This window comes from Copadichromis virginalis, linkage group LG11 (assembly GCF_057382275.1).
Source record: "Copadichromis virginalis isolate Kocher_CV1m ecotype Utaka linkage group LG11, C_Virginalis_male_GT1.1, whole genome shotgun sequence".
NCBI lineage: Eukaryota > Metazoa > Chordata > Actinopteri > Cichliformes > Cichlidae > Copadichromis > Copadichromis virginalis.
Window position 1 is genome coordinate 14,890,646 of NC_140628.1, and position 57,722 is coordinate 14,948,367.

The window sequence follows — 57,722 nt, forward strand, 5'->3', positions numbered from 1 at the left end:
TTCATGTCACCTAAAAGGTAAACCTGTTTCTCTTTCTCCATCACAGCTCTGATGATTCAGTAAGGACATCTCCTGGTTTCATCTTCATGTTTCCCTCTCATCACATAACCAAACCATATCATGACCAGCAGGTTTACAGCTGTGGCTCCAGCAAACATCAGCTGATACTAGAAATTAATATTAAATAAATTCTTTTTTTTTTTTTTTTTTTTTTTTTAAATGACATCAGAAACAGCAGTATGCGACATTACGTGATGGCAGAGCTTCAGTTCATCCTTTGTCATTTTTTTTTTTTTTTTTTTTTTTTTTTTTTTTAATAAATAGGACAGGGGGAATGAATGAGAGAAAGAGGGGGAGAGAAAGAAAGAAAACCAAAGGGGAGAAGAGACGGTGAGAAGGGGGGGGAAGAGAGAGAAAAAAAAAAAAAGAACTCCTGGGTCACCTGTATGGAGAAAAAAAACAAACAAACAAAAAAAACAAACAGAGGAGACAGCAAACAACAAAGAGCAACATAATAATAGAGAAAACAAAGCACCATCACAATAAACTAGCTAGCCATAGATATCAATATTTACTAAATAATAAACGATATTGTGCAGCACGCAAGATAGACAGCGCACAGTGTGCTTTGAGGTAGCAGCCAAGAAAGCTTTAGTCCGCGTCTGTGAATACCCATGTGTGCATACCTGTGTGGATCAGCATGCTTGCATTCCAAAGGTTTCTCCATGTAATGATCTGCTAGGGAGTGTGGGGGAGCCACAGCCCCGTCCTCCAGGGCATGAAGCAGGTATGGAGGAGATCAAAACTCCAGATATCCAGAGGCCCCCAGAACACAAGAGACCATGGAAGACCAACAGAGGGGCAGCCGCGCCACTGTTCCAGTAAGAGCTGAGGAGAGTCCCAGATGAGGGCTCGCCCAGCAGCCGCGGAGCAGAAGTCAGGGGGAGTTGCAGTGACGCGCCCGTGAGCTCCGCCGGCCCCCAGCTGTGCCTGAGTGACCGAGCCCCAGGCCGAGAGGCCGGGGGCACCCCACCTCCAAAGGGGCCCGAGCGAGCCCCAGGCCCCAGGCCCCGACAAGCGGCTGCCAAGGAGTGAGCCGGTGTGTACCCGGACGCCCACCCCCAGACACAAAGAACCACCAACACACCGACACCTGAGGGAGTCCGCCACCGGCAGGGGAAGTGGTGGTGGGTGGAGATAGGCCTCCAAACCTTGGAGGGCCTGAGGTGTCCCCAGAGAGGTGGCGTCTGACACCCAACCTGACATATAGACACAGACATACAGGCACACACAGACACAAACATCCATTCCCACCCTCATGCTCTCATATGCACTCACTCCACACTCAACCAACGTGGAGACAGACATAAAGAGACGCTGTACACACAATCACACTCCCCAAGCGTACTCTACAAACCGGGTCTAGGTACCCTTGTCCCTGGAGGGGGGAATTGCACCCAGACCCAGGTGGTGTTACCCTTTTCCCTGCGGTGGGGAGAGGGGGGCGCGCGGTCGCGGACCGGGAGACCACGGCCTATTGTGGCCAAATTCAGTCAATTCAAACAGAAGGAACAGGTGAAGAGTCGCGGCAGAGAGCTGAAAGGAACGGACTTCAGCGTGAACGACCAGTTCCCCAAAGAGATCCTGGAACGACGCAAGGTCCTGTTCCCAGTTCGACGTAGCTTCATCCAGAAAGGCTCCCGTGCTGTCATCACCGTGGACCGGCTCTACGTGGACGGACAGCTTTACCGCGACCTCGGCACCACACCGTGGTTATATTAACTGCACTCCAGATAAGAACCCGCTACACTCTTTTCTTATTCATTCACACTCTCTCCTTTAACATGGGTTTAACCTAGTAATATCAATATGATGTCATAGCAGATATAACACCGTCACCCTCCGTCATTGCTTTAATTGGAATGTTTCCGTTTCGTTTCTTTTTTTTTGTTGTCGCTCACAGTTCATGTGGTTTCTTTCTTTCTCTTGTCTTTCACTGCTGTGGTCACCTACTTCCCCACTCACCTACAAACAACACCCTCTATTTCTCCATATTTTCACAACACGATCACGCAAACACATCAGCTCAACGGCAGCACATTCACAACAGCCTCACAGCACGCACAGACTTGCAGGACACATAAGCAAGCCACGCTTGTTCATATTAGTGAATATTCATACACATAGTCAGACTTATGGAGCCTCTCACCACACTTCTTTTTCTCTTTCTATTTATAAACAAGGGATGTTTCCACACTCTCTCCACCTGTCTAAACGAAACACCCAGCATACATCATTAGACATACACGCACAATTAAGGGCATGCTGAGGTTTGTCACATGGAATGTAAATGGAGCTGGCACCAGAGGAAAGAGGTTAAAAATATTTAACCAGCTTAAAAAACTACAGGCAGATGTTGTTTTATTACAAGAAACTCACAAACCTGTCACAGGTTTAAATGAACTTAAAACACCTGAGTTTCCTAACGTGTTTGCAGCCGGTTATAATTCTAGACAACGGGGAGTAGCAATTTTAATACATAAAAATGTTAATTTTACAGTACTCGATACAGTTATAGATCCAGAGGGTAGATTTCTAATTATTAAACTATCAATATTGAACAAAAAACTATGTATTGTTAGTATATATGGTCCAAATGTTGATGAACCCTCATTCTTCCACGGTTTTTTTAGTGCACTCTCTGAACACCTTGATTGCACACTCATTCTTGGCGGTGACCTCAACCTTGGACTAAATGAAGAAATGGATAGGCTCAACACAACAGGAACTCAGCGTAATTGGCAGTCCACAAATATAATCAAACAGTATATGAACGACTTTGGTCTTTGCGATGCATGGCGCTCTCTTCACCCCACCAGTAAGGAATATACTTTTTTCTCGCATGTTCATCACTCTTACTCTCGTCTGGATTATTTTTTGGTCAGCAGCTCACTGCTGTGTGACATTTCAGACACTGAGATTCATCCTATAGCTGTCAGCGATCATGCTCCTGTATCTTTAACACTAATGCACAAGAATAATACTACGCCAAGTAAAAACTGGAGATTTAATATATCACTACTTAAAGATGAAGACTTTATTAAATACTTTAAAAAGGAATGGACTTCATATTTAGACTTTAATGACACTCCCGGAATATCTGCTTCTGTTCTATGGGAAGCAGGGAAAGCTGTGATGAGAGGTAAAATAATTTCTTTCTCATCACACAAAAAGAAAGAAGAAAACAAAAATATTCAGGAATTAGAAAAAAACATCAAATCACTAGAAGAAGCCTACGCGTCCCACCAAGATCAGGAAACATTGAACAAAATATGCAAAACAAAACTAGAATTAAATGAAACTATTAATAAAAAAACACAATTCCTTATACAAAGACTTCGCTTGCAGAATTTTGAACACAGTAACAAATCAGGTCGATTTCTAGCTAACCAGCTAAAAATAAATAAAGAAAAAATAACTATATGTGCTGCTAAAGATTTATCGGGGAACACAATATATGATCCTGGAAGAATAAACAACATTTTTAGGGATTTCTATGAAACTTTATACTCACCACAAATAAACCCATCTAAAAATGAAATTGATCTGTTTCTTGACAACGTAACTCTTCCAAAATTACTAGACAGTCAAGCAATGGAACTGGATTCGCCACTGACGCCAGGTGAACTCCAGGAAGCCCTGATAAGTATGCCCAATAATAAGGCTCCAGGTCTAGACGGCTTCCCTGCAGAATTCTACAAAGAATTCTGGACAATTTTGGCACCAGTATTCCACAGCATGTTGCAGGAAATCGAGGAAAAGGGCAGACTACCACCAAATATGAATTCTGCCAACATTAGTCTCCTGCTAAAACCAGGCAAAGACCCTTTATTTCCCTCAAGCTATCGTCCAATTTCTCTTTTAAATCTAGACCTTAAAATAATCTGCAAAGCTCTCTCAAAGAGATTAGAGAAAATGACCCCCCTCTTAATTCATCCTGACCAAACTGGTTTCATAAAAGGTCGGCACTCCTCAACAAACACTCGTAGATTACTTAATTTAATAGACTACTCATACGATAAAAACATCGAAACCATAATATTATCTCTAGATGCAGAAAAAGCATTTGACAGAGTTAATTGGAAATTTTTATTCGCAACTTTACACAAATTTGGTTTTGGAAACTCTTTCATAAACTGGATAAGAATATTATACAATTCCCCAATGGCTCGTATCAGAACAAATGACCAGACATCCTCCAGCTTCTGTCTCCTGAGGGGCACCAGACAGGGATGCCCACTCTCCCCTTCACTTTTTGCAATTTTTATCGAACCTCTAGCAGCAGCATTTAGACAGGCTACAACAATTAAGGGCATAACATGTAAGAACATAGAACATAAAATCAGTCTCTATGCGGATGATGTGTTGCTTTTTCTGCAAAACACACAAACCAACCTCTCTGAGGTAATTACTTTAATAAACTGGTTTTCAAGAGTTTCAGATTATTCAATTAACTGGCCAAAATCTACAGTTCTCCCCATTAACTGCTCCTTCCATAATTCTTCCTCTGCCCCACTGCAATCCGGAAATATTAAATATTTAGGTATTAATGTCTCTCCTAAGCTTTCAGACTTAACTAAACTAAACCACATCCCACTTCTAAAGAAAGTAGAAGGCGATCTGACTAGATGGAAATCTTTACCCATATCACTCATGGGAAGGGTCGCCACTATAAAAATGATGATCTTGCCAAAAATAAATTACTTATTTTTGATGATCCCTAACAATATTAAATAAATTCTAACAACAGCTGATCAAGCTTAAACATGCTGCTGTTGTTTACTGCGACATCCGCTGGTTTCCTCTTTCTGGCGCAAAGTGGGCGATAAATAAACAAGAGAGAAAAGCCGATCAGCTGATCACTGATCAGTTTTGTGATTGAAGTAGAAACAGGAGAGGGAGGGTGAGAGGATGAGAGAAGAAGAGGCAGCTGTGCAGCGTAAACACAGAATAACTCCAGCTGTGTGTCTTTGTCATTGTAGCTGAAGTCCGGGACAAACTGTTCCTTTTCACCTCAATACGAAACGCGTAATATTTTCTCTGAATAAGAGACGATTCCGTTTTTTTTGGGACGGTTGGCAACTCTAATAATTAACCTTATGAACAAAATAAAGTTCAACATCAGTAACATCATACCACCCACCCAGCTGTATAGAAACTCCGTCATGCTAGCTAGCACGCAGTACGAAAAAGTCAGCATAATGAAAATAAACTCCACCTAAACTTGGTTCATATCTGACCCAGATGGACTGCAGGTCATAACTTCTTACCTGAAGTTCAGTTCACCTGACACTGGGACCGGTGTTGTGCCAAAAAGTGATTGTCTGCCAAAAACTGATTTCCGGTATTTGCCAAAAAGCGATTGCTCATATTTAAAGTGGTATAAGTAACTTGTTGGGCTATAATATGTTAAACATATGTCAAATGCATCCCTTATGGATGACATAAAGTCATCTTGAGCCACAAACAACATTCGTGTAGCAAGATACAAGCCGCAATCAGTTTTTGGCAGCGACTTTTATATAACCTTTATTTATGCAGTAAAAAAAAATCTCATTAACATTAAAAATGTATTTTGTAAGAGTAAGTTGCCCAACAGGACAGCAGAAATGGCAGCAAATATTACAATAGTTCTGTAAAAATATTTTAAGTGGGGATAAAGGACCGGATTGGTTATAATGTAAGTACAAGTTGTAAAGATACTTAAAAAACAGATAATTTTTTAATTCTTTATGTAACCCCTTTGTATCCCCTGTTCACCGAAGTCTATTTACGAACATACGTAAAGATATTACACATAAAAAATACACAGAAACACTGGAAATCAGTTTTTGGCAGACAATCACTTTTTGGCACAACACCGGCGGCCGCTTCGGGTCTCTCCTCTTGCCTCCCTTTTCCTTCATCCACCTGCTGGCCTCCACCACTTGCTAATGTTATTGAATCTGTGGAAGCTCCGCGATAGCCACCACACGAAGTAACGAATAACGAGCCTATCTAAATCCCAGTAACGAGTAACGCGTTCCCGGTTTTGGCATAATAACTAGTTACCGTGTTCGTTACCACAATAATAACGTAGTTACTGTAACGCGTTAGTCCCAACACTGAATATGATACACACCAACAACAACAATACAACCCCGCAAATGATAGCCAGAAAATGGGCTGAATTACTTGAATAATTATGTTAAAGTAACAGTAATGTAACCTTTCTTTTTTTTTTATCCCACAGATGTGAAAAACAGCCGCCCCCCTCTGTATCACTCTGTGTCACCTTTTTCCTTTCCACAATCAACCCACAACTTTCCTTTATCCTTGGTTGCTTGAGACTATTTTGATGTTGCTGGAAATAACACGATATCTCCCACAAATATACAGAATAATGTTGTTTTTTCTTTTTCTTGTCTCAGGATTTTTTAGGTCATTGAGCAGTATCATCTCAAACCTGTGAAGCTTCACAATGGACAAAAACTATTGGATGGATGACTTTTCTTGAATAACTGAACAGTTTAATGTCTGGTGAGACTGCAGGTTTTGATAAATATATATTTTAACATTGCGAGTATTTGTCAGTAATTCTCTATTCTTTCATATTACACATAATATATATATAATATTACACAGAAACATTACCCAGATCTGATATTTAGCATTCTCAGTTTGTTTCTCGTAACACGTGCTTCTTATTAAATACCTTGCTGATGTAACATGCAGTAAAAAATGGCATCTACTCAGTTTCAACAGGAAACATAAACCTTTAATGGGATTTCACAAAAAACAGTGGTAGTGCCAGCACTGCCTGACAGTCATAGAAAAACTTTAACCATTTCCTGAACAGTGTATTTAAAAAGACAGAAAATAAACAACTGGGCATGTGCGTGTATTTGATGTTTTCATAAGTACTTTTCTCTCCAAATAGACAAGCTGGTGCTTAATTTACAAAAAAAAAGAATTTTTCATTTTACACTTCAGTTGACTTCTTCCTCAAGCAGCACATCCAGCTTATCCAGCAGCTGTTGTAGTGCAATGTTGTTCAACTTTACTAGTTTGGTCCTTACTAGCAGCCACAGATTTGACTGGGAAACATTAAAACCAGTTAAAATTGTTTGTCCTAACAGTGTTATACCGATTTTAACAATAACTGGTTAATATAATTAACCAGTTATTGTTAATACACACTCACTTAACCAAAGATGCAAACTGTAAAAAAACACATTATTTTATAAATATGCATTGATACAAAAATAAAATAAAAATAAACGTTTTCTTGAACCCTGAATATCATTACAGTAGCTGTAGACTTATCATTCAATGCTGTTTTTTAAAATCTGCAAATGCTCCATCTGCACATCTGAGTGACTAAACGGCACACACGCCTCGCATTGATGTAAAAATAAAATAAAAACAGACTCTTTCTTGAATCCCATTACAGTGGCTTCCCCGTCAGCAGGCTTCATACTGTACAAGAGGAACTCTGAACCATGTGCAGAGACGACAGCAGACGCTCCATCAGGATACGTACAGTAGTGGCTAAACGGCCCACACGTCTTGAAGTCTGGGAGCTCCACACAGAACAACAGGTCCTGCTTTGTTTTTAGCTCGGCTTTTTAGATGTTCACAGTCAATTCTGCACAGTCCAGACCTCCAGGTCTTGTACAATAAAGTCCTCATTTGCAGAGAGAGGTGCATTGTGAAAAGTTGGACTGGAAAAGCTTGAACCACGGTACAGATCAGCATCCAGCCACAGGGCAAAGCCACTCCTAAAGACAGAGAGAACAATAGAACTTTAATATCAGATCTTTGAAAACTCACTGATAGGAAAATAAATAAATAACTGTATAACTTACCCTCCTCCACCGAGCTGCAATGAATCCCAGTTTCCACTCACAAAGTACGAGTTCACCCCACTCCACTTGTATACCTAGATAACAAAGACATAAAAACATCTTAAACTCTGTGCAGATTTCTACAATAAGTGAAATAATTTCATGAAAAATCATCCTGTAAATAGACTAGAGGTAAAACATTAATAAAAGTTCAACTCTTACCTGGAAGTCGGGATTGAAGCTGAACAAGAAGGTTTCTCCAGTACCGTAGCAGTATTTACTGACTCTGAATGGATCTGAAGAAAAAGCCCCAAACACCTGAAAATACACCAAGACACCAGTTTGTTAAAGGAGATGCTGGTAATGGAGGAATCCGTCTCATTTTCTTGGTACAGAAAAGTGCTGGAGACTAAAGAGCAGGATACAAACCTTTTTGTGCATGTCTTTGACCACCAGCAGCACAGGGCTGTCCACCTCAGCCATGTTCCTGTACAGAGTCTTCAGGCTGCTCCCATGGACGGCTGTGCTGTAGACCAGCTGCCATTGATAACCCCGGGTCCTTGCTGGCATGTGAACAGCAAGCTGTTTGACAAAGAGTTGCTCATCAGATCATGTCCTGACAAGACTAATGCGTCACTCCATCTAAAATCAACACTGTTCTTCTGCTTGACTGTCTACAATTTGCATAAAAAACTTTACGGTCTGAGCACAACTTCCAGGCAATGCTGCCGCTTATGTCATAAATAATGACTGTTGTGAAACTGGAGATGGTGAAGCAGAAAATTTTCTGAACAATTGGACAATTTGAGAGGAATTGCCCTAATCACAATTTTCTCAGTTCTTCAGGAGAAAAACCATTGATAGCTGTGATCCACACACATATATATAAATGAGTGTTATTTACTTTTTCTAGGTGATAGTCATCTAGCAGATGACTCTGGTCAGTGAGGACAGGAAGATCATCATCAACTTCCAGCAGGTACTCGGGCTCTTCTACCTCGGAGGCGTCTGAGCTGCACAGACTCTGGCAGCGTTTGGACTCTTTCACTGTGATGATCTGAAGGAGGCAAGCAGAAAAAGTGTCACCATGTTACACTGCTATCCACTGCTCTCCTTTTATTTGTTATTTGGGGAGTTTTTACTGCATTACATATATAAGTTTAATGGCCTTAAGTACAAAGGTTGCAAATCATTTAAACCACAAAACCAGAACTATTGAATGGCAACAAAACTGCAATGCATGGTGACAGAACACATTTGAACCTCCACAGAACCTCCTAACACGAATACATTCAGCAGAGTAATCTTACCTCAACATAAGGCTCCATACAGTCACTGGCGATGTAAAGCACCTTAATATTTTCTGCCAGCCGCTTCATAGCTCCTGATTTCCCTGTCAAGCGCTGCTCTCTGCTGTACCACATGTCTGCTAACCAAACTGCCATGAAGGCAGTTCTTATATACACTGGGTTACTTTCTCTTTCTGTCTGCAGGCTTATTGGTCAGACATTTGAGTAGATGTCTGCTGATTGGTCAGCTCTGACAGTGAATAGTTTCTTTTCTCACTAAACAGGAAAGTGAGGTCTGGTTCTGGGATGTAGAGGGAAAGAGGATGTCCATATATAGACCCTACACCCTCAGGGATAACCACCAAGCTCTGTGATTGCACTTACTGTAAGTCACTAAGGAGGGCTTGCTGTGTAAAAATGCCTGAGTGTAAGAGAGCTTGAGAATATCAACTTTGGAAGACCTTTGTTAATTATTTCCCGAAAAAATTATTCAGTAACAAAATTGTTTATAGTATTGCATCTGTATACCACCAGAGTGGATTTTTAAATCCAAGAGTCATCATGTACATCAGCAAAAAAGAAAAAAAAATGTAAAAAGTGGTAGGATTTCAGCAACTCGGGTGCAAGAAAAAAAAAAGAATTTAAATTTGCCATTATGGAAAAATACGGTAAATTCATGTGCTTTTAATAGGATAATAACGTAAAGATTTTTAACTTTAAATTGTATTTTTTTTTTTACATCCATCCATCCATCCATTCGCTTCCGCTTATCCTTTTCAGGGTCGCGGGGGGTGCTGGAGCCTATCCCAGCTGTCATAGGGCGAAAGGCGGGGTACACCCTGGACAGGTCGCCAGTCTGTCGCAGGGCTAACACATAGGGACAGACAACCATTCACACTCGCATTCACACCTAGTGGCAATTTGGATTATCCAATTAACCTATCCCCACAAGCTATTTTTTTTTTACAGATTTTCATATTTAAAAAATGTATTTGCATGTGTAAAATCTGTGAAATTACCTAATAATTTTGTCCTATACTGTTGTAATGCAATTAATGAGGCTTAAAATTTCAGGAAAGTACTTTTATTAATTGGATTTTACTATGTGATTTTATGTCAGAAATCTTGTACTTTTATTCCATGATTAATGTAATATTATTGTCAGGTTCAGTGCAAGAACAGGATGCAAATGCAGGACTTTCCAGTTAGCAACAGTGAGTTTATTTACAGTGAAATAGAGAACAATAAAGTTAACCGTTTCCAACGACGTAGCTTCCTCTGTGGTGCTCCAAACTCCTGCACAGTGCTCGTCTGGTGGTGAAACGCCAACACTTGACAATTCCCAACAGCTCCGCTCCCGTGACACACTCCTTTCCAGGTTCCAATGAAGAAAAAATGTGATGATCAATTTGGCGTACTCACGGGACGGGAAATCCTTCTGGCCTGATGTTTGCCCATAAACTGGCATGTTGGACACACACACACATACACACAGAAGAAGCAGGGGAGCAGGCCAGTCGATTGACAAGGACAAATATGATATGCTTTCTTTTTTTTTAAATGTCAAAAAAATTGTCGCTAAACTAAGAAATGAGTTTGAGTTTGTAATTACATGAGTTAACTTTTTATTTTTGATTATATCAGCTGTAAGATGGCTTTGTATAGCACATTTCAAGATAAAAATCACAAAGTGTTTCACAGAAGCTAAAACATAGAAACAAAAACGAACCAAAAGCAAGTTTAAAATGACGAGTTTTTAGCTGATTTGTAAAGAGGACCACTCAGTCTACAGATCTCAAGCTCAAAGGAAAAGAGTTCCAGGGTCTGGGGGCCACGATGCCATAGCTCTGTCACCTTTCGATTTCAGCCTTGTGTGCTGGACAACCAACAAGCCCTGATCACATGACCTCAGGGACCTGCTGGGGAAGTGATAAAAACAGGATCAAACCAGAGATTTAACATGAGCGTCCAAAGTCAGAGTTGAATCAAAAGTTACACCAAGATTCCTAATAGAAGATTTGCCAAATGTAGCAAGAGGACCTAAATTTTCCATAACCTTGGGCAAACAATTATGAGAAGCACATACAAGGACTTTGGTTTTCTCCTCATTAAGTTAAAGAAAGTTGTCAGCCATCCAACCTCTGATAAAGTCTATGCACCTATGCAAAATCTGTAACTTGGAAACACCTTGGGGCTTAAAGGAGATATACAACTGAATTTCATCTGCATAGCAGTGATAAGAAATGTCCTTAAAACTGCTCAGAAGGTGCGGACGAGGGAGTAAATACAACAAAAACAGCAAAGGCCCCAATACAGAACCTTGTGGCACAGAATATGCAAAAGAAGCAGAAGAAGACATAAACTTAGAGGTAGCCAAAGAAAAGGATCGTTCACACAAATAAGATGCGAACCGATCAAAGCAGACCCAGATATACCCACACAGTGTCTCAGCCTATCTAGCAAAATGTGATGGTTGACAGTATCAAAGGCAAAGGTCAGGTCCAACATCAAAAGAACAGAGCATTCTCCTGCATCACATTTCATCAAGGTGTAACTGGAGACTCTAAGAAGTACAGGTTCAGTAAAGTGAGCTGTACGAAAGCCAGACTGGAATTTTTCCAGAATGCTGTAGTCATCCAGAACAGCTATGAGCTGGTTAGCCACAACCTTTTCTAAAGTCTTAGTGATGAATGGTAGTTTTGAAATTGGTCTATAACTGCTAAGCAAAGAAGTGTCAAGCTTGTTTTTCTTAAACTGTGGGTGAATGACAGCATGCTTACAGTAAACAGGGACCTGACCAGAAACCAAAGAAGTATTGATAATTGTAAGCTCACAGGGACCGATAGACTGAAAGACATTTTTAAACAAAGATCCAGCTAAAAATATAAAGAGAGCAAGAGGATGCTTTCATTGAAGTAACTAATTTGACAAGCTCAGGTAAGGACACGGGTAAAAATCTTTCTAAAATAACAGGCCTAGCTTGAGTTGGAGCAGACAACAGAGACAGAGAAGGAGAGATACTGTTCCTCACATTACTAACTTTTTCAAAGAAGAAAGAAACATTTTTAATCTAATCTTCATTCCATGAAATTGGGACAACAGGTGGAGCAGGAGCAACAATATCACTTATGGTGTCAAATAGTACCTTGGGGTTACCTCTGCTCTTTGAAACCAAGTCTGAGAAACAGGCAGCCCTCGCATCTCGAACTGAAGTGTTAAATAAAATGAAGGAGATGAACATGTAAATGAGTTTTCCTCCATAATTACTCAACTTTCCAAAAGGGAATCCTGTCAATTATCCAGGTGGGCGACTTTAAAACAGGAGCTAATCTGGTTTTGATTGTCTAAAAAAGAAAGACAATGATTAGTAAAAAGATTTGTTACTAAATCAACATCTTTATAGGAAGGTAGATAGGCTATTACTCCTTTATGATTACAAGGCAGTCTGGGCAATGAGCTATCTGAACCTTTTCTGTAATTTCACAGATGTATTGTTTACAAATGAAGCCCAAAGAGTCATGCTGACAGATTTCTTTCATTATGTTTCATTATTTATGTGGTAAAACTGAGAAATGCTGTTGAAATTGCACTTCTTTTCTTATATTTAGATATCACAGGGATCGGCTGTGTAGGTAAACTTTTTTCCACTGACAAAAAGGGGATTTTTACTGGTCGGGCCTACTTAAGATCAAAGTGCGCTCTATGTGGCAGCTGATTTAAAATGAGTTTGACATCCCTGATCTCGGCTGAGCTAAGATCAGGTAGCTGAAAAGAAAAGAATAAATGGAAAACCAACATTTGGCAATGAAGATTGCTCATGTGAAATAAGTCAGAATAATACGGAAAGACTGATATGGGACTATTATCTCATCGACTGAGATGCCTTGGCTAAATATAGAGAATCATAAGTGGGTATGTGAACACTCTGACGTCTGACATCAACACCACAGCTGATAAAACACACTTGATAAGAGAGACTTTTAAAATGTTAGCTAATGTTCCAGTAATAATGATAATACACACTTTGGCCCACAGATCTGAGAAACAGTTCCTCCCTCTGAGCTAAGTGTGAATTTTACCTTTTTTTCAACAGTCAAACAACAATATCTCTTTCGTCCTCTGTTGCTTAAAACTATTTTGATGTTGCTGGAAATGAGACTAAAATTTCCACAAATATATTTTACTACAAAACTGTACAAAATGTTTTGGATTGATAAGCTTTCTTAAGTATCTGAAGTTTTCATGTCTGTGAGACTACCAGTTTGATTTAAAATGTAAACGTGTATTTAGGCTTCTTCAATCGGAAATATTTCCTTGTTTATATTCATTCATAATTTTGCACGAAAGCTCAGCTTCCGATTAAAATAAGGAAATCACCTAAAAATGACACACAAGGTTTAGTCCCTTTGTATTCCTCATAACAAGTAACTAACTCAGTGATGTGGTGAAAGTGCGTATAGTAAAAAATGACACCTCTACTCGAGTATAACAGGAAACACAAACTTTTAATGTGATTTCACAAGAAAACAGTGGCAGCGCCAGCACTGCCTGACGGTCATGTACCATTTTTTGCCATTTCCTGAACAGTGCATTTAAATGCACAGATGATAAACATCTGTCTATTTGACGTCAAATCCATGTGTTTGACGTTTTATTCAAAGTGTTTTTCACAGTCTGGTTGCTTCATTTACATAAAGCAGAACATTTTTCACTTAAGGTCCCTTCTTCCTCAAGCAGCACATCTAGCAGACAATCAGCTTTTGTAGTGCAATGTTGTCCTTATATTACTTTCAGCGCTCCTATTTTGGTCCTCACTTACATGGAAAATGTTAAAACCAGATCAGCTGTTTTTGGTCCTACCAGTGTTACAGTGATTTACTATTAAATACTTAATTTAATATGACAACACATTGATACTTCAACAGAAATGCAAACTGTAAAAAATCCTTTTAAAATCATCTTTTTATAAATATGCATTCATGTAAAAATAAAATAAAAATAGATTCTTTCTTAAATCTTGAATCTCATTACAGCGGCTGCAAACCTTTCATTCAATGCTGCTCTCTTTAATCAGAGAGAAAGTCTAGGAGGTCTTTGAGCTTCAGGTGCCAGTTACTGACTGGGCTTAGCACAGAGGCTGCAGCTGAAGTGGCATGACCCTGAACTACACAATTACAGAGAGGCACTCATCTTCAATAGGCACAGCTCCAGCAGGCAGAAAGCCCGAGAGCCCCGTCAGCAGGCTTCATACTGTACAAGAGGAACTCTGAACCATGTGCAGAGACGACAGCAGACGCTCCATCAGGATACGTACAGTAGTGGCTAAACGGCCCACACGTCTTGAAGTCTGGGAGCTCCACACAGAACAACAGGTCCTGCTTTGTTTTTAGCTCGGCTTTTTAGATGTTCACAGTCAATTCTGCACAGTCCAGACCTCCAGGTCTTGTACAATAAAGTCCTCATTTGTGGAGAGAGGTGCATTGTGAAAAGTCGGACTGGAAAAGCTTGAACCACGGTACAGATCAGCATCCAGCCACAGGGCAAAGCCACTCCTAAAGACAGAGAGAACAATAGAACTTTAATATCAGATCTTTGAAAACTCACTGATAAATAAATAAATAACTGTATAACTTACCCTCCTCCACCGAGCTGCAATGAATCCCAGTTTCCACTCACAAAGTACGAGTTCACCCCACTCCACTTGTATACCTAGATAACAAAGACATAAAAACATCTTAAACTCTGTGCAGATTTCTACAATAAGTGAAATAATTTCATGAAAAATCATCCTGTAAATAGACTAGAGGTAAAACATTAATAAAAGTTCAACTCTTACCTGGAAGTCGGGATTGAAGCTGAACAAGAAGGTTTCTCCAGTACCGTAGCAGTATTTACTGACTCTGAATGGATCTGAAGAAAAAGCCCCAAACACCTGAAAATACACCAAGACACCAGTTTGTTAAAGGAGATGCTGGTAATGGAGGAATCCGTCTCATTTTCTTGGTACAGAAAAGTGCTGGAGACTAAAGAGCAGGATACAAACCTTTTTGTGCATGTCTTTGACCACCAGCAGCACAGGGCTGTCCACCTCAGCCATGTTCCTGTACAGAGTCTTCAGGCTGCTCCCATGGATGGCTGTGCTGTAGACCAGCTGCCATTGATAACCCTGGGTCCTTGCTGGCATTTGAGCAGCAAGCTGTTTGACAAAGAGTTGCTCATCAGATTATGTCCTGACAGACTAATAATAATTTTCTCAATACCTTCAGAGAAAAACCTCTGATGATTGTGATCTGCACCAAATGTCCAGCTAGTTTAATGTGAAGGTTAGTTTTACAAACTTTTTCCAGGTGGTGGTCATCTAGCAGAAGGCTGTGGTCGCTGAGGACAGGGAGAACATCATGGTAACTGAGTTCTTCTGCCTCAGAGTCGTCTGAGCTGCACAGACTCTGGCGGCGTTTGGAGTCTTTCACAGTGATGATCTGTGAGGCAAGCAGAAAATTGCAAAGATATATTCATTGTCATCAAACAAATTCGCTCCCTGCTTACTGTCACAGTAATACTCACTGCTGTCGCATTTTTGTTACTCGAGAAAAGTTTAGGGGCCTTGCATATTAAAAAGTTTTGATTTATTTAAAACTGAGCACAAGTACCACAATAACTGAACTACTGGATGACAACAAAGCAGCAAAGTATGGTGACAGAAAAACATTTGAACCTCCACAGTAACTTCACTGCACTTCCTAACATGAATACATTCAGCAGAGTAATCTTACCTCAACATAAGGCTCCATACAGTCACTGGCAATGTAAAGCACCTTAATATTTTCTGGTAGGTGCTTCATAGCTCCTGATTTCCCTGTCAAGTGCTGCTTTCTGCTGTACCACATGTCTGCTAACCAAACTGCCATCCAGCAGCTCTTTTATATACACTGAGTTACTTTCCCTTTCAATGTCTGAAGTGTTATTGGTTGGAAATCTTAGCAGACGTTTGCACATTGGTCAACTCTGACAGTGAACAGTTTCTTTTCTCACTAAACAGGAAAACAAAATCTGGGTTAGGTTTGTAGAAGGAAACAGGATGTCCATATATAGACAGAGGGCATTCCCACAGCCTCACTTTTAACTTTTAACAATAACTGCCAACAAATTTGTCAGGCCACCACTCATTATAAGGTTTATGCCACAGCCGCACTAAATTAACAGTATTGGTAATTAACAAAATCATGTTTTATGTTTCTGTAATTGTTAACCTACCAGTATGTGCAAATGAATAATACATAATATGAATATTATGTATATTTTTTAGAGCTAAAGTATAACTATCCATGAATATTCAAACTAAAAAGTATTTGGGTTTTTTTGTTTTAATGAAAGGTGGTTTAAAAACATTTTTAAGCACCGTAAGAACACCTGAGCATCAGAGAGCTGATTCTTGGAGTGTTCTGTGTGTGCTTAACCTTCGAGATATAATAATGTATGTTTTTGTGTATATCTTACCTCCCACTTTTTAGCGGCGGTGTTGATGGGCTTGCTGAGGATCTTATTGATCGCTGCGATGTCCTTCTCCACAACCAGAATGTGGTTCTGATTTTTGTCTTTGATGACGTAATGCGGTTTCCACTGGTTCTTGTCGCCTTTGTGGCAGACCTCTGGTGACCACTGCGCAAAGAATGTGTAGAGGTGGTCAACCCTGTAAAAAAAAATTATAAAATTTAGGGGGTTTTTAGGTTACCAGTATACTTATATAGCTGTAGATGGTTGACTTCTTATACCTTAGATAAAGAGTTTAAAGGGTTCCTGAGATCAAGTAAAATGCTAAGAAGCACAATGACATGGCAATATCAGAAAACTAAAGAGTTACTCATACTGAATAACAACACAGGCTACATTTTCTCCATTTTCCATAGAAGTTACAATATAATAACAACTATAAAAAAAAAAAAGCCTCTGCAATCTAAGATGTACCTGGAAATAAACTGCAACAGTTATACTTGTTTTAACCTTTTTGAGCAATTATCATCTTTGAGTTAATCCTGGAACATGTGTGGGAATGAGAAATCACTATTTCCATCTGTCCATGTTGGAGTCTGCTTTGTCTACAGTTTCAATCAGACATGACTGACAGTTCAGAAATCCCCTCTAGTCTCTTCCATCCCTCTCTGGTTTACCATGCCAGACTCTTTGCTGCAAGCCAGCAAACTCTTGAAAGGAAATCTCAGTGACTCAATGACTAAGACTGCTTCCTTTGGTTCAACGTATGTCACAATGTATGCATCCAACATAAAAAAACACTCATTTCAACATTTTCACATGACAGTTTCTTTTTGCATGCACTTGAAATCTGACGTGCAATCAAAATCTTTTACGTTTCTGCAGTTTTAGGGCACGTTTACTTCTTTGAATTAGCTGAAACTAACTAAAGCTTTGTCTGATTCAAATGCAGTTAGCACCACCATAATCACCCAGCACAACAATGCTCATAGATATACTGATTTGTTCTACTTACTCTCCAACGCTATATGCAACTCCCATGGCTGAATGGAGATGAATGTCCCGATAAAAATCTCTTAAAGAAGCAGTCAGGACTCTCAGCGCTGATGAAGCGTTTGAACTTGAGTCTCTGCCATTCCCGCTTTTTATATGAGCAGGACAACTGCTGAATCAAGCTTCAGTGAACATTAACCCTCCCACTCCCTCTTCACACAGCTTACACGGGCTGCACGTATTCATGCAGGGATTACACAACAGCGCCTGAAAGCCAAAGCTAGTGATACATTAGCTTGACCTGCTCTGCAGCTCTACCATTAAGGTTAGCAGGAGCACAGCTGAATTCTGTGTCAAAGCTAAGATGTGGATGAGTGGTGAATGACACCACTGTTGCACTTTTCAGTCCAGTACATTCATCTTACAGCTACACTTCATGAGAGCTTTGCAGATGAAGATTTTAAAGAACTAGTGCAAAATGATCCAGAACACTAAAATGAATCATGCATAGCAAAGTTAACACCAGATACTGAAAAGCTCCTTATGTGTAAATGCATCACTAAAACAGTGAAATTATATATAAGATATTATATATAAGAAATTATATATAAGAATATGACAGTGGACAAGGACTTTCTTGCAGCTGGCTCGCTCAGGTTTCCTTTGAACAATATAAAAGGGGAAATGGTCAACGGCTTGGCATCAAATCAGGAAAGATGAGGCAATAAAGGAAGGTGGTCTGTAGAAAACACCCAGTTAGAACAGAGTTATTGGGTTTACGCTACCTCAGTACATTTTTATATTGAATGACTTGATGATTGCAATGACATCTGCCTGCACCTATGATTTTTTATCTTATCCTTCCCATTTCTTATAAGATTGTTATAAAGTCTTAACAAAAAGGACCTCAACTGTAGTATTGACCATTTAGAAAAGATGAGTTTTCAGTGCTGACCATTTAGATTAACAAACAAATGTTTCAAGGGCCCCAAATGATCTGAACACGCTGAGCTGTTGATTCAGTAATCCAATTTGTTCAGAGCTGAGTTGAGCTTGTACTTTCCAAATAACTTCACTTTCTTGACCAGATTTTTCCACAATTTTCTTCAGCAATAATGACATAGGTTTGTTCATGTTCAGCCGAAGAGGTCAGAAGATTACAATGGGTACATTCTGGGGTCAGCAATCAGCCTTGATATTCTTACACAAAACCAATAGAGCGAAAAAGATAAAAATTCAGACAGTGTCCACTGTGACACAGTGACAGGATTGATTAGTAAACAGATCAATAAACATAGATTTACCCGGACAGATATGAGTATATACAGTAAATGCACGTGCAAACAAGCAGATGCATGCACTTATTGTCAAAAACACACAACTGATGCATTCTTCAGTCAGCAATGTCAGCTTGACACGCGTGCACACACCTGCAGGAACACTCCTACCTCCTTGTTATAATCGACTCAAAGAGGACCTACTTGGATTTATTTTTAATGTGAGATTCATAATGTTCCCGATGATGCTGACATCGTGCTTTAAATGTAGTTATCCTGTGCTGACTGAAACGTGCATGTTTACAGCAGTTAACGTGCAAGAAACTAGTCTTGCACAGTGGGATAATGGAGTGACAGGGTTCATCACAGTTGAAAACAGCTGTCCGTGTGCACAGGCCATCCTGAGATCCTAAAAAGATTTTCAGATGAAAGAACACGTTGCTCTTAGCAATACTGTCTAGAACATTTCTTGCTCCACCTCTTCTTCAACCCTGTCTGTTCCCTGCACGACTCCAGCCAGACATACAAAAAACCACAAAAAAAATCCTACTGAGTCCACATCACACACATGCACACGCAGCCTCACACACAAGAACACAAATACCATAAAACATCCATGCACGCATGCACGTACGAACTATTTCCTCAATCCTGCAAGAGGAGTGTAGGATTTAAATGTATGTATGTAATTTAAATTTGTATAAGCTGTAGATGTTTTTTTGGTTTTTGGCGACGACTAGGCGACAAAAAAGTTGTATGAGTCGGTGGAGGGGGAGGGGGCCCTCCGTGTTCTGGTTACCAGCACCGACCTTTGCAGTGAGCAGCTTCGGTTACATGCAGCCCGAGTTTTTCACCCGCGCTGAGGACAAAAGAAAAGAAAAACTTATTGAAGTTCGATAAACACACCTATGTGCATCTCCGATAGTTCCTTCACAATAAAAGCATCAAGCTGGATCACCATTTCAAAGCTTTTAACTTGAAGTAAGAAACGCCGGAAATGTCTCGTTTGCATTCACAACAGCGCTGAGACGTAAACAGTCCTTCACAGCGAAATGTCACTGGTGTCAAGCCAGCCTCCAATTCGAGACTTGCAGTCAAGCCAGCCTCCAGTTGATTTTACGTTCCCTGTGTATTCAAAGTATTACGGGAATGGATGTGGAAACCGGATTTCAAAATAAAAGCCAACTTCGAGTGAATTAACAGATATGTTAAGAACATAATAACATATAATTTAGGCTTTTTTTTTTTTTTTAGAAACTCTAATGTTACATCTACATGACACAGCCTTGTACCCTAATTGTGCCCTGTCACTATCAAGGCCATCTTATTTTGGATTTCAAAGTAAAAGCCCTGTGAATCTTCATTTTTGAACTACTCTTTCAATGAATTCATAATGCTCTTAAAAGCAAAAGTCGTATTTCCAAATACTATTTGAACTTTGTATCAACACTTTCCAACCGCAGTCTTTTTCACAGTAATACCATATCAAATAAATTCTTTCTGATTTTGCTTTTCATAGTAATGGCCCTTTGAAATTGCCGATATTTGACTTAATCTCCTAACGATTCAAAATGCTCTAAAATGAAAAATTCTTGTTTCCACAGGGTAATTCCACTTTAGATCAACAGTATACAACCCCGCAGTGATACCATATCAATATCAAGTCATTCTGATTTTGCTTTCAAAAATAAAAGCCTTTTCAAATTGTCCATAATTGACCTACCTTTCAGTGATTTCAAAATGCTCTAAAATGGAAAATTCCTGTTTCCACAGGGTAATTCCACTTTAGATCAACAGTATACAACCTCACGATGTTACCATATCAATATCAAGACATTCTGATTTTGCTTTCAAAAATAAAAGCCCTTTCAAATTGTCCATAATTGACCTAACTTTCAGTGATTTCAAAATGCTCTTAAATAGAATTTTGCTGTTTCCACAGGGTAATTCCACTTTAGATCAACAGTATACAACCTCACAGTGATACCATATCAATATCAAGTCATTCTGATTTTGCTTTTCATAGTAATGGCCCTTTGAAATTGCCGATATTTGACTTAATCTTCTAACGATTCAAAATGCTCTAAAATGAAAAATTCTTGTTTCCACAGGGTAATTCCACCTTAGATCAACAGTATACAACCCCACAGTGACACCATATCAATATCAAGTCATTCTGATTATGCCTTCCAAAATAAAAGCCTTTTCAAATTGTCCATAATTGACCTAACTTTCAGTGATTTCAAAATGCTCTTAAATAGAATTTTGCTGTTTCCACAGGGTAATTCCACTTTAGATCAACAGTATACAACCCCACGGTGATACCATATCAATATCAAGTCATTCTGATTTTGCTTTCAAAAATAAAAGCCCTTTCAAATTGTCCACAATTGACCTAACTTTCAGTGATTTCAAAATGCTCTAAAATGGAAAATTCCTGTTTCCACAGGATAATTCCACTCTGTATTTACAGTATACAACCCCACAGTGACACCATATCAATATCAAGTCATTCTGATTATGCCTTCCAAAATAAAAGACTTTTCAAATTGTCCATAATTGACCTAACTTTCAGTGATTTCAAAATGCTCTTAAATAGAATTTTGCTGTTTCCACAGGGTAATTCCACTTTAGATCAACAGTATACAACCTCACAGTGATACCATATCAATATCAAGTCATTCTGATTTTGCTTTTCATAGTAATGGCCCTTTGAAATTGCCGATATTTGACTTAATCTTCTAACGATTCAAAATGCTCTAAAATGAAAAATTCTTGTTTCCACAGGGTAATTCCACTTTAGATCAACAGTATACAACCTCACAGTGATACCATATCAATATCAAGTCATTCTGATTTTGCTTTCAAAAATTAAAGCCTTTTCAAATTGTCCATAATTGACCTACCTTTCAGTGATTTCAAAATGCTCTAAAATGGAAAATTCCTGTTTCCACAGGGTAATTCCACTTTAGATCAACAGTATACAACCTCACGATGTTACCATATCAATATCAAGACATTCTGATTTTGCTTTCAAAAATAAAAGCCCTTTCAAATTGTCCATAATTGACCTAACTTTCAGTGATTTCAAAATGCTCTTAAATAGAATTTTGCTGTTTCCACAGGGTAATTCCACTTTAGATCAACAGTATACAACCTCACAGTGATACCATATCAATATCAAGTCATTCTGATTTTGCTTTCAAAAATAAAAGCCTTTTCAAATTGTCCATAATTGACCTAACTTTCAGTGATTTCAAAATGCTCTAAAATGAAAAATTCTTGTTTCCACAGGGTAATTCCACCTTAGATCAACAGTATACAACCCCACAGTGACACCATATCAATATCAAGTCATTCTGATTATGCCTTCCAAAATAAAAGACTTTTCAAATTGTCCATAATTGACCTAACTTTCAGTGATTTCAAAATGCTCTTAAATAGAATTTTGCTGTTTCCACAGGGTAATTCCACTTTAGATCAACAGTATACAACCTCACAGTGATACCATATCAATATCAAGTCATTCTGATTATGCCTTCCAAAATAAAAGACTTTTCAAATTGCCAAGATACGACCTACTCTTTTAAAGATTTCAAAATGCTCTAAAAGTGAAAATTGCTGTTTCCACAGGATAATTTCACTTTAGGTCAACAGTATACAACCTGACGATGTTACCACATCAATATCAAGTCATTCTGATTTTGCTTTCAAAAATAAAAGCATTTTCAAAATGCCCATATCTGACTTGATCCTGGAACAATTTCAAAATGCTCTAAAATGGAAAATTCCTGTTTCCACAGGGTAATTCCACCTTAGATCAACAGTATACAGCCCCACAGTGATACCATATCAATATCAAGTCATTCTGATTATGCCTTCCAAAATAAAAGACTTTTCAAATTGCCAAGATACGACCTACTCTTTTAAAGATTTCAAAATGCTCTAAAAGTGAAAATTGCTGTTTCCACAGGATAATTTCACTTTAGGTCAACAGTATACAACCTCACGATGTTACCATATCAATTTCAAGTAATTCTGATTATGCCTTCCAAAATAATGGCCTGTTGAAAATGCCCATAATTTACCTAACTTTCAGTGATTTCGGAATGCTCTAAAAAGGAAATTTTCTGTTTCCACAGAATAATTTCACTTTAAATCAACAGTATACAACCCCACAGAGATACGATGTTAAGATCAAGTCACTCTGATTTTGCCTTCCAAAATAAAAGTATTTTCAAATTGCCCGTAGACGACCTACTCGTTTAACGATTTCAAAATGCTCTTAAATTGAAAGATGCTGTTTCCACAGGATAATTCCACTTTAGATCAATAGTATCCAACCCGACAGTAAAACCATGTAAATTTTATGTTGGTCTGATTTCGCCTTTCAAATTAATGGCCCGTCGAATTTGTCCATATGTGATATACTCTTTCAATTATTTCAGAATGTTTTAAAAATGAAAATTGCTGTTTCAACACATATTGGGTTTTCATTTTGAAAAGCAAAATCAGACTCAATTGATTATGACAGAATTGAATCATAAAGATGATGTAAAAGGAAGCTGAAATTGCCACTAGGTTGTAATTGATAGTACGTTTATATTTTAAGTCTGTGGAAAGATGTCATTCTAAATAAAGAAATTACAAAACAGCTTGCAAACCAACCATGACATCTTTCCACAGACTTAAAACTTTTGATCTAACATGGATTCATCCTGTGGAAAGAGCAAGTTTCATTTTTAGAGCGTTCTGAATTCTTTAAAAGAGTAGGTCGTATATCGGCAATTTGAAAAGGCTTTTATTTTGGAAGGCATAATCAGAATGACTTGATATTGATATGGTGTCACTGTGGGGTTGTATACTGTTGATCTAAGGTGGAATTACCCTGTGGAAACAGCAAAATTCTATTTAAGAGCATTTTGAAATCACTGAAAGTTAGGTCAATTATGGACAATTTGAAAAGGCTTTTATTTTTGAAAGCAAAATCAGAATGACTTGATATTGATATGGTGTCACTGTGGGGTTGTATACTGTTGATCTAAAGTGGAATTACCCTGTGGAAACAGGAATTTTCCATTTTAGAGCATTTTGAAATCACTGAAAGTTAGGTCAATTATGGACAATTTGAAAGGGCTTTTATTTTTGAAAGCAAAATCAGAATGACTTGATATTGATATGGTATCACTGCGGGGTTGTATACTGTTGATCTAAAGTGGAATTACCCTGTGGAAACAAGAATTTTTCATTTTAGAGCATTTTGAATCGTTAGGAGATTAAGTCAATGTGGCGGGGCGTGGCCTGCGGTGCCGTGCAGAGGAGGCGGACGCACCTGCACGGCACCGCAGGCCACGCCCCGCCACAGTCAAATATCGGCAATTTCAAAGGGCCATTACTATGAAAAGCAAAATCAGAAAGAATTTATTTGATATGGTATTACTGTGAAAAAGACTGCGGTTGGAAAGTGTTGATACAAAGTTCAAATAGTATTTGGAAATACGACTTTTGCTTTTAAGAGCATTATGAATTCATTGAAAGAGTAGTTCAAAAATGAAGAGTCACAGGGCTTTTACTTTGAAATCCAAAATAAGATGGCCTTGACAGGGCACAATTAGGGTACAAGGCTGTGTCATGTAGATGTAACATTAGAGTTTCTAAAAAAAAAAAAAGCCTAAATTATATGTTATTATGTTCTTAACATATCTGTTAATTCACTCGAAGTTGGCTTTTATTTTGAAATCTGGTTTCCACATCCATTCCCGTAATACTTTGAATACACAGGGAACGTAAAATCAACTGGAGGCTGGCTTGACTGCAAGTCTCGAATTGGAGGCTGGCTTGACACCAGTGAAATGTCTTGAAGGTACAAAGACGGGAGGAGACAGACGGGAGTTTGTGGCACAACACTGGCACGTGCTGACCGTGACCGACCGGTTTTTCGAGCACGAGCAGCATTAGAGTGATGATGGGTGTAAAAAAACAATGAGCACGATTTTTCACGTAGATTGCACTATGCATACTGTACATTATTATATTAATGTACAGTATGCATAGAGATATGTGAAGTGAATTTCAAGTGCATATAGGCTAAATATTAAAAGGCCGCTTTATGAGTTCACCTAAAATAAAAGTATTCATGCAGAACAGTCAGTTTTACTAGTTCACCGGTTGTTGTTTATGAGAAGTGATAGAGGAAAGCTCATGACGTCCCTAAATTAAAATCCAATTTAGTCAAATTATCTGTGCAGATGAGTGAAAAGGAGATATATTCACCAGACCAAAGGTAGCTTTCAATAAAATGGGTCTCATATATTAACTGTAGAGCATGATGAGGAAATGGTCAGTGTGCAGTCACTGACTCAACGATTCAATTAATCTATTCAGAGAGCTCAGGATAACTTGACTAAAAGATGAAGATGGACTGGACCTTTCAACAGGACGATGAAAATTTACAAATAAATAGTATCAAAAAAGATCAAAGGAAATCCTTTTCAAAAATCCCATTAAAACTTTGAGCGAAAACCCTTAAACACTCTTGCACAGAGACGATTTTCATGGACCGGTTTTCAGTTTGTGTTATGCGTATAAGGGGGTGATGTTGTTTACTACCAGTGGTGTACTTAACCTTTCCCACAAAATACACTGATACTCATCCAGATACGTTCAACAAGCTGGCAGTTTCATTTTCCCATGACGTCATCACTAAATATAGTTATTATTGTGTTTTTTGTAATGGTAGACAAAGTGTTTGTGGTTTGGTAATAGAGCAGCAGCTATTGGGCAATGCTAAGAAAATGCAAAAAGCACACCCAAGATAGAGCAATAATACTTTTTAATACTTAATAGTTTTTTGTATTCACATGCAGGACTCACATGCACAACAGTGTGTCAGTGCTGTAAATGTTACGCTTTTCTGCTGGTGAGCACTTGTTATTACACAATGAACCATCTGAATACACCAACAATGGCAGTGAAGAAGAAGAAGGCCGCATTCAGGCTTATTCAGTTATCACTGTCGGGCCTTGCTGGACATGTAACCTCTAACGCATCTTAATTGTTGCGAACAAGCTAGACTCAAAACTGAATGTTGTTCCCGGTTAAGCATTAAATTTGAACAGGTTCAGTAGATTATTTCATTTTGATGTCATCCTGTAGAGATATTTCCTAAAACAGTTATACAGAATGTAAAAATATGTTTTGACAGTTTGTCATTACTTAAACCTCATATGTAAAAAACAATTTACTCAGTCTTGCTAAAGAAAAAGTAAAGTTCTGTATGCGTGCAACTGAAGAAACTTGTTTTGAGTCTGTGCTGAAATCATATTCAATCAGGTCATATGTATATAAGAAAAATGTCCTGCCCATAGTTTGAACTGTACATGAGGATTGATTTGATTCAGAAATCAGTTTAAGGGTCAGGATACGCTTCATGGTCATGAAGCATATGCATGTGCTGTTTTATACAGGATCTGTCTCTGACATGTGTAGTGTAGAGACATCCTGATTCATGTGTAGGTTGCGGGGAAATTTCGGCACATAATTGATTTGTCATTTTATTACAAAACTGATACAGCAGTGGTTTGTGTGTGGGTGAACAAGCAGGTAAACCCACAGTGTGTGTGTGTGTAAGTGAGTTCATTGTGGAAAGCGTAGTGACAGTTTCCGCACAGTTTTGGTGAAAGTGTCTGATTTCGGTTTGGTTGTCCTACTAGACTATAGATTGTACATTTTTATTACAATTGTAATAATTTTAAAGATTTTAATCCAATCTTGTCTATAAGTCTATGAATGATCAGGTTACCTACAGTTTAACTACATTATACATGTTTTAGGGTTTACATCATTTTATCTTGTTCAGTCCGTAGCTGGTTTCCTTTTTGTTTTTGAGTTTTTGATTTTCCTTTCCTCAAAATCTTCTTGCTGGGAACTTTGAGTACACATAACCAGATTAACGCAATCATGCTTTTGTTTCTTTTGTTCTCCTGCAGCAAATCTGATAGTTTACAAAAACTGGTTTGTACTAGTTCATAGACTGTTAGTCAGTGTGTTCGTTGTGTGTTTCTGTCAGAAGCTACAACGTCAGCATATACATATACAGTCCATACCTTTACCGTATAAACCTATGTGACTGTAAGACATCAATATTTCATCTCATACAACCCCTTAACCTACTCCAAGGAAAAGTGCTTGTTCAGCACTTTTAAGTAGCTGAGACATTTTAATTTTAACTGCATTTAATGACACTCTGACGTAACAGGCGATAAAGGACAGATTTAAGGCTGATGAAAGTGTAATGGGTCTAGGTGTTCCAACTCAAGGTTAATCAGTGATGTTTCTATGAGTACAGCTTTCACTGACCTACATGCAAAACCACTCTAAGGGGCACAGAGGTTAAAAAAGGCTACGGTCTACAGCGACTGTGCACAATGAACCAAAGTGAGACTTCCTCTGCAGTTGGGGCGTCAATGTCTGGGAAATGTTTGTGGTTAAAAAAAAGAAAGGAGATAAAATATGCGTCATTTCTTGCGTATTTCCTGTCTAAAATTCAAGTGAATTGTTTTGCAGTAATTTTACTTTTTAAAATATCAAAACAAACATTAGATGACATGTGTTATAAAAAAGAAATGCTATTTTTCTCATATATACCATGCTTATACAACAAAACAACTGAGATATCAGTGAGGGTGGTTTCTGTCTGAGCAGCAGGGTTGGAAAAACCCCAGACTATTCTAATAGTTGTCAAACTACGTCTTTATTGATATATAAATTTATTGGCAATCATGACTTTATTGCATTACTTTATTGGACTTTGATGTCATCTTGTGATGTTGCACCCTTTGTTCTAAATTGTTTGGTATTGTCGTGTGGCTTATTTCGTGACACGTGATCGTCTCCTCCATTATGTGCATAATGCCTGTATGAATGTGCAGAAACATTATGGATGCACACTCACAGCACTTTTCATTTTGTATGTCGTTAGAAATTAATTGCAAATAATCACAGAAGCAACTGTTGTTGTTGTTGATGAATTGAATTGAATTGAATTGCATTGCTATGTGCTGCCTGTGCTACAGTCTGCTAGAGTTCATTTCAAAGGTTGGCTCTTTTCCTACATTCTGGCTAACAGGTTCTGGTGGCCTGCCAAAACCAATACTTACTTAGCAGAGTGAACATTTTTTGCACTTTAGACCAGATTGTACTTTACTTAGCAGAATCCAAGGCCACCTCTGTGCTCCCTGTCAATTTTTGCTGTCACAGTACAGTCTTCCACAGACAGCCATAAAAGCTACACACGTCTTTCTACAAGTAAATGACCCAGTGGAAAAATGCTGCATCAGTTTACATTGTTAAGTGAGTTAGGTAATCTTCAATGTCACATAAGGCCAGATACATTAATGCAGCAGGAATAAAGTGCAGCATGAATATGTAAAGAGCGTACTTGTTTAGTCATTTCCCCAGTAAAGCAGTAATATGAAACTAGAACTACAGAATCATCCTCTTAAATATAAAAGTTTAATAAGCAGGGCAATTGTGTTTTTAATTTGTTTAAATATTGAAAACATACTATAGATTTAATATCAAAGTTTAAAGGTGTATTTCGTAGGATTATGTGGTCTGGAATTTGTGTGGGTCAGTGACCTACTGTAACGCTGACTCAGAGCTGAACAAACTTTGGAAATTTATTCTCCTTTGTGTGGGGGACACACATCCCCCGTATCACACTCGAGGTCAGAAGCCAGTGCTTCACTATCCTGCAGTTCATTCTGCTCCACTATCACTGCATGCAGTTCACATACAGTAGCTGCAGTGATTGCACTCAGTTTAAACTCACAAAAGCTTATCAGAGGAAAAGTGTGTCATTATGTAGAGTAGAAAAAAAACCAGCTGAGAAAGTCCTCTTGCATTGTAAAAGTTCACTTTTGCATCATCCTTGCTTAAGTTCCAGTACTGCACAGTGCCTTTCCAGAAGTATGATGTGTCCATCCAGATGCATGCCTGCAAATCAATATGTTTTGCCAGAAAAGTGAAAAGATACACCTCAAAAATTTTAAGCAAGAATGAAATATGCATGTTGAATCCAGCATCTAATAAAACTCTGTTTTGTTGGTATTCCTTTCAAACATATGTGAGACTGAAACTACTGGCAAATACTGGTCACCATCCGCTGTGAAGTTGCTTCAGGGGCACATCTATTCCCAGTAAATTCTTGCTGAACGAGTATTATTTTTCAGGCCACTGGAAGTTCCCAGCCTCTGAAAGCTGTTGTATAATTTCCTGTCTGGGAAAAATGATCCTAAATAACTCTAAAAATAATATTCCCTGAATTTTTTCTTTAAAATAGGATGTGCTGTTCATAAGACAATGCTATTGTTTACATTTATCTTAAGTTTGTTGTTTGACTAAAATCTCCTATATAGAAGTTTTATGAAACAGTTTTATGCATTTCATTATTTTAGATATATACACAGGAGGTATATTTTTAATAACAGTTAAACAATTAGGAAGCAATTCTGAAATCTCTGCTCACTGCTAAGAACAGGGCCTACTTACCCAGAAACCAACTATGATTATTACAAAGTGAACACAAGGAGAGATGCTGTTTCATAACTAAGCTCCACATTTTGGGTTTAATCAATGGATTTGGTAAAGTACTGGCACCTATCTGAGAAGCAGTGGTGCTGGGAGCAGTAACACTGTTGTTTGAAAAGGTCAAGACGGATCTAAAATGTGTCTGCAATCAAATTAGCATAAACTAACAAATGGAGAGATGGCTTTAAAATATGTTTAAAAGAATCATCACTTACTTGATAAAATAGAATCTACAGACATTGAATCAAAGAATCTATGTACTATAATATAGAGATAAGAGATAGAGATAACTCTTTATTGTCATTGCACAGTCATACATAGTACAATAAAATTGGAAAACTGTCCTACGTCGGCACTACATATAACACAACACGATATGACACATCACAACGCAACACAAACACAACACAACACAGTATATTAACTTAGTAATAAAAAAGGGTAAGTGTATTTGAATTGCACTCTGTTATTATTGCACATTAATTGTTATTGCACCTTGTTATAAATACACCTTGTTATAAATGAAGGACCTGTACAGCGAGTGCTGTCATCTTCAGGGAGGGAAGAGGATGTCCAATGATCTTTTGGGCCATATTGATGACCCTCTGGAGTGCATTTCTGTGTGCTGTGGTGCAGCTGGAGAACCACACACCGATGCAATATGTCAGCACACTTTCAATGGAGCAGCGGTAGAAGACGGTCAGCAGCTCCTTCTTCAGGTCCATTTTTCTGAGGATTCTCAGAAAGTGGAGACGCTGTTGGGCCTTCTTTAAAACCGCAGAGATGTTAGAGCTCCATTGGAGGTCTGTGTCTATGTGCACACCCAGAAACTTGAAACTGGAGACCCTTTCCACACACTCCGCGTTGATGCTGACGGGCTGCAGCTCAGACTTCCTTCTTTTGAAGTCAACTACCAGTTCTTTTGTCTTGGTGGTATTGTGGTTCAGGTTGTTATCTACACACCAATCTGACAGCCACTGAACTTCAGCTCTGTACGCTGTCTCATCTCCCCCAGAGATGAGCCCCACCACGGTGGTATCATCTGCAAACTTGATGACTGAGTTGTCGTCTAACACAGTCATGTGTGTACAGGGTGTACAGTAGGGGACTCAGTACACAGCCTTGTGGAGAGACGGTGTTAAGGCTGAGGAAAGATGAGGCCCCACTCTAACTCTTTGTACACGGTCTGAGAGGAAGTCTCTGATCCAGCGGCAGGTGGTAGAAGGAAGTCCGATTTCCAGCAGTTTAACTGTTAGTCTGTCCGGGCGTATCGTATTGAAAGCAGAACTAAAGTCAACAAAGAGCAGTCTGGCGTAACGGCCCTGCACTTCCAGGTGAGAGATGGTGGCGTGGAGCGTTGTAGCAATGGCATCTTCAGTTGATCTGTTAGCTCTGTATGCAAACTGGAGCAGGTAGAGTGTGGGTGGCAGGCAGGACATGATGTGACGTCGGACCAGTTTCTCGAAGCACTTCATTATAACAGGTGTTAGAACAACTGGTCGGTAGTCGTTGAGGCTGCTAATGTTAGTACGCTTTGGCAGTGGGACAATTGTGGCTGACTTTAGGCACGGCAGGATGCAGGACTGGGACAGTGACGTGTTGAAGATCTTAGTGAAATATGATGTTGTATATTATAAAACTATTTCATGTTAGATGGTTTTCTTAGCCACAGCACAAAAACATGTTCAGACCATTTTTTTATGATTGACAAAAGTGCTGTTTTTTTACATGAAATACACAAAGTAACAATAATAGTCAAAGTCAAAGTAATTTATATAGCACTTTTCAAGACCCTCAAAGCGCTTTACAATTCCACTATTCATTCACACACTGGTGGAGGCAGCTACAGTTGTAGCCACAGCTGCCCTGGGGCAGACTGACAGAAGCGAGGCTGCCATATCACGCCATCGGCCCCTCTGGCCATCACCAGTAGGCGGTAGGTGAAGTGTCTTGCCCAAGGACACAACGACCGAGACTGTCCGAGGCGGGGCTCGAACCGGCAACCTTCCGATTACAAGATAAACTGCCAACTCTTGAGCCACAATTGCCCTGTAATGGCAATTATCTATTTTAAATATTTATTTCTTGGTACAAGGTTTGTTTGATTATGGTTGGATTCAGTCACAGTTTCAGTCAGTGACTATGCTACAACAGGACGTGTATTTCGACCAACACTTAAGTACTGATTTCTCGCTCAGTCATGGCTGAGAGTCACTTACACACCAACACAGTAGCTCCTTTGGATCTGTGTTTTTCAATTCCAGATCCAGTCTAATAACATATACTTAGGACAGGTCATAGGTCAGCGCTTGCTTTCTTACTCCTTGTTAGCATGAATATTTAGTCCCACGTGTAGGCCAGCCACATCACAGAGGAGAAGGTGAGGCAGAGCCAGAGGTCTGAGCTTATTAATCCCTTAAAGCCTGAAATTTGAAGTAATTGCCAGAAAGTTCTAGTCTTTTGCAAATGGAGAGTTTATTGAACCACCTGACAAATTTGTTTAAATATTAATTACATTTTAATTTCCATATACGAGTTTTAACTTGTATTGCATTTGCTGTATTTGTCTGACATTGTTTTAAAAATGTATTTAGGTTTATCAGGGGAGAGAAACTGATGATGTCGATGTCTCAAAAACTCACAAAAACTGTATCCTTCATTCCTAGGATACTATAGGAATTAAAGGGCTAATGAAAAATTGGTGATATGGTTTGTGAGATAAGGTTTAATCCCACACCCAACCGGATAAATCTCTTGGAGGGAATAGTGCTACACAATTTTATCTGATTTGTTTGCCTGCAGACAAAACTTGTTAAATATGAGCAGGACTGTGAAGGGAACAGTGTTGTGTTGTCAGTGAGCACTTTTATAGATAAATGCAACAAGGCTAAAATGCAGTTATGGCTTTAACATTCACATTGAGGGTTAGCTGACTTTCAACAAAAATGTGCAAAACATTTTCAAAAAGAGTGAGTGCCCTTCCTGCTACAGAGGCTTAGGGAATGTGGACGTAGCCCCGGTTTTCTGCAGCTTTTCAGTAAATAAGCCACATGGACAGCTTCCCAGGCTTTTGTTTTCTGAATTAATATGCTCAGCGCTCGCAGAGAACAACAAGACCACACTGAAAAGGATCACGCTTAAATCTAAGCATTACTGGAACCAGGGCTCGTAGCATTATGACCAAGGAGCAGTAAGGAAAATGCATAAGATGACATCTAGGATTTAGAGATTTTTTGCTAAACTTTGGAAGCTGAGTGTGCATGTAACATTCATGATTCTCAGAAGTTATATTCAAAGTAAAGATTGCCAGTATAACCGTAGGAGCCACAAATCAGGTCACTTCCTGTCACAAAAATAACAAGGTCACTTAGGGAATTTAAATATTCCATAAAGAAACAGCTTTGCTTTTGTAGTTTATACAAATTCAGCACACATGAGATACAAATAAGTCCTCTGCAGTGGGACATCAGCATCTAATGAGCAACAATAGCAAAAGCAAAGCTGAATTAGCTCAGACAATTTAACAAATTCAGGCTAAAGCTGTACCTTACTGTGTACCATTATACACGGCTCATCGATGTATGAAGATATGTGCTAAGCTGCAAATATTCTGTTTAGAAGCTCAATGAGGGCATCTACTGGGGAGATAAGTGATTCACATGACAAAAAAAAAAAAAAACTTGCATCCATTCGGACGAGCAGCTGAGAAATCTGCAGCAAGGACGTGATGCCATCATGTCAATATGGAGCAAAATCTCTGAGGAATGTTTCCAGAACCTCGCTGAACCTCTGCCATGAAGAATTGAGGCTATTCTGAAGGCAAAAGGCGGTGCAACACGTTATTAAGTGCAACGAATAAAGTGGCCAGAGGATGTATACAGTATGTGTATTACATGCATGAGTAATTAGCATTTCCTCTGGCAGAGTCTCTTGTGTTCACGCTTAACAAAAATCATAGCATCTTTAACTCTACCACCTCCAGCTTTCTGCCTTACGTATCTTTGTCAGTGCCACTTTCATTTTATTATTGTCTCGAAAATTGTCATTTCACTCATCTCCTTCATTTCATTCTTTGCTCACCGTTCTCATGATCATTTTGACCCCACGGGATGAGATCTTGCGTGGAGCCCCAGATCGAGGGAGATTATCAGTGGTCTTGTATGTCTTCCATTTTCTGATGATTGCTCCCACAGTTGATTTTTTTCACACCAAGCTGCTTGCCTATTGTAGATTCACTCTTCCCAGTCTGGTGCAGGTCTACAATACTTTTCCTGGTGTCCTTCAAAAGCTCTTTGGTCTTGGCCATGGCGGCGTTTGGAGTCTGACTGTTTGAGGCTGTGGACAGGTGTCTTTTATACAGATGATGAGTTCAAACAGGTGCCATTCATACAGGTAACGAGTGGGGGACAGAAAAGCTTCTTACAGAAGACGTTACAGGTCTGTGAGAGCCAGAGATTTTCCTTGTTTGAGGTGACCAAATACTTATTTTCCACCCTGATTTACGAATAAATTCTTTACAAATCCTACCATGTGGATTCATGGATTTTTTTTTCACATTCTGTCTCTCACAGTTGAAGTGTACCTCTGGTGCAAATTACTGACCTCTGTCATCATTTTAAGTGGGGGAACTTGCACAATCGGTGGCTGACTAAATACTTTTTTGCCCCACTGTATGTGTTTTGCTCTCAGTCTGAGAGCGTTTAAATGTTTGTGAGGTTTTGTGAACCACGGTGCCACCTTCTGGCAGTCAGTTGTAGTCACCCATGGCAGATCACGTAGTGTGATCTGTCCGTGAGTAAACTGAGTAACTGTGTTTTAAATCTTTTTAAGAGTTATATTTTAAGGTCTGATCAAATGTAACTGCAGCCAAAATAACGGATGTTTAAGTGTGGAGTAAATCTGTTTCCTTTTGTATTCAAGTCAAAGCATTTGGTCTGTGCCAAGTGGAGTAACAGTATTGTCAGTAATGATGTTTGCAATATGTTTATGCTTTTTTACAGTTTTATAGTAATATGATAATTACTTTTTTGGGAGCTTCAGTAAAGTCAAGAAAAGTGCATAGTGTAAGCTCCTGTCAAACTTTGAAGATGCAAACTTTTCCAAAAACGAATCCTGTTACTTTATTGATTACTTGTTTTCAAAAGTAATTAGTTCCTTTATTGCTTAATTTATCGCTGTAGAAAGCAGTTTTATTCCCATGCAGAGAGTACAGCGGGCGCTAATGTTTTTGTCACTTTTTATGGAATCAGACTCAAAGTAATGTCAGTACTTTCAAGCTTTAAACGCTGTTTGGTCGTACTCTCTCCTGCACTCCATATTATCCATTCTTGATGAGCCACTCTGACAAACAAAATCGCGGTTTAGCGTGCTTACGGGAAAGTAACAGTAATCTAATGACTTTTTTTGTGATAGAAAACCCTTACTTTATGTGAAAAAAGTAATCGGATTACAGTAATGTGTTAGTTGTAACGCGTTAATGCCCATCTCTGGTAGTGAGCAATCCTTCGACCTCTGATACAAGACTGAGAACATGTGTTTCTGCTTGTCTTCAAATACAGGGTGATTTCACTACTATCACTGTGTGGATCAGGGGCTGTTTGTGACCCAGCAATTTGAGTTTATTTTGTATTTTTGATTCCTTATGTTACATAGGAAATATGTTTAGTTCTTGTGTTGTTATTATTCATTAGGATTTAGTTGAGTTTCATTATAGTTTTGGTTTCATCTATAACTCTGTAATTTTAAGTCTTTTCTTGTCCTCCGCGTAGTCTGTCTTATCCTCAGTGTTTTACTTTCAGGTATGCCTGTGCGTTAGTCTATCCCCCGGTTTCATGTTCTAATTGTCAAGCTTGTGTTGTCATGTCTATGTGTCTCCATGTTTTCTGTTTTATTTTGAAGAGTCTAGTGTTTCCATGTTCAGTTTGTTTCATTTTATTCCCCCCTGTGGCGTCATGTTCATTTGTGTCAGCTGTGTCTCCCCAGGTGTTCACACTTCACACACTAATTACCCTTCTGTGTATTTAAGTCCTCTGTCTTCCTCTGTTCAGTGTCAGGTCATGACAGTGTGACTGGCTTTACTCTTTCATGCATATTTGAAAAAGATTCAGAGATTGTCTTGGCTCACTGCCTATATGTCTGGGTGTTGCCTGGTGGATGAGACAGTTGTCTCTTTGTGCCTTTGGGTCAGGAATGGGTTCTGACTGTCATCTGTGTTATTCAAGAATCTCCTCAGTCTCATTGACACACCTCCTGTAGAGGAAACAGAGTCTGGAAATGATCCCTCGTTACTGCAGATGAGGCCACTGAGGAAATTAAACAACCTTGGTGGCAGTGCCTGAGGGTTGGATGAGATTTGCCCTGAATTCCTTAAGCAGGAATTACACTTTCCACATTAATGTTATTGCTAACACAGACAGCATGCTAACATTAAACTAGCCAAGAACCCAGAGTGATGTTAAAGCTGAGTGAATGCTGACCCCAACCCAGCAGCCAGACCCTGAACTTCAAAAGATAATAAACAGATGAACAGTCAGGCTGCTGCCTCTGATTTGACCTGTTCATGTCCCTAAAGCAGAATCACTGTGGGGATCGCTTTGTTTCTTTGTGCTGGTTTTCATCTTTGCTTTCTGTTTTCAGCTTTTTGTTTATACTTAAGTACTAAGAGAAAATCATATGTGTGTCCTCATAAGGATAGGGATTTGGATTGATGTGTGAGACTGCAGCCTACAGGTTTATATTGTTTACTGGTAAAAATGGGACAATGCGTTTCAGGTCATTTTACAGAGAAACGTGAAAGTACTGTAATAAGTAGTAGTTTATCCTTGGAGTAAATGAGTAGCATCCTGCATTACTTTTAAGAAAAGAGCCCTGTATAGGACTAGCAAAAGGCATTTCGTGATTAACAACCTGCCACTGTGTGACAGCCATGAGCTCCTATTTGTATTACAAACAGGACGGTCATTCTTGTTTATATGATCTTAAATATTAGTTTGTGGCTTGCACAAAACATGACATTTCTATTTTGAGGCCATACCTACGTTTTTGAAACTGTAAAATTGTCATATTTGTTAGTGATTTGTTTGCATACACACTATACATACAATACTGTTGCATTCTTGCAGGTTATTGTTAATAAATTAAAATATATTTAGGGAGAATATGGGGAATGGACAGACCAAAGAAACTTGTAGTTCAAACAGAGTCAAAATGAAAAAGCGCTTTCTTCCTCTTCTGTAACGTATGCGTCACAGCTCCGCTCCGCTACCATAACAGTTGGGCCGACGTGGTCGGTCGCATCTATGGCACCCCACAAGAGCTGGAACTGTTTGATGGGGAGGCCGTTGATCAGGTCAGAGACATTTGATGCTAAAATATTAGCTTCACGTTATAACCATGTGAAATGTTCTTTAATCATTTAACCTACTTTAATGTGATATTTATTTACAGATTTTTATTTTTTTGTGGGGTATAGTTTTTAACTTAATTACTTTGTATTCTACTCTACTTGCATCATCATCATCTATATCATTAATCTGTTTTAAATTAGTTATTTGCCTACATTTTAGATCTCTGGAAAATTGATAACAACTACATCTATCAGGTGATATTTGGGACCTCCAGAGGGCGCTCTCTGATCGTCAGCCAGCCCACTCAGGTCTGGTACATTTACTGGTTACACTTCCTCTTTGTTGACATGTGCAATGCTAATGTTCATCATCATGTGCTGACCTTTGGTCCTGCAGTGCAGGGCTCCTTTAACTTCTACCCGCCCCACCCTGATGCAGAGCTCAGACTGCTGAGCAGACGACTCAGTGGTAATGGGATTACGATCCCTGGGAGCTCACTGGGGAGTGTTGTTCATTTATTAAGGCAGCAATACAGATGAAGTTATTAATGAAAGACAGAAACACTGATTAATCTTTTTGTGATTTGTTGCTATATAAATAAAACTGAACTGATTAAACATCGAACAAAAAATCTCTTAAGAAAATAGCAAAGTGGGTGCACTGTATTACACTTTTTTCTTTTTTTTGGAAATTGGGTCTGCAGTTTACTGTTTTCCTGTGAACAAACAGAACAGTCATTATGTAAGATGAGTTTAGTTTGTTTCCAAGTTTAAATATATAATATGTGCTAATGACAGGTGGGGGTTTTTGGTATTAAATGAAAAGACATCAGTGAAAAAAAAATTGCACGTTTGCAGCAGTGAAGAAGCTGTGACATTTTGCACTTTTAATCAAAATCACACAAAGCTTATACAAATGATTTTACTATTTTTATTTATGCTTTATGGTTGAAGGATAAAGTTGTATAATGTTCAGTGTTTTGTGAGCAGCACGTTTTTGACTTGATCTTTTTGGAAATTGGTGGCAATCAAGAGAAAAATCAATTAACAAAATAAAAAGCATTTTGGATATTAGAACAAACGCACATTGTACACATGTGTACACATGGTTTTTATGTTACGTCCTTCACTGCTTTATCTTCTCAAACTGCTTGTATGTAGACCACTGGTTGCACGGCTGCATCACACAAACAAGGTTAAACATGCTGAAAACAAGTGGCTGCTCCGTCACAGCAGGTTTTTCATTTTTCTACTGAACTTTACTTCGTTAGAATTTGGTCACAGAAGTCACAAACGTTTGTGTTGACAGAGAAAAAGAAGGATGTTGCAATAAGATGAGAGGCAATGACGCTACTGCTCTTCTTCTGTGGTTTTCCATGTACGGTAGCTCAGATAACTGCTTCCTGCATAACAAAGTGTGGTCAGAAATGCAAAGAACTGAGAGGTGAACGAGGAGATGAGAAAAAAAGGGGGAAACAAAACAGACACAAAAATAGGCTGAAGTTAGATTTGGACATAATATTTGTATTTATGTATATATATATATACATTTTTATTTTATATATACATTTTTTCACTTCCATTTACAGCACCCAGAAACAGTCTACAGTACAACCCATTATGTTGTCCTTAGCATTTAAGTTCCCACATACATATAAACTTAAAATCTTTCCATTTTAGGAATATAAAGTTCTGGTGGAGAAATACTAAGAAAATTTCAGGTCAAGCTTTCTTATCAGTTTCAGTGCTGAGCACCAAGTTACGTACAGATTAAAATTGGAGTTATGCTACAGTCACACTGGGGAAAACAGCGGTTGTGTGTAATGAACTTGTAATTTTGGTGCCTTTGAAATGGTTGCTGGGACGACTCGGCTCAGGCATGCGACCACTTACAATCAGTTGCCATCTTTAAAGCGACTTAATAATGCATTGTACTGTATCATATCTGACTTTTTACACACGTTTTATTCTATTTTTTTACTTATTTTGTCATATTTTATTAATTTAATTTACTTTATTTAAGTTATGCTTACTGATCTAGCTCTAACATTTGAGATATAAAAGTATATTTTGTCTTATCAAAACAAAACAAGACTTCAGACCAATAATCTCCATGGTAGCTCAGTCGCTGTGTTTGTAGAAATGCTGCATTTATAGCTTTCTGCTATTCTTTCTTTCTTTTTTGTCTTTAAAAAATAGTAGGTGCTCTTACCGCTGATGCTGCCCAGCAGTTATAGTTGTGTCGCCCCCTGACGTCCTGGTTGACGGAGAGAGCATCTACTACTGCTGTCACAAGATATAGTGCAGTAGCAATGCAATTAATGCACAGTGACTGATAGAGACAAAGACAGAGAATTACAGGTTTTAAAAACTATTTGCAAAATCCTGGAAAAATAGTTTTTAACAAAAAGAGTAAAGCAGCTTGTTTGTGCAGTATTTGCATGTGTCTGTGAGTTACCAGTGTGGTCCAGGGGACCTGTGGTATCCTGTTGTGGACTCCAGTGAGGTAAATTATAAACAGGCTAACTGTTAGAATCCAGAACAAGATGGAAAGAAACATCACCCAGCAGAGAGCAGGCAGATGAAAATAGTCTGTACCCCCAACCAGAATCCACACTAACATGCCACATATCTAGAAGAGAGGGGAGGAGAGCAGACAGAGTCAATACTGGCTGAAGCTCTAATCTCTCTGTATCTTTTGAATTCATGTATGATATAGATATGTCTCCAGAAATTGCATGTGGTTGGACTGATAATTCGTTGGCCAAAGATGACGTTTGTAGTTTTGTCTCGTTACAGCACACAGTGGATTGAAGATGTGTAGACTTTCAGCTTTTTTAAAGTCAAAAATGATTAAACCGCATAACTCTAACTGTATTTCATGTCACTTTAATCGCTTTAATTCTCCATCTCAGTGAGTGGGTGAGTGCTGTGGTTGTGAGTGACTAAATCTCCTTCCTCCCAACACTATTCCAATCCCCACCCTTCCCCTCCACGACAAAAGATTCTTGCTGGATGTTTCATATCACAGGAAGAAACTGTTTTCTGGTGTGAAGCATGACTGTGAGCTGTTTTGGTTTCCTTTGAAATTAAATCATTTAGTGCTCGGGAACTTAACAAAATAACCTGTTGTGTTACTGAAATGGTTCAGTGCACCTGCTGCACTCAGCCAAAGGTTAGGGTTTGAAGTTAAAGAGGAGTTCCTATGGTTTAATTTTCAAGTTTTATCTGCAAGCATTAGATCTAAAATTGCAACTAATATGCCAATCTGTATGGTCACGGAACAGTTTCTTAAATCTGCAAACATAAACCCAACCAGAAAGTTGTTAGGTTTTTCTTAACAACCTAACTGCAATGGTTTGAAATCAGATTATTTTAGCTCTGGCGTGCCCAGCCTCTGAATGGCAGACAGCCAGACTGTATTTAGAGTAAGGCTATCCTGACTTTTTCCTTCAGCTGATTTAGAAAGGAAGAGGGACAAAGAGGGAGAAAAAGGAGGAAGAGTTGATTTGCTTGGAGTTTTTTGGTCAACTTCCGATTTTCATAGAAACATAAAACATTCAAAGGAAATATAACTTTTCTTTAAAATGTGTAAATAGAAAAACTTCTAGAAAAACAATCATTATTAAAGCATAATTCAAGACCTGTCTGTATATTTCGAGTCTTAAAACAACCACTTATTAAGCTGTCTCTTCTCTAGCTGCCTGTGTGTTTCACAGCTATTAATGTAAACTTTTACCATAACTGTAAGTTGCTTTATATTTCTATTGATGTCTATTGTTAACATCCAAATTACCGCCCTTCCTGACAAGGATTCCTGAATGAATAATCACTTGCTTCTGGTCATTAGCTTGATTTTAGCAGTGCTGATAATGTACAAGGATAAAGGATCATAAACTCAAAAGTCACACTTACTATCTCAGCCTGGAGGAGAATTCCTTTGAGAGTTGTAGTGAAATGCTGGTCAAAAGCCAAGGTGGAGGTTGAGGTGTTGTAATCTGGTAGTGAGGGACTCCTGCGCACCGACACGGCAACAGGTCTCTCCATGATGCACTCACGCCGAGAGCCTGTCTGCTTTCACTGAGACTGCGACTGTAGCAGAGGAAGTTTTGTTCCTTTCCCGGAATCCAGCAAGGACACCCATCTATGAAACAATACTATAAACAAACACGCCATTGTCTCTTCTCATCTGATTGACTCAAGAAAGACTTTTTTTCTCTGTGTTAGGGTTTTTTAAAAGTTTACACCAGTGCTGAGTAAGATTATTTTTTATGGTTTTAATTGTCGTTATATTGTCGTGTCCAGTAAAAAAAAAGAAGTGGTGTAGATTGGAAGGAAATAAATAACTTATAGTTTAAGGTGAGTAGAGTAAAACTGTGCGAAATGTGTTTCAGGACATATTGATTATAACTGCTTTGTGTTGATGATACTATATGATAAATGGCCTGTATTTGTATAGCGCTTTACTCAGTCCCTATGGACCCCAAAGTGCTTACACCACAGTCAGTCATCCACCCATTCACACACACATTCACACACTGGTGATGGCAAGCTACATTGTAGCCATAGCTGCCCTGGGGCGCACTGACAGAGGCGAGGCTGCCGGACACTGACGCCACTGGGCCCTCTGACCACCACCAGTAGGCAACGGGTGAAGTGTCTTGCCCAAGGACACAACGACCGAGACTGTCGGAGCCAGGGCTTGAACTGGTGATGGGTTATGATGGGTTGCTGGGCTGATGGTTGGGGGTTGCAGGGGGTGAAAGAGGGGGCACTGACAAGTCTTGTCAGTAGGACCTAAAGCGAACCGGAAGACCACTTTAATGGCTAAAATTTGACGTGAGGGAGGTTGATTACTGGTTTACCCAGGAAGGCTCCTTGGATGGTGGCCACTAGTCTGTTTTACGCCTGCGAACAGAGTCACGGGGGGTGGGCAGGCAGATGAGTTAATGTGATGAGTTCTCCAATGAAGGACTCCAGAGAGAGAGAGAAAAAAGTTAATGTGTTGCACAGAGAGATGCGGAAACATGTAAGAAGGCAGTACAGGCAAGGAAGGTGAGAGATTATTTTCAAACTTAAGGCCTGCTGAGCAAGTAAAATTTTATAAACTAGAAACTAGAACTTTACTCGTAAAGTTCTAGTTCATTATTAGAGTTCTTAAATCAGATATTGGACCTAAACATGATGTATTTCTGATGTTTTTGTAAAACTAAGTAAACAAGCACTTTAGTACACGATGGTTCAGGCTGAACTGGTTGGTCTGCAGCATTGTGATGGAGTTTACAGTGATGCACAATGCTGAACTCGCAGGACAGCTGTGATGTTCATGGTTAATGTTAGGCTACAAACTTAGCAAATTAAATTTAAAGTGATGATGCTGATGCAGATTCACTCGCTGATTTCTGCCTTTTATGCTCTATTCTGTCTAGAGTTGGGAAATTAGTCACATAGTTTGTGTAACATCTGATATCTTGTTGAATTCAGGTCACTCAATCCACAAAAAACAGGAAGCTTCCGAGCAGTCGCAGCACAGATCAGAGTCTGTACACGATGAAAAACCTACTGGAGCTCACTGAACACGTTATGTGACTTATTTCTATATAATTCTTTTCCCCTGCTGCACTTCAACTTGGGGTTCCCCCACATGCCTTATCCCACTTTAATCCCCAGACATCAGACATGTTAATGTATATATTAAGTTGTGATACATTATGTCACAAATCAAGTTTTGCTTGAACTGATCAACCACAAGTAAATATTCTTTTTTTTTGTTTCATAAATATTCAATATTCATCAAACGAAAATAACAACAAGGATTAGCTCAATGGTTAAAATGTTTGTTAGTTCACTAGACAACTTGGAGTATCTTAGAAAAACCGAAAAAGAACTACAATTCTACAAGTGGCAAATTCCTTGTGGTCTCATGAAGTATGTAAAGTGCATAGTAAGCACAATAATATACTACAAAACCTATCAGAGAGTAACTTCCTGTAAATGAATTAATGAAAAAAAGACTTTCCTGTGTCTTCTGCACATAGAGCACAGTAGAGCACAAACACTGAAATGTGCAAGCAATAAGTACACGAGTGAGCAGAAGGTGCTTTTAAACAGGAAATCTTGAAGCTGTATTGATTAAAGTCTTATCTTTCAGAAAGAAGAAAGGTTTAGGATCTAATTAGACCTGTTTTATTCTACACTGAGTGTGGGCCTGCTGCAATGCAGTAAAACAAGTGAGTGAACGGCTTTGACCATAGGGGGGCAGTAGTTATGCATAGACAGGCAGAAAACCTTGCCTCGGAGGAAATAGCAGAGCGCGGAGACAAAAGGCACAAGGTGGAGCTCCAACAAGGCTCACTGGGCTGGTTAATTGTCTGCATGTTGAGTGTGTAGCTTTCTTGTTCAACACATATTTGTTTTTGTTGTTGTTGTTGTCATTATTGTGTCGTATGGTCAAGGTAACACTATTTGGTTAAATGAATGCTTTCTCCCCACAGAAGCATGCACCCCTTAGGCATGCTTGCGTTTTAGAAAGAGAGCAAATAAAGTTTCTAACCAGCGTCATTAAATGGAAATGTTACCAACAGTTCTATACTCTACTTTGTCCAAATAAAACAAGAGTACGTAAGCCTTATGTTTGTCTTTGGCTCCTGCAGCTGTTCCCTCCAGAATGGAATCTGTGATTGGAGAGAAGTGACTGGAATAACCAGGTGGCTTCAAATGAAGCCAAAATTAATAACAAGTCAACAAGATTCTTGGGAAACAGAATAAAAGAGGGAGAGGAGGATGAGGTTCATTGGGTTGGCTCCCAAGCTCTCTCTCCCCAACATCCGATGCAAACAGATCGACCAATAACCTTCACATTAAGATGCTTTGTGGTGCTCTGCTGCAGTCAATATCTAGGACCGTGCATTATCTGACTGGATATTTTCAAGCTTTATCTTATGCTAGTTGATAGACTAATTCTGCTCTGCTGGGCACATTCTGCTCCGAAAAGCAATATATCCACTGCAGCAATCTATACTCTGCATTACTCTCTCTGTCTATCTACATTTACTGAAGCAACCGGGCAGCTTTTCTTTCCTTCCTTGAGCTAGTCCCTGACTACATGTAGCCAGTACAACAATAAAACTAACAGTGAGTGGAGGCTTTTTCTGTGTGTACTGTAGGATTGACAGATGTGGGCACAAAAGCACATTAGTATTTGTTTGAGGACAATGGATTTTCTATGTGAGCTGTCTAAAAGCTAATTATCACAATAGCTTTGGGGTCACTTCACTTTCAGTTTGTTAATTAAAAATGGAAATACAATCAGAATGTCATTTACTAATGTCAAGTTATGCTCTCAATTATTTCTTGAATATTGTTGTGCACATGAGTAAAAACTTACACAAACGGTTTTATTTTAGTGCATCATCAGTATAGTTCTGTGAGTTTATCCCCATTTCATAGCACACACGTGAATGTAGTCGTGAAACCACAGAGCCACTGTTTTCTTATATACAGCACGCAGAAAGCAAGCTTTGTAGCTAAGGTGTGCATTGCAAAATGTGCTGTCAGCACAGCGTCTGCACTGAATGTCTGAATAATGGAAGCTACTGTCAATGTGCTCACATTAGAGTGGACACTGTCCTCAGCCACACATATGGGGAAACCATGACTGGTGACATGACCAGCTGTTGTTGCTCTAAAGGTATTTGTGGTAGTTATCCGACTTCCATTTGCTGCTTTAACTCTTTTACCCTTCACCTAATACTCTGCATCCCAAACCCCCATTTGTCCCCCTACTAGCATTTGTAACAACACATTGTCACAATACACTGCTTGTAATGTACTGACCAGCATGAATGGGATTTTCTTTGCCTGGATGAATTTTAATTTTCATGTTTTGTGAGTAGGAATTTGGCAAAATTATCAAATCATTATTATCTTCTACATATTGCCTTGTAATACCAGAAAAGCTAGCACACATGCACTGGATGTAATCAATAAATATATGACATAGTTAGTCAGCATTATAGTAATTTCTTTTTATCAGCTGTTTCTCTGATGTGATTAGTCAGTTTGAAAGTTGTTCAGTTAAATTTGTTAAAGCTTCTCCTTTAGCTGCCTGAAACACCACAAGGCTACAGGTGATTATTGATTACTTCCCTCCTTTTAGGAGGTTTCTGATCACCTTAGACTTGGATATTATCTCGTTTAATTAATGGCAGTGTTAGCTGTGGAGACAGAATTAAGTCTATCCATGTTATTATCAGATTTTGTGTTGTTAAGCTTAAGTACTCAAAAAACACCCAATATGACTGCAATAATTAATGGAAGTAAAGCAGCATAAATAATTTGTTTTAAAGGACTTGTTGAAGGAAAATATTAATTTGCTACTATATCTGGGCAGAAACTTTGCAACTGCTCTTGCATTTCAACCCCCTCGAGCAATTTAATTAATCTGAATGAAATTCAGGTGAAGACTGACCCACAACCAGCTTACCTGCATCCAAAACATCCAGTCTGAAAAGCAATCATAATCTTAGAGTGGTTTAATTGAAAATGAGAAAATAAAACAAACAGAATTAGTTTTCCACTGACTCCAGAGGGAATTATGCAACAGACTAAAAATGTGCAGAGTTGTACCTTTTGTTGCTGGGCTTGTATTTTCGCTCTGCATTCTTTTTTGAGAGTGTGGAAGGGGAAAAAAAGAGAAAGAGAGAAAAGAGAGCAATGTATCATATCTCTGCTGGAGATGTTAGAGCTTTTATTTGGTTTTTCTCTCCTGCCCTTACTTCCTTGCAGTGCCGTCTCCATTCTCATCATTGTCTCCATTGCTTCTCCATATTTACTCATCTCCGTGCCTCTAATTCTCCCCAGCTCTGTCGTCCTCGTGGTGGTGTGTGTTTAGATTCTGCCGCTGTGACACAAAGCCGCGCCACTGTTGCACACACGCTGCACCATTTACTGAAACTCTACATCCTGAGATGTGAATAACCTGAACTCCGCCTGAACCTCCACAACCCCTCTGTAAACAGACACACACATGCACAGAAACACGCACACTCACACACGTGCACTAATAATTGTGTGCTAGCCCAGATGCTGCGCTGTAATTGGCCACTGTGGCTTCCCGCTGTGGGAAAGATATTTTTAACACACACTTAAAGACACACACACACACACTAATCCTTGCCTCTGCAACATCTGCCACATCCTCCAACACATGTTATGGTGAAATGCATGCACACATTCATACACACATATATGCGCACGCACATACCCGGTGTAACCATAAAAGCAGCCCCTCCCTGTTTAACCACCAGTCCTGACATCAGTTCTAAATAAAATTATGTGGTTATTCCCCGAAAGGCACAACCTCGCCCTCTGAGACCGTAACTGCTGGGTTTGGGGGGGTTTTGTCTTCATCAGTGTTTCCCTGTGGAAAGGCCTCTAGAACAGGATCATGTGCCAGTAAACATTTCTAATTAGACTTGCACTGTATTAATTAAATTCTTCCAAAAAGTTTGGCTGTCATGTGACTCATCTGTCTACCAAAATTCATTTCGATCTTAACATTTTTCCTTTTTCCTTCTCATACATATTCTTCTGACACAAATGTTAGTCTGAGATTCACCAGAGCGCTCAGCTTTCTCATCCACCTCTGTACTCTTAGCACCATCACTCTGTTTTTGTCTTTTAAAGACTTGATTTCCCCACTGGCCCCACCTCGAGTTTTCACTCTCTCCTCACCTGTGAGCGCTGCTGTCCGTATGTGTTTGGCTAAAGTAAAAACTGCTCTGACAGTAATTTTTCAGTAAATAATTGAGACGTGAGGCTCAACTTGCCAGTAGCTATTTGAGATTGGAGCTCGGTATGAAATAATAAATGCACGGCCCTAATTAGAAAATCCCTGGGAGGAAGCCATGTCTGCGTTTCACCTTTTCGACTCGATGTTAATTACTTGTGAGGGTGTAACAAGGGACCGTGATATTGTTTAAAATGGCTGAAACTTCAAGTTCTCTTCTAATATTTGTCAAAAACAATTTTAATTTAAGATATTGTCGTGGCCTTCTTTTGCCGGGAGCGGCATAAAAAGTGATCATATTGAAGAGACAGCTAGTAAGAGAAAGCAGCTTGAATAAAATCCCATGCCATAAGCTTAAGGCTTTGATTATATGAAAATAAATTAACTGAAATTTTTAGAAACTTTTTTATGAATAAAATAAGCAGATCAGAGTGTCTGGTTTCTGATTGCACAGTTTCAGTTGACCACTTGTGTCATAATGTATCGTTCATCTATGTAGCAGCTAGCATTAGCCTGTAAAACCTCATCATGGGACACTTTTCCATTCAGAGTGTGTCGAGTCAGTTTTACACATGTAGCCCAGTGACACAAATCCTTAATTTGCCTCAAAGGAGTTTATAATCTGCAGAGCAAACGGCACCATTTTGATGTAATTGATGTTTTCTTCCATGACTGTGGTTGTTTCCTGGAAGACAGGTGTGAAAGCTACGCTTTGAAGGATTGTTTTGTTCACTGCAGATTGGTTTATGTCCAAAAGGAATGCAAGCTTTTTCCAGGTTGGCGGCGAGAGCGACCTTCCATCTCTTAAAGAGCATTTACTATCTACTAGCCCCACTAGTTAAGAGAGACAGAGGGTGGGAGGGGAGGGGATGGGGGTGGGGGTGGGGGAGCAAAGCGAGAGGCAGAAAGAGAGAGAGCGATGGATGTATCAAACAGCAGCCCCCTGCTGAGCAGGGAATGGAAAAGCTGCTGGCACCGACATGAATATTTCAGCAGATTGCTACAGCTCTCTGTACCCCCCACCCCCTCGCTCTCAGTCTGTCAGTCTCTCGCTCCCTGTCTCTCACCTTTTCCTTCTTTCCACTTCCTCCCCTCGAAACCTTCCAAAGCCTCCATCCCCACTTCTCTCCTTTTACTCTACCATGGAGTGGACTGTGATAAGGTAGTGAGTGATAGAGATGGAGCGAGTGACAGACAGACAGGGAAGGAGAGAGAGAGAGAGAGAGAGAGAGACCTCTTCGGACTGAATTCTAGGTAGCCAGGAAAATGGCTCCTGAATGTAAATTTGGAAAGGCGGCAGCAGAGTGTTGACTGAACTTGGCTGCTTCCCCAACCTCCCCCATTAGACACTTGCGATGGTTTGGCCCGGGGTAGTTAGGCAATAAAAACAGAACAAATGGAGCAAAACAAATATCAGTAGGCAGACAGTTTCTCTGGAGACCTTAATAGATTTTTAACAGTCAGACACTGCTATTTTTTGTCAATAATTTAACGACTTCTTTCCTTATCTGCTGTGTCTTTTTAGCCGTGTTTTTATCTTTTCAATTAGCGCATGTGGATTTGTATGCGACTCTAGAGCTCGTCTGTGTTTTGGGGCGATGATAAACACTAATGACTGATCACCAGAATATCCCCTTGATCACCAATAACTCGTGTTTCTTGAAACTGCACACAGCTACGATGCAAAATTTGGATGCACAGCTCACAGTGAAGGTGAGCTGTTGCCTGGAGGTGCAGTCTGTGTGATCTGCGCTTGTTTTCTACGCAAAAAACCAAAAAAGTTGGGGGGTTTTTGGGGTTTTTTAAAGCACTTTTGTAAATGTGTCTAGAAAGTGTACACTTCAAGCCTGAATAAAACAAGTCACTTGAGAACGTCAAATATATTTGAATAATATTCAGACTTGATCTGTGTAGCACCGTCGAGTTCATATTTTTGGCATCAAATCCAAAACAGGCAAAACCCTTGGGTGGCAGGAGTCTGCAATCAGTAACTTTTAGGGAATAAGCGAATGAATGAATGTCTTATTCATCCAATTGAAAAACAGTCCTTGAGTCCTTCAGTTTCATTTGAAAAACCTTATGATTATTTACTAATGAAAGAATAGACCTCAGTATGGCTGTTGCAAGATGAGCCAAGTTGGGAGAAAGTTTGACTTCTACAATGTCTTCAGCCTATAAAGGCAATTCAGTCTATTTCAATGGTGAAAGATAACATCATTTAACCTCCTAAGACCCAAACTCTTCCATGGCATGCATTTTTAATTTCTCTTTGATATTTAGGCATATTGGGGCATATGAATGTAAAAACAAAGAATTACCAGATTGTTTTTTACCTTTTTTTTTTAAAGAAAAATAAGCGCCACATATGAGGATATTCGTTTAAAATTTTGATAGAACAGTAGCAGTATAATGTCCTCGTAAGAGGATATCAGGCCCTTATAGAGCAAAATTGAGTATTCTGGTCTAAATAACCCAAAATGTGATGTCCACATGTGTGGACGCCAGGTCCTAGGAGGTTAAATAGATGTGTTGACAACCAGTTAATAGAGTAGTGTATTAATGCAGTCTTATTATTTGTTGCGTTTTTCTCCATCACTTTCTATATCAAGGTCTTTAATGATGATACTGAACAAGGATTGGTGCCTTGAGGTTGAATGCTTGTGCCAATCAGTAAAGCAGCAGTTTATACTGATCTCTCTAAACTCCTATAATACAGTCTGTATATAAATATATGTGCAGTAAGGGAATAGTTTTTTATATTTGGCTTTTTTCAGCTTTATTAGATAGATGCTCTGAAGACTGACAGGAAAGCAGAGGAGGAGACATGTGGAAAAGGGCCACAGGTCAGACTCGAACCCGGGCCGGCTGCTCTCAGCCATGTGGTATATGGTCACCTGCTGGAAACTTTAAGGAATTTCATTGGTGGGCACCAAAGATTAGTGTTACCAGTTCAGAACCAGACAAAATGTGATCACAATGTGTCCCCTTCTGCTCCTGAGTTGAAAATTTGAAAATAGCCAGCAAAGTGTTTCTGCAGAAAATTATGATGCTACATGAAGCTGACCTTTGACCTTTTGGATTTAAAACTGGTATCAGAATAGTGATTCTGTCATATTGCACCATTTGTGTGAAGTTCCTTCACAATTGGATGGTTCATGAGGGCACAGTGACCTTTCAAGAAAAAGAACATTTCACCTCTAAGTCAAAGTTCCTTTTTTTTGGCAGAGATATTCCGATTCTCATACTTGAGTAGAGGTGAACATTTTTGCCAAATTTGTAGAATTACCTGAAGTTTGACAAATAATATCACGTACAAATGGAAAGACTGGAAGGACAACCCCACAACATCTCTGGTCACCAGCACAGAGGCACAGTTTTCATTTGCGTTTTTGAAATCTGTGAATAAAATCTGATTTCTTTGGGTTTAATTTAATTGCTTCTGCTACAAAACTCTTGACTGTTAAAAAAAATGTATGTTTTTGATTTCTTTAACATCTAACCAACACACCCTCCCTTGCTCTTTTTGCTATTTGCCTGTTTTTCATATACAACCACATGAAGGCGAAAGGGCTTCAGATTTCAGCGGCGCAGTAGTCTCTTTTTGGCTGCACTGGCCTTGTTTTTGTGCGAATCATGTGCCAGTTTTAATGAATATCATTTAGACAGTTCTTGCCTCTGTTCCCAGTTTGGTTCTCTGATTCATAGTTAATAACATGTTGCGTTTGCATCATGCAAAATGAAAAGGCCCACATTGCTTCTCATATTAATACCAAACAAAAACACTCAAAGGAATCTGCAGATGTGCCGCAGAACTCTCACAGTTTAAATAATTAGTGCAAAGGCAGTAATTACAATTTGATAGAAAGTGTTCCAAAATTTAGAAGAAGTGACAATAAATGTTTAAAAAAATGGTAAAAAAGAAAAGAAAAGAAAAAGAAAAATGTGAAGTAACTGAAAAACATGTAGACAAATGACAAATTAAAGTCTTAAATTAAGCCTGAAAGACTTTTGGTAAGCTGCTGGACCACCAAAACAACTTAGCTGTTATGTAAGTTTCATGCACCATGTGAGGGACTGTTGCCATACTTTCATTATGTTTCCATAATTTGTAGTGACCAGTCTCTCTGCACTACAGCAGCAAAATGCACTGCAAAGCAAAGCTATCAGATCAGGCAGGAGTGTGACTGCTGCTCCAGATGACTGTCTGACCTTTAGCTGTGTGTTGAAGGGTGTAGGCTTAAAGACTTGTTCTTTACTGGTTCCCACACTGGATCCTAACTCAGTTTTAACAATGTGTGGTGTGTAAGTGTGTACCATGTGAGGCTGAGTGGTCAGCTACTAGCTGGTTAGTTTTCCATTTGGAGATATTTCTGTCATCCTATACGTCCAAGTGCTTGGCCCCTGCCAGATAGAGAGCAATAGTGAACTCTGATAACACCACAGTAATGATTGTATGTGTGTGTGTGGCACAGCAGATAAGAATAAAAATGGATGTTTAGCTGGAAAGGATGGTACACGGTACGCACACACACACAGGCTTCTTTGCCTCTGTGTGTGTGTGTGTGTGTGTGTGTGTGTGTGTGTGTGTGTGTGTGTGTGTGTGTGTGTTAGTAGTTTGTTTAGTGTTTCACTGTAGCAAGTCATTCGTTCTGTCTCATCTCACACCCCGCTGGACAGCACAGTCTGCACTAGATTGATAAAACACGCACACACATGCATGCATGCGTTCAGTAGTACGCTCTCACACTCTTTTACACGGGCAAATGCTAATTGTACATACACATGCATGTACACACACACACATGCTGAGGCAACACACAACCTCTCTCTCCAAGGCTGACTTTATAGACCAGTAAATATTGCAGCCCACGGAGTATTAGCCAGTCTATTTGTCTGTCTGTGCATTTACTGCCCTGATGGTGCATCCCCAGCTGCCAAGGTCAGTTTTGAAAAGTAAGAGTCAAAGCTTCTACATCCCTGTAACCTTGTGTTGCAGTTGGGGTGGGGTTAAGCACATGTAATGTAAAGGCTAAAACACAGCTTACCTTCTTTTTTAATCCAATAAATACTGCATTGCTTCACCAGGTAGTGGTATGCGTGATTGTGGAAGAAAGTAACTTTTCTTAATGAATATAAAGCATTCAGTCCAAATTACAGTAAACAGAATTATTTCTGTAGCAAAACTAAGATACATATCTATAAAACAAAAAATGATGAACTGCATAAATTTATTTTATTTTTTACCTGCCCAGGGATGCAGATTGGAATTAGCTGGTAACTAAATCTGGTACTTCTTTTCCTTTTTTATGATTAATTTATTTTATACATGCACCCTGAAAGAAATATACAAAATAAATAAATAAATAAAATAGGAAACTCTATGGACATTTAATATGATGCACTTTAAACATAGGTTGACACAATGAGCCTTAAAGTGATGAAAAAAGTAAAACATCAATCTTGACTAGTGATGCTCAAAACAAATGACTGAGATCTTTTGTTTGGTTAGTAGAAGTTAGTAAAGGTAGAAGAAGCAAATGTTAGAGCTGTCTGAGAATTACAAAGTCTTTATCTTGTCTAATCCTCTTCCCTCAATCAGGAATGATCGAGCTTTCTTCTTAAACGGTGGTGGGAAATGACACAAGTTATCTGAACTATTGTGTAAAGTGGTGATTGGCCCTGATGAAGCCACACGAAAAAGCATTTCAAGAGTTGCACTATCTGCTACAAGTGTTGCTGCAGCTTTAAGCTCTTGAAGGAAAAAGCAAAGTTTCTTGATTAAATCAAGAATTTGAAACAGCAGAGAGCAGTTTTCCTGTGACAGCTCTGAAGGCAGCCGAGGTTCTCTTCACTGAATGGGCATCAAGAAGAGTGGGTGGTATCCTCAAAGAAAAACAAACAACAAAATCAAAAATCAAATTACGCATAATGTAGTTTTGGTGCGTGCATAAAAGAAAAATGGTTTGTTGATTGTTGCTTTACTTGATGCACTGCACAGAGATGGACGTGGTGACCTGGTTATAATCCGTGCTGAGAATTAAAGTGATTAAAATCTGAAACCTAGAGCAGTTTTAGACATGTGAGTTGGTTATAATACTGCAAACCCTTAGGTAGGAATCTAGTTTTGGTGACTTAAACTACAATAAAAAGTATTTCAAACTACAATGAAATCAGATCAAATAGCATGTGACCTATGTGCGTTACAATAATACACAAAATCTGTCTTTCTGTGAACTACAGGTTGACACAACCAAACTGGCACTCAGGTAAATCTATTTCAAGCAAAAAGTTGAGAGTTGAAATCAACTTTCAGAGAGTAGATTTTAGCACTTTTTCCAGGTTTAAATAGCTGCACACTCATTTTTATCGACACCATTGTTCTACTTCAATGTGACATCGTGAGACAGATTTCTTTTTTTTTAAGTATTCATCAGCTGTTCAAAGGGAATGAGCTGGGATGCTTAAACACAGACACGTAGACATCGATGATCTGGCTTCTCTGAGGCTTGACAGAGGAAGAGGTATGGCTGCCACCCGGCTGCAGAGATGCTGCTCCAAGCTGCAGCATGACTCCAGCGAAGTAAGAAAACTATGAGAATACCGTGAAGCCACAGAGAAAACATCATAGAAAAGATTATACAAACATCCTCTCACTGGCTGATTTCATCCGCGTTTCGGCAAGAAGCTGACAGGACAAATTCAACACCTTAATAAGAGAATTAATTTACGAATGACTACAAATCTCTCTACTACATCAGATCCACTATTTTTAAGAATTTTAGTCCTCTTGGTAGTAGCAAGAGAAGGGAGTCCATTTCTTAATCAAAAAATGAAAACTTTTCCACTTTCATCAATTTCAATTATAAGAGGGAGGCATTAAGACATTAAGAGAGATCAAACAGGAACAGAACAAACAAATTAAACTGAGTAATCAAAGCAAAGGTGATCTTTATTTTCCTCACTCTAGTAGTTGAGAAAATAACAAACGAAGGGAATGTAACTGCAGTCGAAGCAAATGATCTGAAACAAGCAGAACAAACACAACTCACTCATTGCTTCATCTGGACCTGCTCCTGTGGGACTTTCTGTTGACTACACCAAGCAACATGACTCTGGTGCTGAAGTGAGCCACGAAGCCTCTTTTATGAAATTTGACTTGAAGAACACGTCCCAATTCTGAAGCAGCCTGGAGGATGTTTCATCATCAAACAGGAGAGTGAAGTTATGATCCACCTTTCTGAAAGAAGATATTAAATTCCTATTTGAGGAAATGCTTTTCGGAATGTTTGCTCTGAACTTGGCGATCCTTTTGAATTCCGGATTCTTGGGTTTAAGTTTAAAAGGATATCGAAACTTATGCCTGGTTCATTGTCAAGTTTCTGATGGTGCTGAAAGGTCTCTCTCATCCTGTGGCTGATGTTTAACTTTCAGCACTGGACCTGGAGCTCCACTGGATATTTGGACCTCCAGGAGAAGAATCAGTGGCATTGCAGAGCCTCACCGCGTCCTGCTCTGGAGTGTTTTTAGATGCTGGGAAATGTTCTTGTGGGCTTGCAGCATCATAGAAGCGTTTCTAAATGAAAAATTGGACAAGTTGTCATACTCGGCTTAGACAATAAAAGGAATATGAAACACATAAAAGCATACTTTGGGGTATAGGGCTGGGCAGAAATTTATTTAATGAATAAATAAACAGGCTGCTCCGTCCTAAACTGGAGGGCTGTCTGCCTACTCGAACACTTTTCATTTCAAATTCAATTGCAGTGAAATAAACTACACACACATCCATAGACACACACATTACACCCAGCACCACCCAGATTTATACAACAATAAAGCTCTGTTTGTTTTTGTTGTGAGTTTGGATGTGAACTGTCAGACTGTTCAGTTAGCAATTTAGCTTAAATCCCCCAAGGCTGGCTAACCAAGGGTCTCAAACATAGAACCAGAATCTGCACTTTTTTGCAGCTTTTCCTACTCCCTCATGGCCATTCATACAACATCAATGTAAAAGTAATAGATATACAATAAAATAACAGAAAAGTCACCTAAACGCTACCTTCTTACTGAGTCCTGGTCTCTGTAGAAAAAGAAAGGCCACTTTACACTAAACATGTAGACAAGAAAGGATAAAAATAAGCATAAAAGGTAAAAAATACCAACTTTGTGCCTCGTCTCTTACCAAAGAAATTAAATGTACGGGTAGAGCTTAATTACATATCCTCCAGAAATGGACTAACACTGTGATCAGCTCTGTCAAATAACTCCAAAACTGAACACCATCTAATTGTGGATGTATTAAAGTTACAGTTTGAGAGTATAAATCAACTCTGAAACATTTAACTCTGAAATTTCATGTTGCCTGGTGCCTAGCAACCATCTACCCACAGGCTAAAATTACCCATCTGTAGTATCTATCCTCCAATAACACCCTATAATAGCATTGTGTTGTTTTAATTTGAAGGCAGAAACATCTAATTTAGGTCCACACACCTTGCTAAGTTATGTGTTATAGATTACAATGCCATTGTGTTGCCTAGCAAGCACCTAACAGCAGACTAAAATCACACACCATGCAGCACGTAGCACAATCAAGTATAGAAAAAGTCATGTCAGAAACCCCTCTCAGCTGAGCTTATTATGAACAGCACCAACTTGTTCACAGGTCCTACCTAAACCAAAAATTTAACATACTAAAGTACAGGAATGTCAATGGCACACAAGTAAAACTGTGCGTCTGGTTAGCACTGCTAAGCACTATAACTTGCTTATGCATGACCAGTGGGGTTCTTCCTCAGGCTGAGGTCTGGAAGGTTCATTCATCATGATTTTGCTGCTGTGCGGAGTGATCCCACCATTTTCACTTTGTCTACACACAGGTCAAGTATGTGGCAAGTGCTATGCCTGTCATTACAAAGCTGCTGTTTCCAGGGGTGTAAACAGGGTTTCTATACAGAGGGGGTTAGGGGTTAAATGCACTGCAATTTAAGAAAACACCAGTAAATTGAAAAATGCTGCAAAAGCAGACAAAAATGAAAAAATAAATACATCTGAAACACACCCATGCTGCTACTAATAAACAACTAAAACCATATAAACATCCAGTTGAGGCACTGCTCCAGAGTTCTTGTGCTGTGATGCATGAAAAATCTGCTAATATAATGCAAAGCAGTTAGCATTTTTTAACATGTTTTATATATAAAGTAGCCTACATCATTGCTGTGGTAGTTATATGAGAAAAAACAATATTCTAACGCATTTTATGATAAACAATGGTTTCATTTGTACCCTGAGCTCTGACGACAGAGTAATGTTTGTTATTTCTACATCATCGGTTACGTTACACTCGAGTTTAAACTGAAATGTTTATTGAGCTTTGGGGACCAGAGATTCAGACTAAGATTCTTCTAACCATCTGAATTCACATCTTGAATTTTATAAAAGTACACCAACGTTAATATGATAATCTACACATCTCAGGTTCCTTTTATCTAAAAATGGCAACACAAAAACCCCAAAATCAAAGTGGAACTGGTTGAATTACTGTGGGGATGACATGAAACTACCAGAGAGCTTCTGCAACTAAATACTGCCCACACTGTGGACACACTCGCTTGTCTCCGTCCAGCAGAGGCCGGAAACAACCCTTTTGCTGCCTAGCAACATGGCTCCTATTGAGTGTGTGTGTGTGTGTGTGTGTGTGTGTGTGTGTGTGTGTGTGTGTGTGTGTGTGTGTGTGTGTCCAAAAACTCCCGGCTCTTTAATGTGTGACAGCTTTATACGTGGCTCAATACTGTTGCATAAAGAAGACAGTTACATTTTGGCACACCACATTTAAACCGACTGACTTACTTTTTTTCCCCATAATTTACTCCTACTTAAAGATGTAGTGAAATACAGTAAGAAAGAGAGACAGATAAGGGAAGAGGATGATTTGGAGGACTGGTAGGATTGGAGGTGGAGCATGTCCAGCCGCTTGGAACGGAAAATGGAGGCAGGGGCGGCTGAGGGAAGGAAAGATAGGTGAGTTGAACACAAGGAGGGAGCAATCAAATCTTTCCAGCACAGAGGTTATTAAGCTATTGAACTCATATAGAGGTGTAATAGATGGCAGTGAACCGTGTGTGACAGAGTGTGTGCTGTGTATGTAAAACTGAGGGTTAATGCTGCTAGCTTTTAATGGTAATTCTGGCCTGTCACTCTTCTAAAGGCCATCTCTGCGGGCCATCAGCCAGCCGCACGCGAACACGGGCACACTGAAAATGTCACCATTATCACAGTAGGCTGTGCACGAGTGTGTGTGTTTGTCTCAGTGGGTGCACGCTGAATCACTTCATTGTTTTCTGCTCAATCAGCTCTCATTTCTTGCATTTTCCCCCCCTCCTCTGTTTGCTGCTTTTTTGTTTTTCTCCTGCTCCTCACCACTGCCTCTCCTCCTCCTCCTCCCTCTGTATTGACTAGACAGGCTGTAAATATTTACATGTACTGAAACCCCACCAATCGATCTCTGTCCATTTCTGCCTCCCATTGACGGGGATCACTTACATTCCCAGCTCTCTCTGTAATTGGCTCTTTTTCTTTTTTTTCCTGCTGATTTTCATTATTTATATCATCAGTGTCTCCAAGAACCGCTGCTCCGATTTTTAACATTTCTTTTAAATAACTGACAGCCAACATTGTCTCTCGTGTGTAGCAAATGTTTTATCAACATGGGGCCTGGCTAAACCATTGATAATGCATGGAAACATGGCTGTCAAAAGACACTTTGTTTTTTGTTTTCTACTCGCTGGAGAAAAGAAAAAAATCTTTTTGTTGTTTTTAGGGTGGGTTGTTTTTTTTTAAAGCCATGATTTCAGCAGAAAATCTATGTTTCTGGAACATGTCTGATTTTTTCATTTTACTGTAGGCTTGTTTAGACACCTGGCTACAGTACATAAAAATCCTCACATGCAGACAGTCTGGATGTTTTGCTCCTTTTGGCCTTCTTGATTTTATTCCATTCATTAATCAGTGTCACAAACCATGAAGATACAAATAAAAAGTTTAAAATCTGTCTTTGAA

At 39.1% G+C, this 57,722-nt stretch overlaps 4 protein-coding genes across 5 annotated transcripts; 1 reads left to right on the plus strand and 3 right to left on the minus strand.

Moving 5' to 3' along the window:
• Positions 1 to 6,791: 6,791 nt before the first annotated feature.
• On the minus strand, positions 6,792 to 9,346 carry LOC146698236 (TLD domain-containing protein 2-like). The gene is made up of 6 exons (XM_085473268.1): positions 9,197 to 9,346; positions 8,791 to 8,943; positions 8,316 to 8,468; positions 8,109 to 8,204; positions 7,908 to 7,981; positions 6,792 to 7,820 (listed from the first exon to the last, which is right to left on the minus strand). The coding sequence occupies exons 1-6, from the start codon at positions 9,329 to 9,331 to the stop codon at positions 7,682 to 7,684; spliced, it is 750 nt and encodes a 249-aa protein (XP_085329394.1). The 5' UTR covers positions 9,332 to 9,346; the 3' UTR covers positions 6,792 to 7,681.
• Positions 9,347 to 13,661: 4,315 nt separating this feature from the next.
• Positions 13,662 to 17,809, minus strand: LOC146698237 (nuclear receptor coactivator 7-like). 2 transcript variants are annotated; one of them, XM_085473269.1, is made up of 7 exons: positions 17,682 to 17,809; positions 16,673 to 16,865; positions 15,514 to 15,654; positions 15,219 to 15,371; positions 15,012 to 15,107; positions 14,811 to 14,884; positions 13,662 to 14,727 (listed from the first exon to the last, which is right to left on the minus strand). In XM_085473269.1, exons 1-7 carry the CDS (start codon positions 17,705 to 17,707, stop codon positions 14,589 to 14,591), a joined length of 822 nt encoding a protein of 273 aa, XP_085329395.1. In that variant the 5' UTR covers positions 17,708 to 17,809; the 3' UTR covers positions 13,662 to 14,588. The 2 variants fall into 2 exon arrangements, with proteins under 2 accessions (XP_085329395.1, XP_085329396.1); XM_085473270.1 differs by lacking the exons at positions 16,673 to 16,865; positions 17,682 to 17,809 and adding an exon at positions 15,949 to 16,653.
• A 17,193-nt stretch (positions 17,810 to 35,002) lies between these two features.
• On the plus strand, positions 35,003 to 37,394 carry LOC146698238 (zymogen granule membrane protein 16-like). Its single transcript, XM_085472785.1, is given in 5 exon segments — positions 35,003 to 35,015; positions 36,777 to 36,874; positions 37,073 to 37,180; positions 37,274 to 37,354; positions 37,356 to 37,394. Coding segments are annotated over 5 exon segments (339 nt in total).
• Positions 37,395 to 37,735: 341 nt separating this feature from the next.
• cmtm8b (CKLF-like MARVEL transmembrane domain containing 8b) lies at positions 37,736 to 41,149 on the minus strand. The gene is made up of 4 exons (XM_085472648.1): positions 40,787 to 41,149; positions 39,330 to 39,503; positions 39,084 to 39,203; positions 37,736 to 38,308 (listed from the first exon to the last, which is right to left on the minus strand). Exons 1-4 carry the CDS (start codon positions 40,916 to 40,918, stop codon positions 38,222 to 38,224), a joined length of 513 nt encoding a protein of 170 aa, XP_085328774.1. The 5' UTR covers positions 40,919 to 41,149; the 3' UTR covers positions 37,736 to 38,221.
• Positions 41,150 to 57,722: the final 16,573 nt, after the last annotated feature.

Bases quoted from the DNA above. Each gene is read 5' to 3' on its own strand.
- LOC146698236 (XM_085473268.1), bottom strand. From the start codon at position 9,331: ATGGCAGTTTGGTTAGCAGACATGTGGTACAGCAGAGAGCAGCGCTTG. The intron at 8,205-8,315 runs GTTTGTATCCTG...GTGTATTTTCAG, and splicing joins TCAAAGACATGCACAAAAAG to GTGTTTGGGGCTTTTTCTTC. The intron at 7,982-8,108 runs GTAAGAGTTGAA...TTTGTTATCTAG, and splicing joins GCTTCAATCCCGACTTCCAG to GTATACAAGTGGAGTGGGGT.
- LOC146698237 (XM_085473269.1), bottom strand. From the start codon at position 17,707: ATGGGAGTTGCATATAGCGTTGGAGA. The intron at 15,655-16,672 runs GTAAGATATACA...CTTGCCTCACAG, and splicing joins CCGCCGCTAAAAAGTGGGAG to ATCATCACTGTGAAAGACTC. The intron at 15,108-15,218 runs GTTTGTATCCTG...GTGTATTTTCAG, and splicing joins TCAAAGACATGCACAAAAAG to GTGTTTGGGGCTTTTTCTTC.
- cmtm8b (XM_085472648.1), bottom strand. From the start codon at position 40,918: ATGGAGAGACCTGTTGCCGTGTCGGTGCGCAGGAGTCCCTCACTACCA. The intron at 39,504-40,786 runs GTAAGTGTGACT...CCTCTCTTCTAG, and splicing joins TTCTCCTCCAGGCTGAGATA to ATATGTGGCATGTTAGTGTG. The intron at 39,204-39,329 runs GTAACTCACAGA...TGTCTCTATCAG, and splicing joins AGGTCCCCTGGACCACACTG to TCACTGTGCATTAATTGCAT.